Here is a 72,089-nt window from a genome sequence, read left to right as displayed (position 1 = left end):
GTGGATACCATGAAAGGGTAGCGCTTCTCTTGTAGCTGAAGTTACTGGCAGTTTTGAGCCACTGGACATGACTGATACTGTGAAGAGAACTCCGGTAATAAACCATACATAAACAATTTCAGCCCTTTGGCCATGTTTTCACACCCTACGTTTTCATTTTAAATAAAGACACTGGCCTAGACAAGAGAAAATAATTTCTTCAATGATATCTATCTATCTATATCTATATCTATACTATATCTATACATATTGAAACTACAAAATATGTCATTCTTGAATCTTCATGAATCCAGATTCGCTAACTGCTTAGAAACTTATTAAAATACAGGAAAAAATTCAGTAGAGGAGTAAAGAATCACCCAGACACCATTTAATTTCATCTCTATACAATTGTATAGCTAACCAAAATATCTTGTGTCAGGACTGCTACCTTTTTCTATTTGGTCAATTAAATGAGCTTTTACAAGATTTTGTGAATTTGATAGCTAATATCATTATACATTTGATCACCTATAAAAAACTACTTCATTTTGTATTCCATGGTCATAAGGCTTTACACACCTGGGAAACTTAGGTTTTCAAGCTACTGAGATGAAATGTAACTTACCCAAAATCTCACTGTAAAATGGATCCCATTTCTTGTCATTAAACATATGGAACCAAAAGTCAAAATAAAGCGTACATATCATATTTTTTACCCTGTCTATGAATGTCATTGGGCCACCCATTCCTGACAAAATTACTGGTACATAAGATGGAGGTAATATAAATCTTCCACTGGACTTCTCAATTTTGTAGCCTGGAGAGAAGCGAAGACTGTACAGAAAAGGAATGTGGAGCACTTCGGCTATCAGCTCCCCACAGGCAGCCACAGGATCTGACAAAAGAACATCAAACTTGGATTCCTGTAGTTTTGCCATGAGCTGCTTGTTTGAAACGGCGTCTTTACAAAGACTTAGATAGTAATCAGAAAATCCATCCATCATATTTTGTAGTAAAGGAGAATAAGACAAACATGTATCTCTTTGCAACTCATAAGTCCACACATCCACAAGCTTTATGAAATAATTTTCCAGTTCATCTTTACTGACAGATGTAGGAAAAGTTTCAAACTTAAGATCTGGCGATTTTTTTCGGATCAAGAACATAGTAAGCGAAGGTTTCAGAACAGTGACTTCATGGCCCCTCTGTACAAAGTTCATCCAGTATTGTTTTATATTCATCCAGTGGCTGAATTCCATCGCCACACCAACACCTTTCCACAGTTCCCAGATTGGAAACAACAACTTATCTGTAGCAGGAGAAAAGCAGAAATCCACTTCCCAGGCATCTTCAAAATCAAAATCCTTCTGTTCACAGTGTGTTCCTTTCTGTCACTGCTTGACCTTTTATCTAGTAAGCTTTACACCAGAGGTTAAAATATAACTTGCATTGCTCAAAGCTGATAAATGATAGTTACCATGGAGATAGGAGAAAAAGTGAATAACAATTTTAATTATTCTGTTTACATGAGAGCATTTAATGTCTCTTTTATGATAGAGTGTTTTTAATAAGACAAGTGGTAATTACTTCATGTTCAATGATTAGTGGTACATAGATATTAGAATTCTAATATAGATATTAGAATATCTCACAAAACTAGTGACATGATAATGTGACTGGACTCTGAATTCTCCTCTGTATAGAATTGAAAGCACATTAATTTACATAGTTGATCATTATTCATCATTATTTCTTCCACATAATGAATGAAGAAATGTTGTATCTATGTTGATCACTATATTCATGTAATCCAATTCAACATAGATTGCTGCTGTTATACATTATTTTTAGTTGATTAACCAGTACCAGCTAAGGGTCAGATGGCAAGGTTATGGTTCTAAGTCAGTTTAGATGGGTTTTGTAAATACTTCGATTAGAGAGGGCCAACGGTACTCTATGCTTAACAGTTCAGAAACGCCTATGTAGATAGGAAATCTTCAAGGGCATCAGAAGTCCAAAGAATAACCTGTTTATGGACATTTCTTCATCTAGATCATTTTACTAGAGACTTGTCTGCCCCTGACAGGGCCCTTAGACTCGAAGAAGAACTTGAGCATCAATGGAGTTGCTCAAATGTGGTAACGCAACCACTGAGCAAATTGCTTCAATTCATCTACAGACAAGACACTGTCCAGAAAGGGACAAATTATGCAGAATAGTCGACTGATAATCTCTGCCGGGGCAGGGTGAGCAGCCCTTCAAAATCTGCATTGATAAGGTCTGTCAGATGATCCTGGGCCAGAAGGCTGAAGACTGATGCTCCAGCATATTAAGGAATAAGGGGACTGTCCAGGTGATCAGCAGTCTTTATAAAATTGGCTAAGCTTGGAAGCCATGTTCTGTGCTTCCTATGTTTTCAGGTAATATTAATCATTCTTGGATTTCTGATGTGGTTGGAGACTAGTAGTCTCATAGACAACCCGAATGGTTTAGTATTGAGAAAGATGATAAATCTGTTAGAGTAGTTTTAGGGTGGCATAGGATCTAGAACCAGGATATAGTCAAGTATAGTTTTAGTATAGATGACATGGTTAATGAACAAAATTGATGGACTGGGTGATCAGCGTATTGTTGGTTTTATAAATTGCAGAATGGTAATAATGATGCTTAGTTCACCTATGTATAGGAAAAAGTTTTTTAACTGGACAAAAAGGGGGAAATGTTGTGGTTTGCCTTGCCAAGATGTGGTGTGGATAACATGGTTGGTGAACAGAGTTGGTGGACTGGGTGATCAGCATATTGTTGGTTTTGTAAATTGCAGAATGGTAATAATGATGCTTAGTTCACCTATGTATAGGGAAAGGTTTTTAACTGGACAAAAATGGGGAAATGTTGTGGTTTGCCTTGGGGTTTTTCTGAATTTGTTAAATAAAGGCAAAACGTGAGATTTGGGCAGAGGTAGGAGTTGGGGAGTGAGAGGGGGATTAGATTCAGAGGTTAGGTTGACAGTTGACAGTTGGAGACAGTTGAGCAAGTGGAACCTGAGCAGGAGGGGGGTGAGGATTGACAGTTGAGGGAGGAGGGTTAGAGAAGGAAGCCAGGAGGAAGAAGAGGAGGAGTTGGAGAGACGATGGGGAACTGAGAGGAGTTAGAGGTACCAGGGGGGAGAAGAAGCTGGAGACTTGGTAAATAAAAGGTGCAGGGATGAGTAATTTGGGAACTGGGATTAGGACAGTGTAATGTGGATCTGCCAAATCTAGACGCTGGATTGCTTTAATGCTAAATGAGTGTGTTTTTTTTTAAGAAAGAGTCTCAATTTAAGTAAGTGTGGCTGGGCTGAGTTTATGCCAAGATATCCAGCAGATATCTGGGGCACTGAGGTGTGGAACCCTAGCAGGTAAAACACCAGTTATATGCTCTTTTTGTGTAAGAGTCTCAGTATAAGAAAGTGTGTGGCTGGGTTGTGTTTCTGCCAAGATATCCAGAAGATATCTGGGGAAGCGAGGTGTGGAACCCTAGCAGGGAAAAACACCCTGAGGGAAAACATTCCACCCCCGGTTTTCGTTTATACATTTTTACTTTTACTTTATTTTTATTCTTTTACGACAACATATGGCGCCCAACTAAACCATTAGAACTCAACTAACCTGAGATAAAAGTTTACTTCCCTCTCAACCCCAGAATAGGCAGGAGTACTAGTGGATTGGGAATTGACTGGGTCTGGAGGGTCTCGAAGAATCGAGAGGACTGCAATGTGTTTCTGAAAGCAGAGGAGAAAAAAAAGGTACAAGGGGCTTCAGATCAGATACTACTTTGATGTAAGAGATATATATAACTTTATGATACTTAAAGATGAGAAACATAATGAATATCTTTTGGGCCTTATGGAATGATATTTTGAATGGTCTGACAGTTGAGAATTTTGAGGAAAAAGACACTTTATCATTTACCAGTATTGCAATATTCATTCTTCTGATTTACTATATCTTCTCAAAAGACAGGGCCCTAAATAACAAATTTCTAGCTTTAGAACAGAAGATACAGGTAATTATGGAACAACATGAACGACAGAAAGAGAAAATTAAATCTTGGCAATATAGCCTAGAAGGAACACTAGAATTGAAGACACAGAAAATTATAGATCAGAATAAGAGACAGAAAGATGAAAATGAAAGTGATAGACAGAAACTAGAAAGGATGTTAGAACAGAACATACAACAGCACACAGCCCTAAATAACAAATTTCTAGCCTTAGAACAGAAGATACAGGTAATTATGGAACAACATGAACAACAGAAAGAGAAAATTAAATCTTGGCAATGTAGCCTAGAAGGAACACTAGAATTGAAGACACAGAAAATTATAGATCAGAATAAGAGACAGAAAGATGAAAATGAAAGTGATAGACAGAAACTAGAAAGGATGTTAGAACAGAACATACAACAGCTCACAGATCATACTGAACAGCAAAGAGAAAGTAATGAGGTTTGGAAGCAAGACTTAGAGAATAACTTTTTAAAATTAATCAATCAAAAGATAATGGATAACAAATTATTAGAAGTACAATATAAAAAAAAATTCAAAGTGTGGAAGCAAAACCTTGAACAGAGAATTCAGGAACTCAAAGAACAGGGGAAAGACAGAAAGAAAATATGAAGCACGGATACAGACTTTAAGAGAGGAATTTAAAATTACAACTAAAGAAAAAACTCAGGTAGAGACAGAAGATAAAATTAAGGAAAGCCAACCTAAGGTTTTTAGGAAACAAACTTTAGTCTATCCAGTTAGTGTGCAACAAAGGCCTCCAACCGATGATCATCCACAGGGTTATGAAGAATTTGAATGGCAACCCATGGATGTATTAGAATTAAGGAAATTTAAGGAAAGTGTAACTAATTTTTGGAATGCATTAGCCATTTGTAAAACAAATCTTAATTTCTTGGGCTATTAAAAATAGAGTAATCCCCAAGACTGGAAAGATATGGTAAGAGCAATTCTAGAGCCTGCTGAAAATTTGCAATGGATTTCATGGTGGAGAAAGAAGTGAGGGAGATAGCAAGACAAAATAGAGCTAGGGGCAGAGAGATTTCCACAGATCAACTGCTTGGTGAAGGCCTTTGCTGAAGTAGAGGTGCAGGCTATATATGAAAGAAACTCTGTCATGGTGTCGATTGTCAGCCTTAAAGGCCTGGGACAAAGTCGCAGAATCAGGGAAAAGACTTGAAACATTCACTCAAGTCATACAAGGTCCTAAAGAAACCTTCCTGACTTTTTACAAGGCTTACCTCAGCTGTGGAAAGGAGTGTATCAGATTCAGCGGAAGAAAAGGCGATAATTGAGTCTTTTAGCCTTTGAAAATGCAAATACCAAATGCAGGGAAGTAATTAGACCACTAAAGGCAAGTCCGCAATTCAATAGATGAGTGGATTAGATATACAGCTGATGTTGGATCTTGTTCTCCTGATACTACTTTGATAGGAGAAGCTGCCACTGGACAGCTAGAGATGACCCAAGATTTCAAATGTTTTAATTGTGGTGAGCAGGGCCATCTCAGATATTACTGTAATAAAAAACCAAAGTGATACAAAAAGGGGACTGTGCCTCCCTAGAATGTGTCAAAGATGTGGCAGATATGGACAATTGACTAGGAAGTGTACAGCAACAACAGACAGATGGGACCGCATCCTGACAAAAAACTCCCAGGGGGGCCTCTCGCAGGCCACAATACCAGGCAGGGAGAGTTCTCCTCCTCAGAACGATTAAACAACAAGACTTCAAAACGAATATTTTGGCTAACGTCTATAGAGGACCAAAGGCCAAAACTAAAAATACTGGTAGATAATATCGAAATGGAAGGAATGGTTGAAACTGGAGCAGATGTGACCAACATCTCTCCAAAATCTAGGCCCATTAGTTGGCAACTTCAAAGAGTGGATATGCAGTTTCAAGGTGTTGGAACTTTAGCCCAAATAAAACAAAGCATCAGGTGGCTTAAATGTATAGGACCAGAAGGTCAGGTAGGAAAATTAAGGCCATACATGTGGCTGATATATAGCCATTAATTTATGGGAAGAGATCTACTACAGCAGTGGAAAACTCAAATTAATATCCCTCAGTTTCAGGTTCTGGCCCTAAAATTCATCAGACTCCTAATAAAAACTTTAAATTAGTCAGGGAATGTTATCAAGGACAGTTAGAGACTGTCCAAGCTGTCCATAAGCAAGATACAGCAGAGGCTGACAATTTAGTGCTACCCCAAGGAGCCACTGCTGTTAAAACAACAACAGCCTTGCCACTAAGGTGGCTGACTGACCAACCCATCTGGATTGATCAGTGGTCTATGACAAAAGAAAAACTACAGGCATTAGAGCAGCTAGTCCAGGAGCAGCTGGAGGCTCAGCATATAGAGGAGTCCACCAGCCCTTGGAATTCTCCAGTATTTGTCATTAAAAAACAGTCTGGCAAATGGAGGGTATTGACAGATCTCAGAGCAATTAATAAGATTATTCAGCCGATGGGTTCCATGCAGCCTGGGATCCCACTGCCTTCTTTGTTGCCTAGGGAGTGGCCTATTATAGTGATTGACTTAAAAGATTGCTTTTTCACTATTTCTCTACATGAAGGCGATAAGAAAGGTTTGCCTTTTCGGTGCCTACCCTTAATAGAGGTCGCCCCATAAAAGATATCAATGGAAAGTCCTTCCACAAGGAATGTTAAATAGCCCAACCTTGTGTCAATATTTTGTACAGCAGCCATTAGATATAATTCGCAAAAAAATTTCCCCAATCTATTATTTATCATTACATGGATGACATTTTACTGTCTGATTCAGATATAAATATCCTGGAAAGAATGTTTGATGAAGTAAAAAAACATTACCATACCATGCTGGGGATTACAGAATCGCCCCTGAGAAAATACAAAGAGGGGATTCTATTAATTATCTAGGGTATAAAATAAGTGTACAAAGAATTAGCCACAAAAGGTGCAAATCAAAAGAAACAAATTAAGGACACTTAATGATTTTCAGAAACTACTTGGAGACATTAACTGGTTGAGGCCTGTGATTGGCTTGACCACTCAAGAGTTGAGCAATTTATTTCAAACACTACAAGGCCGATAAAGAATTAAATAGCCTAAGGAAACTATCAGCTGAGGCTGAGAAAGAGCTAGCTTTGGTAGAAAGGAAACTGCAGGGCCTTATTACATCTGGATCGTATTGATCCAAAGATGGCCTGTATATTAATCATCTTGCCCTCTACTCATTCCCCCTACAGGAATTCTCATGCAAAGGGAAGATTATATCTTAGAATGGATATTTTAGCACATAAACAGAGTAAGAAAACTGAAAACCTACATTGAGAAGGTCTCTGAATTGATACTTAAGGAAAAATTGAGACTTGACAATTAGTTGAAATGGATCCAGTTGAAATTGTGGTACCTTTTACTAATGCAGAAATTAACTCTTTAGGGTACAAAATGAACATTGGCAAAGAGCATGCAGTAACTTCTAGGAGACATTAACAACAAATACCCTAAAAGCAAAAAGACTTCCAGTTCATAAAACGAACTAACTGGATCCTCCCTCCAGATAGTAAAGGGAACTCCAATATCTGGAGCCCCTACATTTTACACTGATGCCAGTAAGTCAGGAAGGCAGGATATAAATCGGAAAATGTAAACAAGGTGACTGAGAGTCCCCTATAAGTCAGTTCAAAAATCTGAACTGTATGCAATACTCATGGTGTTGTCAGATTTTGAGAGCCTCTTAATATAGTAACTGACTCTCAATATGCAGAAAGGGTTGTTTTTACATAGAGACTGCTGAACTTATTCAGGATGATTCAATTGACATCACTATTTATTCAGCTACAACAAAAAAATCAGAAATAGGAGTTACCCACTATATATAACTTAAGATCCCATACAGGTCTGCCAGGCCCTCTGACACAAAAGGTAATAATGAAATTGACCAGCTACTGATAGGAAGTGTACTAGATGCTTCAGAATTTCATAAAAAACACCATGTTAACAGCAAAGGCTTAAAGAAAGAATTTTCTATCACTAACAACAAGCCAAAGAGATTGAGAGGAAATGTCCTACTTGCTCGTTATATAATCAAACTCCATTGACTACAGGAACTAACCCTAAGGATACCCAAAGAAATGAAATTTGGCAAATGGATGTTCTCCATTTTACAGAGTTTGGTAAGCTGAAATACATACATCATACTATAGATACATATTCAGGATTTCAATGGGCAACTGCCTTAACGTCAGAAAAGGCCGATTCTGTAATTACACATTTGTTAGAAGTTATGGCTATAATGGGAATACCCATACAAATTAAAACGGACAATGGTCCAGCATATATCTCTAACAAGATTAAGCGCTTCTTTGACGATTATAATATAAAACATGTTACAGGTATACCACACAATCCTACAGGACAAGCGATTGTGGAGAGATCTAATCGAAGTCTAAAGGAGATGCTTAACAGGCAAAAGGGTCAACAAAAACTCCCAGAGATAGGGATACATAGTGCTTTATTAACCTTAAATTTTTTAAATGCTGATGAACAAAACAGCACAGCTGCTGAAAGACATTGGATTGTGGAAAAGACTACTGAACTAAACCAGCCTGTTTATATTAAGGATATTCTGACGTCAGAATGGAAAATGGGAAATGTGTTACGCTGGGGAAGGGGTTATGCCTATGTTTCTACAGGAGTAGAAAAGCTGTGGGATCCTTCCAAGCTGATAAAAATCAGAAATGACAGGGGAGACCTCCTGAAGTCCTTGGCAACACAGAAGAAAAAGGAGACTAAGACGATCAACAAATAGGTGATGTATATATGAGGTTGTTTAGGTCTCCGTGTATGAAATGGTTGAGACTGAAATGTCTATAAACAGCCAGTGATATTTTGAGTGCAAATTCCTCATAACTTGTAATACGTATGTATTACAAAATTGTTACGGTTTGATTATATGATTAACCTAACCTGAAAAAAGGTAGTCATTTTTTTTTTTGATCTTTATTTACTAAACTGTGCACCCTGCTTATCCCATTTGAAAATGCTTATAGAACTACATAATGCTTGTAAAGTTTTGTGTGCTGCAGGATGAAGGAAGAGAAAGATAGCTCTGAAATGATACACACTCTGGGATGCTGAGATTCCAGGACTTTCCAGTCCAACTTCGTGTTTGATTCTCCCTTAATTACACTGAAGATGCTTGATTTAAAGGCCTGCTTTCAGAACTTTCCCAGAATGGACATCTTACTTATCCAGCCCTTCAGACTGTCATAGTCAAGATGTCAGCTAAGCGATGAACTTTCTCAGCACAGAATGACTGTGAGGCAAATCCCCTGGTTAGCTCTACTTTACAAAGCCAACTTTTCCTAATACCCCTTGGGCCCCAGAAGGGAATTTTCAGCCTAATCCAGCTAAAGCAGACAAGGAAGATCGTCGTCCCATTTCCTTATGTTGGGGTGGATGGTTCTGTTTATTTAAGAACTGTGGATAAGTTTTCTTTTTAAGGATACAATACAAATGTAGCTTTGGGCAGGGGAAACTAGAGAATGTAAACTCAGGGATTGCTATTTTCCTTTCCTTTTTGTATCCTTCTTAGATATAGTAATACATAGAAATTAGAGAAATAGACAAACAGATAGATTGGCAAACTTATTTTAAAAAAAAAATTTTACAGCTATATTTTACATTGATAGAAATGTTTGTAATTGATACAAAAGTTGAAGCTGTAATCTTTTCATTGGTATAGAATGCATTTTACACAAATCACGAGGTTTTCAATGGTATACTTTCTTGTTGATTTATAATTGAGATTAATATTGCTACTTTAACATGGGCATTGTGCCTCCACTATGCATCTAAGAATACAAGTCTTAGACCCGGTCCTATAACTGCTGTTATACATTATTTTTAGTTGATTAACCAGTACCAGCTAAGGGTCAGATGGCAAGGTTATGGTTCTAAGTCAGTTTAGATGGGTTTTGTAAATACTTGATTAGAGAGGGCCAGCGTACTCTATGCTTAACAGTTCAGAAACGCCTATGTAGATAGGAAATCTTCAAGGCATCAAAGTCCAAAGAATAACCTGTTTATGGACATTTCTTCATCTAGATCATTTTACTAGAGACTTGTCTGCCCCGACAGGGCCCTTAGACTCGAAGAAGAACTTGAGCATCAATGGAGTTGCTCAAATCGTGGTAACGAAGCCACTGAGCAAATTGCTTCAATTCATCTACAGACAAGACACTGTCCAGAAAGGGACAAATTATGCAGAATAGTCGACTGATAATCTCTGCCGAGGCAGGGTGATCAGCCCTTCAAAATCTGCATTGATAAGGTCTGTCAGATGATCCTGGGCCAGAAGGCTGAAGACTGATGCTCCAGCATATTAAGGAATAAGGGGACTGTCCAGGTGATCAGCAGTCTTTATAAAATTGGCTAAGCTTGGAAGCCATGTTTTGTGCTTCCTATGTTTTCAGGTAATATTAATCATTCTTGGATTTCTGATGTGGTTGGAGACTAGTAGTCTCATAGACAACCCGAATGGTTTAGTATTGAGAAAGATGATAAATCTGTTAGAGTAGTTTTAGGGTGGCATAGGATCTAGAACCAGGATATAGTCAAGTATAGTTTTTAGTATAGATGACATGGTTAATGAACAAAATTGATGGACTGGGTGATCAGCGTATTGTTGGTTTTATAAATTGCAGAATGGTAATAATGATGCTTAGTTCACCTATGTATAGGAAAAAGTTTTATAACTGGACAAAAAGGGGGAAATGTTGTGGTTTGCCTTGCCAAGATGTGGTGTGGATAACATGGTTGGTGAACAGAGTTGGTGGACTGGGTGATCAGCATATTGTTGGTTTTGTAAATTGCAGAATGGTAATAATGATGCTTAGTTCACCTATGTATAGGGAAAGGTTTTTTAACTGGACAAAAAGGGGGAAATGTTGTGGTTTGCCTTGGGGTTTTTTCTGAATTTGTTAAATAAAGGCAAGAGCGTGAGATTTGGGCAGAGGTAGGAGTTGGGAGTGAGAGGGGGATTAGATTCAGAGGTTAGGTTGACAGTTGACAGTTGGAGACAGTTGAGCGAGTGGAACCTGAGCAGGAGGGGGTGAGGATTGACAGTTGAGGGAGGAGGGGTTAGAGAAGGAAGCCAGGAGGAAGAAGAGGAGGAGTTGGAGAGACGATGGGGAACTGAGAGGAGTTAGAGGTACCAGGGGGGAGAAGAAGCTGGAGACTTGGTAAATAAAAGGTGCAGGGATGAGTAATTTGGGAACTGGGATTAGGACAGTGTAATGTGGATCTGCCAAATCTAGACGCTGGATTGCTTTAATGCTAAATGAGTGTGTTTTTTTTAGAAAAGTCTCAATTTAAGTAAAGTGTGGCTGGGCTGAGTTTATGCCAAGATATCCAGCAGATATCTGGGGCACTGAGGTGTGGAACCCCTAGCAGGGTAAAAAACACCAGTTGTATGCTCTTTGTGTAAGAGTCTCAGTATAAGAAAGTGTGTGGCTGGGTTGTGTTTCTGCCAAGATATCCAGAAGATATCTGGGGAAGCGAGGTGTGGAACCCTAGCAGGGAAAAACACCCTGAGGGAAAACATTCCACCCCCGGTTTTCGTTTATACATTTTTACTTTTACTTTATTTTTATTTATTTACGACAACAAGAGCTAAGCAGAATTATTAACTGAGAAAGCTTGAATGGGTGAGAAGCACTTAAATAAATGTTCAAAATCCTCAGTCGTCAGGAAAATGCAAATCAAAATAACCCTGAGATTCCACCTCACACAGGTCAGAATGACTAAGATCAAAAACTCAGGTGACAGTAGTTGCTGGTGCGGACATGGAGAATGAAGGATACTCCTCCAATGCTGGTGTAACTGCCAACTGGAACAACCACTCTGGAAGACAGTTTGGTGGTTCCTCAGAAAATATGACATAGTGCTACCTGAGCATCCAGCTGTAACACTCCTGAGCATATACGCAAAAGATGTCCGAACATGTAACAAGAAAACATGTTCCACTATGTTCATAGCAGTCTTATTTAAAATAGGTAGAAGCTGAAAACAACCCAGATGTCCCTGAACAGATGAGTGCATACAGAAAATGTGGCACATTTACACAATGGAATACTACTCAGCTATTAAAAACAACGACTTCCTGAAATTTGAAGTAAAGTGGATGGAACTAGAAAATCTCATCCTGAGTGAGGTAACCCAATCACAAAAGAACACACATTGTATGTACTCACTGATTAGTGATTAGAGATAGAAAGCTCAGAAGACCCATGACACATCTCACAGATCATATGAAGTTCAAGAAGCAAAAAGACCAGAGTGTGGATGCTTCAGTCCTATTCAAATCAGGGAAGAAAATAATCGCAGAGTGTATAGAGTGAGAGGTATCTGGGAGAGAGAGAGGAGAGGAAGGGAAAGGGTGGATGGCATTTCAGTTATGGGAGGATATGGGGGATAAGTACCAAGGGTCAGGGATTTGAAAGGAGTTGTGTAACAGTGTTGTAGGTGTAACTAGGGAAAGACACTAGAAAACCCCACGTTGATAGACTCGAGGTTTCTAGGACCCAGGAGGCAGTAGTTAGCTGAAATAACCAACAAAGGGGAGAGAAAGTCTGTAGAGACCATATCCAGTGGATAATCATGGATCACATTTGAGGGATGGGGGCGACCACCCACCTCAAAAATATTAATACAGAATTCCTCCTGTGAGATAGAAAGACAGGGACAAAGAGTGGAGCAGAAACTGAGGAAAGACAATCCAGAGACTGCTCCACCATGGGGTCCATCCCGTAAGAAGACACCAAACTCAGATACTATTGATATGCCAAGAAGCATTTGCTGACTAGAACGTGATATAGCTGTCCCCTGAAAGGCTTTTCCAGAGCCTGATCAACACAGATATGAATACTTGCAGTCAATTATCAGAGTGAGCATGTGAGCCCTATGGAGTAGTTAGGGCAAAGAGTGAAGGAGCTGACGTGGTTTATATTCCCATAGGAAGAACAACAATATCAACCATCCAGACCCGCTAAAGCTCCCAGGGAGTAAACCACCAACCAAAGAATACAAATGGAGAGATCCATGGCTCCAGCTGAATTTGTAACAGAGGGAAGCATTGTGTGGCATCAATTGGAAGGAAGCCTCCTGGTTCTGTGTAGGCTTGATGACTCAGGATAGGGGAAAACTAGGCCGCTGAGTCAGGAGTGAGTGTGCGGGTGTGGGAAGCACCCACATAGAGGCATGAAAAAATGTAGGGAATAGAGGTTTTGTGGAAGGGAATCTTGGAAGGCAAATAACATTTGAAATGTAAATAAATAAAATAATCAATTTAAAAATGTGTTAAGGTTAACCTTGGTTGCTCTGAGTGAATAAAGAACCATTGTGTTGTGTAACTGAGCAAGTTATTTAACCTTAACAATCCGCATGTTGAAAGTTAGGCACTGGTAAGTTCAGTTTTATGCAAAATGATTAAAATGTAAAGTAAGAAGGAGAAACAGAAAGGAAGTGGAGTTATGATTGAATTATTTAACAAAAAATAAGGTCTGGGGCTATAACCACTTAGAAAGTTATGTGTATTCATACATATTTTATTTTAAATTTGTTGTGCAGAATTCAGAGTTGTGATATTTGTTTCCTGTTAACAAAAATGAATTAGAATAAAATCCCCCTCACTTAAAAAATGAGAAAGATAGGAAGAAGAAAAGGAAGAAAGAAGTGGGTGATAAAAAGTCAAAATTCACGTCAGACCTTGTTATCTTAAATAAATAATCCATAGAGCACATGTGATATAAAGAGTTTGAAGTCAAAAGAAATATGTACAGAAATCAGGGACTCTGTCATGATGTCACATTTGTTTTCCAGAATATTACCAAGGAGGTCATTCTGGGGGAGCCACTTCTTGATTCTGGTATTGGATCCTAATGTTGCTGGGGTTTTGCCATCAAATTTCCAAAGAACCCGTTAAATGTTAGAGAATTTTATTGGTGCTGTCAAATTTAACATTGCAAAGACAGAGCAGGATATATTTAGGAATATAAGTGTAAAGACATAAATATGTGTATGTAACAAGTAATGGAAAGCAAAGCTCCATGTGTTTGAAAAGACCAAGGGGGCATGTTTATGGGAGTGTTTGAAGGGAGGAATGGAAAGAGGAAAATGATGTAGTTATAATTTCTAAAAGAGAAATAATTTTTAAATGTAGCATTTTTTAAGTAAAGAGAAAACAGGTCTGAATACCTCCCATATGATAGATGAGAAAGTCAGAAGTAGTGAGTAATGAGAACTCAGAAGACTCACACAAGAGTGTGTCAGCATATCTGTGTTAAATTCATACAGGTATCCATAATCACTACTTTCCAGGAAGAGATATGTAGACAAATGAGAGAGTTAATGATACAGGAAAATATTAGTACATTTCCATGGTGATGGTAATATAATTCAACTGCAAAAAATATTGGCAAATTACTAATAATTTATTTGATCTAAATGATTTTGACAACTCTAATATTCCAGTCTTAATATTGTAATGAAAACACATTTTAAATACTTTAGACTTTATATTTGTTCACTTATTCTGTGTTATCTTATTGAATTTCAATTTTTTTCATTGACTGTGTATTTTTGTTTCCCATTCAGAAATCTCTTTGCCCACAAGTACTTGGAAATAATAGCCAACATATTGGCTCATGGGAATATGGAATCATCTGACTCATCTGGAAGAACCCTTTCATATTGTATTATTGGAATGGTCCAGGAATGGAGTTGTGTGAGTAGAATTCTTATTGCTTTGAGAATACTCTGAGAAAACAGGACAAGAGTCTTGTTACCATGTTTCTTTGAAACACAAGATTTCTCTTGCTATGTGTCTGTGCCATCTTCTTATGTGTACCAGATAAGAGTTGAGTCTATATATTAGTACCCTGACTGGTCCTTGTGATTGTATACAGCTTGAAGTTCTGTGATCTTTACTCATATGACATTTCTTAAGCCTCAGAGTATGCATTGTTTGAGCTGTGAATAAAGTTGGCTATTTCATGAGATGTTACTCTGCCTCAAATGTCAGTTTCATTCTACCAAGTCTCACTGTTTCTGGAGCTGTAACAAGTGGTACTGAATGAGGACCTAAAGTTTGCTTCATAACAGGAGATTGGGCACAGTCAGAGTAAGAGGTGAATCTGAATATTAGGGCAGAATACTGACAAACCTATGCTGGAAGTTGGTCATAGGGGCATTGATTCAGACTATTATCCAAATACTTTCTTTACAAAGATAAATCACCAGGAAGTGATGCCCAAGTTCTTGCATGAATATAAACATGACAATGTCTAAAAATTTTTTTTTCAAAGTTCATGGCCTTGTTGGGCACCAATGGGAGAAGAAACCATTGTTCCTGCCATGGCTGGTTGCACAAGTATAGTGGAATGTCAGGATGGGGAGGCAGGAAGGCGTGGGGTTGGGTTGTGGAACACTCTCATAGAAGAAGGGGGGAGGATGTTATAGGGTTTTATGGACTGGAAACTGGAAAGGGGATAACATTTTAAATTTAAATAAAAAATATCCCAAACAAAGGTCAGTAGAAGATTTCCCAGTGCAGACAAAATGCAAAGGAAAAATAGCAACACTGGCAACTATGCAGGTGATCTAATCTTGAAATCTTTCCCTGCTTAATGAAGATTTAGTAAAATGTATGGACAAAATACTACATCTTAGGAAAGCTAGGGCAGTTCAAGGGAAAGAAATTCATCCATCCATTCCTCCCTGACCTGATTAGCTGTCCCCAGTATTTCTTGTAAAGTTTCAATAAAGTCAAAATATTTATCAGGAATTAGATACGGATATTGTGAAAGATTTTAAAAAGGCCTGTTCTTCCTATGGTCTTATTGCTCCATATAACTATGATTATCTTTGCTTGGAGCAATGAGCCAAAATGTCTGCCCTATGGTTTTCCTGTAATTGCTAAAATGTTTCTTAGCACTTTTCAATTTCCTCACTGGTAGGTATGGCTTGAAGGCAAAACCCATTAAAACGTTCAGCACTTAGGACGGCAGGATAATCCTAGAAATATCCCAAAGAAAGTCTGACAAGGATTTGTATAAACATGTTACCAGTTGCATGATATACCTCCATCAGTGCCCTCACATTAGATATGCTGCTATGGCTACCAGCATGAAAACTGATATGGAGTCAGACTTAGTGTCTTGTAATATAGAAACATGTAAGATACCTCTGCACCTTATGCCAATTTCAGAGGGAGATTCAGAGATGCTATTGAAAAATAAGTAAAGGGGGAACAAATTGAAGAGTTCTTAAAACAGTTAGTTTAGATAATTACAATAAAGATTTACGAGGATTAAATCAACCTTCAAAGAGAGATAAAAAATATTCTGGACTTTCTGAAGTTGTGTAGCAATGTAGGGACTTACAAACCTAGAGGGAATTTACCTGTTTAAGGAACATTTATTTTACAAAAAAATGATGCTGGTAAAGTGACCACTTTAAGAATCAAAATAAGTTGCCATTATAAGAGTTCAGTGCTCAGAATCAAGGAGGCCTGGCTTATGCTCTGTATGCAAAAGGGGCAAACTTTGGGATAAGGAATGGTGAAATAAATATGGGGAGTATGGCAATATATTGCTTGGCAACAAAAAAATAACACTGGCCAAGAATCAAGAAACCTTATGAGGGAACCCTAAACTACACAACGTAAGGATTTAAATCTAAAGGACATAGGATTTCTGCCAGCTTCAGAATATAGCCAATCTATTATTTTATTACAAACTACTTCTCAAACAAGTGCTACTCTTAATAATCTTTTGTTACACGGGGTATTATTAATCTTTTGTGAAGACACTTTCTACATCAATCTAATGCAGAGACCTGTATTTTTACTGCTAATGCTACCTACTGTTCACAATCTCAATTGCTAAGTTAAAAGTTGGGATATCAAAAAGGTTAAGGGCAATAAAGGTTATGGAACCACTGTTCCCATAATAACCATCATAAGCATGGATTGGCTTTTGCATAATGGCTAAACACTACATAAAATTCAGTTAATAAGTCTGTAATCTCAAATTTCTAAATGAAAAGTTATAGGCCCCTCACAGTAGTCAGACAACAGTTGGAGAATGGCAACAGAAATCTGTCCTTTTCTCATTGATATTTTCATGTTTTACAATTTACATATATGTTAAATGGATGCTTAGTTGACTTGTGAAATCTTAATGCCACCATGTGGTCAACTTGAGCTATGCAGCCTGGATTATCTACAGTGGCATCTATTACTAAAGTTTGGTCTTCAACTGTTATGAATTTGAAAAACTGCTTTTACACTATACCTTTTCATGTTAATAATGAGGTATATTTAGTATTTTCTGTTTCTTCACTCAACCCTAAAGAACACCAGCTTTAATATCAATGTCCTGTATTACCTACGGCATGGCAAAATGTACTATGATGACCCAATTCCATGCTGTAATGGTTTTAGGGCCTGTGAGGCAGGCCTTTCCTTAGGGTTATAGTATTCATTATATGGATGATATTCTAATAGTCACCTCCAAACCAAAAGAGCTACAATGTGTATATGGCATGATTCAGAATGTGCTACATAAATATGGACTGATTATTACTCTTGGAAAGGTACAAAGGTCAGAAATTGTAGTATCTGGGGCAACTAGTAATGAGAATTATTGTTAGTAACCATGAAAAGAACAATTTAAAAAACTCAACAACTTTCAAAATTATTAGGGAATATACTATATTTGAGAATACTTAATTTTGGACTAAACTTTCTATTTAACTCTGAGTGATAGCATTAGAAAATCCATGATTTCATTTTAAGAGTGAAAAGTATAACAGGTATTTGAATCAAAACTAAAAAAGGAATTTATTTACATCATAGATTCTTCACTGCCTTTACACTTTTTCTTTTCCACTAAATTGTCTCCTATATGTATTAAACAACAAGGTGAATAAGCCTTTGGTATGGATCCATTTACATTTTAAGGGCCATAAAATATTATTTGCCTTTCTCTTCTTTCTGAAGTAGTATATCAGGGGAGAAATACCATATCCCACTTAGAAAAGTTAGACAAATTGTACAAGAATATCCGACTTGTTATCCCTTATGACTCTGAGTCTTAAAGCTAGAGTTGACACAAAAGATAAAAACTATTAGTGAATTAGAGAAAGTAGATGCAATTCACTATGCTTTTCTTTCTTGGATGCTGTACCTGCATGTGTGCATTGATATACATTGTAAATTCCTTTTGGTTCTACCTTTATACTCAGAGAATGCTTTTGCAATGTATTTTTTTCTTATCCAAACTTTTGAAGACAAGGGAGTGGCTGCTTTAATAAAAACTGACAGTTGACTAGGCTGTAGTAGAAAAAAATTAAAACTTCTGTAAATGATGGAATATCAATCATATTTTCAGACTTCTTTATCATCGTCATGGCCATGGCATAAATGACATAATATAGATTGTTAAAATAACAATTATTGAAAAAAATCATCATGGGAGACACCAAGGGATATCCTTGAACTTTCCTTATATACTCTCATTTTAAATTTACCTGAAGGTGATTAATGTTCAGGAACTCAAAACTATTTCTCTATAGAATATTCTGAACTTCCTTTAGACAAGCCTAGGTGATTTCAACTATTTGAACCTTGGAAGACCGGTTGTCTCAAGATTTGGAAAAGGATATGTATCTGCCATTGCAGATGTTTCCAATGAAACAATTTGGATTCTTCTCAGGCTGCTCAAGCCCTGAGACATGAAGGACAAAGGTAGCAGGTGAGAATATTGTGGCAGTTATGATGAAGATAGAAATCCTCCAGCTAAAAGGTTAAAAGATTCATTGACTCTACCACCAGAAGTGAAGTCTGTCTACTTTGGGCCAATTAAAGACCCTATACACAAAGGAAGACATTAACTGTTGCCATTTTTCATCACCTGAGAATTTCTGTGATTCCATTTGCTTATTCCCATGAATCTGTGGATACTTATGCATCCAAAGACAATTAAATTGGAATGCATATTAAATCAAAATCACTCTGGATATTCTGTGCTTAAAAAAGTTAAAAAGGAAGAGAGGTGAGAAAAGGGTTTGAGCAAAGAGGAGATTTTTGAGTGCTTGTGAAAACACTCTATGAAAATGGGACAAGGGTCTTTGACCACAGTTTCTGCAAACCCAGAAGTTACTTAGGAGTGGGTCTGCTTCAGGTTAGCCACTTTGACTTCCCACTGTTCTCCAGGCAGTGTTTAAGCCGTCCTTCATATTCCTTTTGACAAAACAATAGTTTTGTCACACATAGCTCATTTTATGATTGAGCGCAGCTGGAACTCATGTTCTATGGACTCATGTCCTTTTGTGACCTTCAGAGTGTTGGTCTCTGAATAAAGTTGGCTACTGCCTACCACTTCCACCTTCCAATGGAATGGTTACAGGGTAGGATTCAAACACATATATTAAACCTGCTGTATCAACTTCAACCAAGGAGACACACATCCCTTTGTTGAGCAGTTGCTGTGGACCAATAGTTTAGAAATTGTTGGCATCATCTGCACACTGGACTTACACCTGATGTCCAAATAATGACTAGGACCACACAGTTAGATTGATATTGCTCTTTTCATTTTTTTAGGAGTTTCATATAATGCTCGTTTTTTCTTATTCATCCCTCCTTACCCCAATCTTCCCTAAAGCACTCCTTTCAGTTCTTAAAAACAATTTATCTTCCTACCTTAGGAGTCTGAGGAATGGGGATTTCCTGCTGTTGAAGCTACTAACCTGAGCTGCAGTGTGAAATTGTGTCAAGTCACAGTCTCTGGGAAGCAGCTCCACAAGGGTTTGTGTTAAATACTCCAATAAATTGCCATGGCATTGTGAAAGCCCAATGTATTAATTTGACCTGTGCAGTATTAACTGTGTGTGCTTTTATCATCAAAATCAAAATTAAAGCCAAACAACAAAACATATGGATCCATTTGTCCTCTCCAAATATTCTTGCATGTATGGTCTTCGACTAGGGAAGGGTTGACTTAGATGTGGCTTGTGTTTTTGGTTGCACGGATTTTGTTCATGTTGGATTTGATTCACATGCACACAAATTAAAAATGGATGCAACTATTGTCATTTCATGAGAAATCAAGAATTTTCAATGTCTACCTACACCCTTCACAGGTATCATAATGCCAGCATTTCAGAATGTACCCACAGAAATCACAAGTGATTTGAATTCAAGTGCCTTGAATAAGGCACTTGTAGTCAAAAATATCTTCTGTATTGTAATATCTCTTGTCTGTTTTTGTTTGTAATTTGGCTAGGTAAATTATTAGAGTTTAATTAAATGATATCTATACTGTGGTATGTACATACATGACAGTTAATGCATAATTCCTCCTATGATAAATAAAATGTTTTTGTTCTTTATTAAATAATCATAACTGTGTTAATCATATATTATGCAATAATTTTTTGATATTGAGTATTAATGATATTATTTTCTTAATTTCTCCCAATTCCCTGCCTTTGTTTTAGCTAACAACGGCCATGATAATATCAGATGTTCTACTCTATTAACTTTAACATATTATTTTTGAGACCATTGACCGTTCACAATGACCATGAATCTCACTATTTTAACAGGTTAGTATCCTCAGTTTTAACCTGTTTCTGCAGCTCAGTACTAAAGTCATACATGCTGAGCCAAAATACTTAACTCTATGCGAGCACTGGGATTCAAACTCATGTTCTTATGGTTGCTTGGTAAAGAATGTACCCAATGGCTATACACTCCAATATCCTACATGCCTTAATTCACTGGTATGTTTTTTCAAGTCTGTCATACATGTTCCTGGGTTTATTGAGCTCTTAATTAGCAGGATTTTTAATTCCACTTCCCTCATATCTCTATTATTGGGAGAAGAATGTAATGAAAAATGTAGAACATTTCATCAGAAATGATATGAAATGAAGAAAAACAAAAACAATGTATTTACCTTAGGCAAGGGTTTAGCAGGTTTGCAGTGGCGTCCTCCAACATAGTCAACATTTGCTAATGTTGGGTGGGAAACTCCAAATCCCAGTAGGATCCTAATGAGCCACATTTCTGCTTTACCCATTGTTTCAGCTAATGTGGTGGGCCTTCCTAGATAGGGAAAATGAGCAAGTGAGACAGAGAAAATTTGACAGGGCTACCTGCTGAGTATGCAATATAGTTCCTCAAAATGTCAAAAGGATTTGTGTTTTGTGTAGAATATGTGCATGTAAAATGTAATATTTTAATATATAACATAACTTACATCAATAATGTTTTATGAATCATATAAATACATTGTTATTTGTGTTTATTTGTAAAGAAATCTGTATGACTTATTTTATAATTCTCATTATTTTAAAACCATCAATACTTAAAGAAATATCCCTCTAGGCCACTATATGGGTAAGCACTCAGGTTTTTCTCTCCAAACCTTCAAAAAAAAAAACCTATGTAAATATCAACACTCCATGTCCAAAACTCTCATCTTGCAGTACACTCTAGCCAGTGTTTTCACTACCCTCATAATTTGTAGCTAGTCTTTATTTCTTATAGGGAATTGTAAAGTTTGAAAATGGCTAAATTTGTGGCTAATGCTTCTAGTCTTGTTTAATATTAAGATATTTAATAGTATTTATACTATAAAAAATCAATATGTTCAGAATTATGAGAATAGAAATTTTGGGCTAGTTTAGCTGTGGTATATTTTTTAAGAAAAATAAAGAGCATGACTTCAAAAAGTTCAGCTTGGGTGTCCATGCTTATGTCGAATTTAGGCATTTTCTATCGATATTAGGAAAGGACCAAATAAAGAAATGTGGGGCTGGTAGAAACAATTGCTTCCAAGATTAGGGGGATTTTTAAAAATGAAAAAAAGAAAATATTTTATGATATATCTTTTCATTTAATTGTACGGATATCTGCATGAGCATATGTTAAGTTTATGCCAGTGCCCATGGATACCATAAAAAGGACAGCACTGGTCTTGAAGATGAAATTATATGCAGTTTTGAGCCACTGGGCATGAGTGTTACTGGGAAGAGAGCTCAGGTACTAAACTGTACAGATACAATTTCAATTCTTTGGCCATGTTTTCAGACCCTACAATTTCATTCTTTTCTTTTGAAAATGACATGAGGAATTTTTTTCTTCCGTCTTTATTAAATTTGGTATTTCTTGTTTATATTTCAATTGTTATTCCCTTTCCCGGTTTCTGGGCCAACATCCCCCTAACCTGTCCATCTCCCCTTCTATATGGGTGTTCCCCTGCCCATCCTCCCACCAATACCACCCTCCCCCCAACAATCACGTTCACTGGGAGTTGAGTCTTGGCAGGAACAAGGGCCTTCCACTGGTGCTCTTACTATGCTATTCATTGCTACCTATGCAGTTGGAGCGCAGGGTCAGTCCATGGGTAGTGGCTTAGTCCCTGGAAGCTCTAGTTGGTTGGCATTGTGGTTAATATGGGATTTCAAGCCCCTTAAATATCTTTCAGTCCTTTCTCAGATTCCTTCAATGGGGGCCCCATTTCAGTTCAGTCATTTGCTGCTGACATTCGCTGATGTATTTGCCTTATTCTGGATTCAGGAGAAATCTACATCCAGTTCCTCTCAGCCAGCACTTCTTTGCTTCATCCATCTTATCTAGTTTGGTGGCTGGATATGTATGGGCCACATATGCGGCAGGATCTGAATGGGTGTTCCTTCAGTCTCTGTTCTAAACTTTGCCTCCCTTTTCCCTGCCAAGGGTATTCTTGTTCCCCTTTTAAAGAAGGAGTGAAGCATTCACATTTTGGTCATCCTTCTTGAGTTTCATGTGTTCTAGGCATCTAGGGTAATTCAAGCATTTGGGCTAATAGCCAATTATCAATGAGTGCATACATACCATGTGTGTTTTTCTGTGATTGGGTTAGCTCACTGAAGATGATAATTTCCAGGTCCATCCATTTGCCTATGAATTTCATAAAGTCATTGTTTTTGATAGCTGAGTAGTATTCCATTGTGTAGATGTACCACATTTTCTGTATCCATTCCTCTGTTGAAGGACATTTGGGTTCTTTCCAGTTTCTGGCTGTTATAAATAAGGATGCTATGAACATAGTGGAGCATGTGTCTTTTTTATATGTTGGGGCATCTTTTGGGTATATGCCCAGGAGAGGTATAGCTGGGTCCTCAGGTAGTTCAGTGTCCCATTTTCTGAGGAACCTCCAGACTGATTTCCAGAATGGTTGTATCAGTCTGCAATCCCACCAACAGTGGAGGAGTGTTCCTCTTTCTCCACCTCCTCACCAGCATCTGCTGTAACCTGAGTTTTTGATTTTAGCCATTCTGACTGATGTGATGTCGAATCTCAGGGTTGTTTTGCTTTGCATTTCTCTTATGAGTAAAGATGTTGAACATTTCTTTAGGTGTTTCTCAGCCATTGGAAATTCCTCAGCTGTGAATTCTTTGTTTACCTCTGAACCCCATTTTTAATAGGGTTATTTGTCTCCCTGCAGTCTAACTTTATGAGTTCTTTGTGTATTTTGGATATGAGCCCTCTATGAGTTGTAGGATTGGTAAAGAACTTTTCCCAATCTGTTGGTTGCCGTTTTATCCTAACCAGAGTGTCCGTTGCCTTATATAAGTTTTGCAGTTTTATGAGATCCCATTTGTCGATTCTTAATTTTAGAGCATAAGCCATTGGTGTTTTGTTCAGGAAATTTTTTCAGTGCCCATGTGTTCCAGATTCTTCCCCACTTTATCTTCTATTAGTTTGAGTGTATCTGGTTTGATGTGGAAGTCGTTGATTCACTTGGACTTAAGCTTTGTACAGGAAGATGACAATGGTTGAATCTGCATTCTTCTACATGCTGACCTCCAGTTGAACCAGCACCATTTGCTGAAAATGCTATCTTTTTTTCCATTGGATTGTTTTGGCTCCTTTGTCAAAAATCAAGTGACCATAGGTGTTTGGGTCATTTTTGGGTCTTCCATTCTATTCCACTAGTTTATCTGTCTGTCTCTGTACCAATACCATACAGTTTTTATCACTATTGCTCTGTAATACTGCTTGAGTTCAGGGATAGTGATTCCCCTGGAAATATTTTTATTGTTGAGGATAGTTTTAGGTCTCCTGAGTTTTTTGTTATTCCAGAATAATTTGCAAATTGTTCTGTCTAACTCTTTGAAGAATTGGATTGGTATTTTGATGGGGATTGCATTGAATCTGTAGATCGCTTTTGGTAAAATGGCCATTTTTACTATATTAATCCTGCCAATCCATGAGCATGGGAGATCTTTCCATCTTCTGACATGTTCTTCCATTTATTTCTTGAGAGGCTTGAAGTTCTTATCATACAGATCTTTCACTTGCTTGTTAAAGTCATACTGAGATATTTCATATTATTTGGGACTATTAGGAAGGGTGTCGTTCCCTGATTTCTTTCTTGGCTTGTTTCTCTTTTGTGTAGAGGAAGGCTACTGATTTATTTGTGTTAATTTTATACCCAGCCACTTTGCTGAAGGTGTTTATCAGGTTTAGCAGTTCTCTGGTGGAACTTTTGGGATCACTTATGGATACAATCATATTGTCTGCAAATAGTGACATTTTGACTTCTTCTTTTCCAATCTGTTTCCCTTTGATCTCCTTTTGTTATTTTATTGCTCTGGCTAGGACTTCTAGAACTATATTCAATAAGTAGGGAGAGAGTTCGCAGCCTTGTCTAGTCCCTGATTTTAGTGGAATTGCTTCAAGTTTCTCTCCATTTAGTTTAATGTTAGCTACTGGTTTGCTGTATATGGCTTTTACTATGTTTAGGTATGGGCCTTGAATTCCTATTCTTTCCAGGACTTTTATCATGAAGGGGTGTTGAATTTTGTCAAATGCTTTCTTAGCATCTAATGAAATGATCATGTGGTTTTTATCTTTCAGTTTGTTTATATAGTGGATTACGTTGATGTTTTTTTGTATATTAAACCATCCTTGCATCCCTGGAATGAAACCTATTTGATCATGATGGATGATTGTTTTGATGTGCTCTTGGATTCAGTTTTCAAGCATTTTATTGAGTATTTTTGCATGAATATTCATAAGGGAAACTGATCTGAATTTCTCTTTCTTTGTTGGGTCTTTGTGTGGTTTAGGTATAAGAGTAATTGTGGCTTCATAGAAAGAAATTGGTAGCACTCCGTTTCAATTTTGTGGAACAGTTTGGATAGTATTGGTATGAGGTGTTCTATGAAGGTCTTTTAGAATTCTGCATTGAATAAAAGGAATCAGAATAACAAACTGGATACGGAATGAGGACCCAAGATTTTTCTGCCTACATGAAACACACCTCAGAGACAAAGAAAGACACTACCTCAGAATAAAAGGCTGGAAAACAACTTTCCAAGCAAATGATCTGAAGAAGGAATCTGGAGTATCCATTCTAATATCTAATAAATTTCATTTTCAACCAGAAGTCATCAAAAAAGATAAAGAAGAACAGTTCATATTCATCAAAGGAAAAATCCACCAAGATGAACTCTCAATCCTAAATATCTGTGCTCCAAATACAAGGGCACCTACATACATAAGAGGAACCTTACTAAAGCTCAAAGCACACATTGCACCTCCCACAATAATAGTAGGAGATTTCAACACCCAACTCTCATCAATGGACTGATCGTGAAATCAGAATTTAGATAGTGACAGAGATAGACTAAGAAAAGTCATGAACCGAATGGACTTAACAGATATTTATAGAACATTCTATCCTAAAACAAAAGGATATACCTTCTTCTCACCACCTCAATTTCATTTTAAATGAAGACACTGACCTAGGCAAAAAAAAATAATTGCTTCAATGTTATGTATACATATCGATACTATAAAATATGTCATTCTTGAATCTTCGTCAACCAAGATTTAGTAAAAACTTAGAAACTTATTAAAATAGAGGAAAAGTTTCAGTGGATGAGTAAAGAATCACCATGAGACCGCTAATTTCATCTCTATGCAATTATATAGCTAACCAAAATGTCTTGAATCAGAACTACTACCTCCTTCTGTTTGATGAATTATATGAGATTTTACAAGACATTGTGAATTTGATAGCTGATACCATCATTCATTTGGTAACTTATAAAAGACTACTTATTTTTATTTCATGGACATAAGGCTTTACACACATGTGAAACTTAGGTTTTCGAGCAACAGAGAAGAAATGTAACTTACCCAAAATCTCACTGTAAAACAGATTCCAATTCTTCTCATTACATGTCTGGAACCAAAAGTCAAAATAACGCATACATATCATATTTTTTACCCTGTCTATTAATGTCAGTTGGCCAGCCAGTCCTGACAAAATTATAGGCGCATAAAATGGAGGGAGTATAAATTTTCCACAGTACTTTTCAATTTTGAAGCCTGGAGAGAAGCTTAAAGGAATGTGGAGCACTTCGGCTATCAGCTCCTCACAGGCAGCGACAGGATCTGACAAAAGAACATCAAACTTGGATTCCTGTAGTTTTGCATGAGCTGCTTGTTTGAAACGGCGTCTTTACAAAGACATAGATAATAATAGGAAAATTCATCAACCATATTTTGAAGCATAGGAGAATATGACAAACATGTATCTCTTGGCAACTCATAAGTCCACACATCCACAAGCTTTACAAAATAATTTTGCAGCTCATCTTTACTGACAGATGTAGGAAAAGTTTCAAACTTAAGGTCTGGCGATTTTTTCAGACCAAGAACATAGTAAGCCGAAGGTTTCAGAACAGTGACTTCATGGCCCCTCTGTACAAGTTCATCCAGTATTGTTTTTATATTCATCCAGTGGCTGAATTCCATCGGCCACCCCAACACCTTCCCACAGTTCCCAGATTGGAAACAGCAACTTATCTGTAGCAGGAGCAGAGCAGAAATCCACTTCCCAGGCATCTTGAACATCAAATTCCTTCTGTTCACAGTGTGTTCCCTTCTGTCACTGCTTGACCTTTTATCCAAAAAGCTTTACACCAGAGGTTAAAATATAACTTGCATTGCTCAAAGTTGATAAACCACTGGAGTCTTCCATAACGGGCCAAAGTATGAAGGTATATGTTGAGATTCCACGATTGATATGATGGCTAGAATTTTCTAGCCACTGAAAAACTGTTGCACAAACAAATCCCATTAGTATGCATAAAACCTGCCCAAGATTACAGATCGTAATTCTAGAACAGATAAGGGACACATGAATTCCCATCCCTACCTGAGGAGTTAGTAGAAGGTGAGGGCAGCTATGGATGAAGTCAGGAGCTTCAGAATGAGAAGGCTAGCCATGCTTCAGGACATGGCTTTATCCTGTTGTGGTAAATAGTTATTGGGGAATGTCTCCTTATCCTTGACAATTCAGTTCCCAAATAAATGATACAAAACCTTTATAATTAAAGTTAACCTTAACAGCACTAGTGCTGGGCAGATATCAATGTTCTATGCTCTTTTTCTACATCTCTGTCAATAACACAGAGTTATAACTTGGCAATTTCCGTTTGGGCTGCTTTTATTCCAACTGGACAGCATTCATGATCATGTCCTTATGGATCAACTACCCCTAAGCATCCTCTCCTCATGGTCTCTGCTTCTGACATAAGCCCTTGAGCCAAACCTATGCCTAACCCTCTTTTGCCCAACTGTATGCATTTTATTGATGCATCGGTGATAACATGGGGGCAAAGATATATAGCATCACATGGTGTGTGTGAGGAACTCCTTGTGCCTGAGGGCAACCAGATGTTGGTGTGTAATATTTAGCATTGTAAACAAAGGAACATACTAAAACTTAACATTATAACTAGACACATGCTGGCAAGACAAATTGGACTCAATTTGTTTAAAAATACATATCAAATTGGGACTGAAAGTGGTGGAGTATAGTGGAAAAAATGGAGGGTAAGGCAGAGCTAGAGCTAGTGATTCAATCAAAATATGTCATATGCATATCTGTAATTCTCAACCTAAAATAATTGTCTTTTAAAAGGAAACAGATCACAAGGCAGCTACTGTCATGCCTCTGATGACAGATAAGAATAAAACAAATCTTAACCTGCCATGTCAAAGTATGCAGGGACTTCAAGCAGCTTTTTGTCATATCCTTAATGGGAGAAGATGTTGTCTTTCAGAGTCTGTGAGGTTGGTTTAGTGAGATACACAGTTAGCACACTACTGCATTTGAACAGAGTAAAAATACCCAATACATATCTTTTTCCTCTATTACATGATCTTCCTGCATAGATCAGCATATGACTTGTAAATTGATTGATAAACTTCCCCATGGCTCCTGTATGTTAGATCACTTTACCCTAAAATACATTTATCTAACCATATGTACATTCCAAAAATTAAGCAGCACATAGGAAACTACTCTATGTATTTTACTTAATAGAATCACTTGTAAGGTAACTTGATGAATATACCCTTCCTGCTACCATTATATCATCCATTGGATACTTTTTAAATGTTCATAATGTTAAGAGTCTTACCTGTTATTTCTCATCTTCTGGCAAAATGACAAATTATCTTTGGAAATTCCTGCATAGACAGAGCCTAATTATTATCTCTATATTTCTCTAGGTATTTCTTAATCAATTAAAGTGAATAATTAAAATCATTACCCTTTTACATATAAAACCAATACAGTTGACCTGTCCTATGGACAAATCATGACACAGTGATACAAAATTTATGAAATAACAGGACAGCATTTGGGTCTAAAGAAACTGTCTTCCAACCAACTTCTACAAGTAAAATTGATGTATTTCCTTGAAAGATTTTAAAATTGGGAAATGTTAGGCCATTTTGTTTTACTAGAAAATACTGTTAAGCAATTTAACAAAATTAGAAATGAGGTACACAAAATGAATGGCATATTTCCAGATATGGATCTTAGTACAAAGAGTCAAATATACACATGGTAATAATTACTCAGTCAACAATATGAACTTTGAGTAGCAAGTGTTCTGGAGATGTTCATTTGTGAAATTAAAAATAGATTATTTTCATAAAATGTATCCTAATAATAGTTTCTCCTCCATTTACTCCTCCCACATTTCTCTCCTTCTCTCCCCTCTTTATCTGCTCCCTCACTGTTTCTCATTTGTAAAACAGCAAACTTTTTTTTTTGACAGTTTTTTTTTAAATTTATTTTTTTTCATTAACTTGACTATTTCTTATTTACATTTCGAATGTTATTCCTTTTCCCGGTTTCTGGGCCAACATCCCCCTCCCTTCTATATGGGTGTTCCCTCCCCACCTCCCCCATTACCGCCCTCCCCAACAATTCAAGACTCTTTTTTTTTTTTAATTAACTGAGTATTTCTTATGTATATTTCGAGTGTTATTCCCTTTCCCGGTTTCCGGGCAAACATCCCCTTCCCTCCACCCCTTCCTTATGGGTGTTCCCCTCCCCACCCTCCCCCATTGCCGCCCCCCCCCGACAGTCTAGTTCACTGGGGGTTCAGTCTTAGCAGGACCCAGGGCTTCCCCTTTCACTGGTGCTCTTACTAGGATATTCATTGCTACCTATGAGGTCAGAGTCCAGGGTCAGTCCATGTATAGTCTTTAGGTAGTGGCTTAGTCCCTGGAAGCTCTGATTGCTTGGCATTGTTGTACATATGGGGTCTCAAGCCCCTTCAAGCTCTTCCAGTTCATTCTCTGATTCCTTCAATGGGGGTCCCGCTCTCAGTTCAGTGGTTTGCTGCTGGCATTCGCCTCTGTATTTGCTGTATTCTGGCTGTGTCTTTCAGGATCGATCTACATCCGGCTCCTGTTGGTCTGCACTTCTTTGCTTCATCCATCTTGTCTAATTGGGTGGCTCTATATGTATGGGCCACATGTGGGGCAGGCTCTGAATGGGTGTTCCTTCAGTCTCTGTTTTAATCTTTGCCTCTCTCTTCCCTGCCAAGGGTATTCTTGTTCCCCTTTTAAAGAAGGAGTGAAGCCTTCACATTTTGATCATCCGTCTTGAGTTTCATTTGTTCTAGGCAACTAGGGTAATTCAAGCATTTGGGCTAATAGCCACTTATCAGTGAGTGCATACCATGTATGTCTTTCTGTGATTGGGTTAGCTCACTCAGGATGATATTTTCCAGTTCCAACCATTTGCCTACGGATTTCATAAACTCGTTTTTTTTGATAGCTGAGTAATATTCCATTGTGTAGATGTACCACATTTTCTGTATCCATTCCTCTGTTGAAGGGCATCTGGGTTCTTTCCAGCTTCTGGCTATTATAAATAAGGCTGCGATGAACATAGTGGAGCACGTGTCTTTTTTATATGTTGGGGCATCTTTTGGGTATATGCCCAAGAGAGGTATAGCTGGATCCTCAGGCAGTTCAATGTCCAATTTTCTGAGGAACCTCCAGACTGATTTCCAGAATGGTTGTAGCAGTCTGCAACCCCACCAACAATGGAGGAGTGTTCCTCTTTCTCCGCATCCTCGCCAGCATTTGCTGTCACCTGAGTTTTTGATCTTAGCCATTCTCACTGGTGTGAGGTGAAATCTCAGGGTTGTTTTGATTTGCATTTCCCTGATGACTAAAGATGTTGAACATTTCTTTAGGTGTTTCTCAGCCATTCGGCATTCCTCAGCTGTGAATTCTTTGTTTAGCTCTGAACCCCATTTTTTAATAGGGTTATTTGTCTCCCCTGCGTCTAACTTTTTGAGTTCTTTGTATATTTTGGATATAAGGCCTCTATCTGTTGTAGGATTGGTAAAGATCTTTTCCCAATCTGTTGGTTGCCGTTTGTCCTGACCACAGTGTCCTTTGCCTTACAGAAGCTTTGTAGTTTTATGAGATCCCATTTGTCGATTCTTGATCTTAGAGCATAAGCCATTGGTGTTTTGTTCAGGAAATTTTTTCCAGTGCCCATGTGTTCCAGATGCTTCCCTAGTTTTTCTTCTATTAGTTTGAGTGTGTCTGGTTTGATGTGGAGGTCCTTGATCCACTTGGACTTAAGCTTTGTACAGGGTGATAAGCATGGATCGATCTGCATTCTTCTACATGTTGACCTCCAGTTGAACCAGCACCATTTGCTGAAAAATGCTATCTTTTTTGCATTGGATGGTTTGGGCTCCTTTGTCAAAAATCAAGTGACCATAGGTGTGTGGGTTCATTTCTGGGTCTTCAATTCTATTCCATTGGTCTATCTGTCTGTCTCTGTACCAATACCATGCAGTTTTTATCACTATTGCTCTGTAATACTGCTTGAGTTCAGGGATAGCTATTCCCCCTGAAGTCCTTTTATTGTTGAGGATAGTTTTAGCTATCCTGGGTTTTTTGTTATTCCAGATGAATTTGCAAATTGTTCTGTCTAACTCTTTGAAGAATTGGATTGGTATTTTGATGGGGATTGCATTGAATCTGTAGATCGCTTTTGGTAAAATGGCCATTTTTACTATATTAATCCTGCCAATCCATGAGCATGGGAGATCTTTCCATCTTCTGAGGTCTTCTTCAATTTCTTTCTTCAGAGTCTTGAAGTTCTTGTTGTACAAATCTTTTACTTGCTTGGTTAAAGTCACACCGAGGTACTTTTATATTATTTGGGTCTATTATGAAGGGTGTCGTTTCCCTAATTTCTTTCTTGGATTGTTTCTCTTTTGTGTAGAGGAAGGCTACTGATTTATTTGAGTTAATTTTATACCCAGCCACTTTGCTGAAGTTGTTTATCAGCTTTAGTAGTTCTCTGTTGGAACTTTTGGCATCACTTAAATATACTATCATATCATCTGCAAATAGTGATATTTTGACTTCTTCTTTTCCGATCTGTATCCCCTTGACCTCCTTTTGTTGTCTTATTGCTCTGGCTAGAACTTCAAGAACTATATTGAATAAGTAGGGAGAGAGTGGGCAGCCTTGTCTAGTCCCTGATTTTAGTGGGATTGCTTCAAGTTTCTCTCCATTTAGTTTAATGTTAGCAACTGGTTTGCTGTATATGGCTTTTACTATGTTTAGGTATGGGCCTTGAATTCCTATTCTTTCCAGGACTTTTATCATGAAGGGGTGTTGAATTTTGTCAAATGCTTTCTCAGCATCTAATGAAATGATCATGTGGTTTTGTTCTTTCAGTTTGTTTATATAATGGATCACGTTGATGGTTTTCCGATATTTAAACCATCCCTGCATGCCTGGGATGAAGCCTACTTGATCATGGTGGATGATTGTTTTGATGTGCTCTTGGATTCGGTTTGCCAGAATTTTATTTGGAGTATTTTTTTAATCGATGTTCATAAGGGAAATTGGTCTGAAGTTCTCTTTCTTTGTTGGGTCTTTGTGTGGTTTAGGTATAAGAGTAATTGTGGCTTCATAGAAGGAGTTCGGTAGTGCTCCATCTGTTTCAATTTTGTGGAATAGTTTGAATAATATTGGTATGAGGTCTTCTATGAAGGTCTGATAGAATTCTGCACTAAACCCATCTGGACCTGGGCTCTTTTTGGTTGGGAGACCTTTAATGACTGCTTCTATTTCCTTAGGAGTTATGGGGTTGTTTAACTGGTTTATCTGTTCCTGATTTAACTTCGGTACCTGGTATCTGTCTAGGAAATTGTCCATTTCCTGCAGATTTTCAAGTTTTGTTGAGTATAGGCTTTTATAGTAAGATCTGATGATTTTTTGAATTTCCTCTGAATCTGTAGTTATGTCTCCCTTTTCATTTCTGATTTTGTTAATTTGGACACACTCTCTGTGTCCTCTCCTTAGTCTGGCTAAGGGTTTATCTATCTTGTTGATTTTCTCAAAGAACCAACTTTTGGTTCTGTTGATTCTTTCTATGGTCCTTTTTGTTTCTACTTGGTTGATTTCAGCTCTGAGTTTGATTATTTCCTGCCTTCTACTCCTCCTGGGTGTATTTGCTTCTTTTTGTTCTAGAGCTTTTAGGTGTGCTGTCAAGCTGCTGACATATGCTCTTTCCTGTTTCTTTCTGCAGGCACTCAGCGCTATGAGTTTTCCTCTTAGCACAGCTTTCATCGTGTCCCATAAGTTTGGGTATGTTGTACCTTCATTTTCATTAAATTCTAAAAAGTTTTTAATTTCTTTCTTTATTTCTTCCTTGACCAGGTTATCATTGAGTAGAGCATTGTTCAATTTCCACGTATATGTGGGCATTCTTCCCTTATTGTTATTGAAGACCAGCTTGGTCCGATAGCACGCATGGGATTATTTCTATCTTTCTGTACCTGTTGAGGCCCGTTTTTTGACCAATTATATGGTCAATTTTGGAGAAAGTACCATGAGGAGCTGAGAAGAAGGTATATCCTTTTGCATTAGGGTAGAACGTTCTATAAATATCCGTTAAGTCCATTTGGCTCATGACTTCTCTTAGTCTGTCTACGTCTCTGTTTAATTTCTGTTTCCATGATCTGTCCATTGATGAGAGTGGGGTGTTGAAGTCTCCTACTATTATTGTGTGAGGTGCAATATGTGTTTTGAGCTTTAGTAAGGTTTCTTTTACATATGTAGGTGCCCTTGTATTTGGGGCATAGATATTTAGGATTGAGAGTTCATCTTGGTGGATTTTTCCTTTGATGAATATGAAGTGTCCTTCCTTATCTTTTTTGATGACTTTTAGTTGAAAGTTGACTTTATTTGATATTAGAATGGCTACTCCAGCTTGCTTCTTCCGACCATTTGCCTGGAAAGTTGTTTTCCAGCCTTTCACTCTGAGGTAGTGTCTGTCTTTGTCTCTGAGGTGTGTTTCCTGTAGGCAGCAGAATGCAGGGTCCTCGTTGCGTATCCAGTTTGTTAATCTATGTCTTTTTATTGGGGAGTTGAGGCCATTGATGTTGAGAGATATTAAGGAATAGTGATTATTGCTTCCTGTTATATTCATACTTGGATGTGTTATGTTTGTGTGCTTTTCTTCTCTTTGTTTTGTTGCCAAGACGATTAGTTTCTTGCCTCTTCTTGGGTATAGCTTGCCTCCTTATGTTGGGCTTTACCATTTATTATCCTTTGTAGCGCTGGATTTGTAGAAAGATATTGTGTAAATTTGGTTTTGTCATGGAATATCTTGGTTTCTCCATCTATGTTAATTAGGAGAGTTTTGCAGGATACAGTAGCCTGGGCTGGCATTTGTGTTCTCTTAGGGTCTGTATGACATCAGTCCAGGATCTTCTGGCCTTCATAGTTTCTGGCGAAAAGTCTGGTGTGATTCTGATAGGTCTGCCTTTATATGTTACTTGACCTTTTTCCCTTACTGCTTTTAATATTCTTTCTTTATTTTGTGCGTTTGGTGTTTTGACTATTATGTGACGGGAGGTGTTTCTTTTCTGGTCCAATCTGTTTGGAGTTCTGTAGGCTTCTTGTATGCCTATGGATATCTCTTTTTTTAGGTTAGGGAAGTTTTCTTCTATGATTTTGTTGAAGATATGTACTGGTCCTTTGAGCTGGGAGTCTTCACTCTCTTCTATACCTATTATCCTTAGGTTTGATCTTCTCATTGAGTCCTGGATTTCCTGTATGTTTTGGACCAGTAGCTTTTTACCGCTTTACATTATCTTTGACAGTTGAGTCAATGATTTCTATGGAATCTTCTGCTCCTGAGATTCTCTCTTCCATCTCTTGTATTCTGTTGGTAAAGCTTGTATCTACAGCTCCTTGTCTCTTCTTTTGGTTTTCTATATCCAGGGTTGTTTCCATGTGTTCTTTCTTGATTGCTTCTATTTCCATTTTTAATTCCTTCCACTGTTTGATTGTGTTTTCCTGGAATTCTTTCAGGGATTTTTTGTGTCTCCTCTCTATGGGCTTCTACTTGTTTATTTATGTTTTCCTGGAATTCTTTCAGGCATTTTTTATGATTCCTCTCTGTAGGCTTCTACTTGTTCTGTAAGGGAGTTCATCATGTCTTTCTTGAAGTTCTCCAGCATCATGGTCAAATATGATTTTGAATCTAGATCTTGCTTTTCTGGTGTGTTTGGATATTCCATGTTTGTTTTGATGGGAGAATTGGGCTCGATGGTGCCATGTAGTCTTGGTTTCTGTTGCTTGGGTTCCTGTGCTTGCCTCTCGCCATCAAATTATCTCTAGTGTTACTTTGTTCTGCTATTTCTGACAGTGGCTAAACTGTCCTATAGGCCTTTGTGTCAGGAGTGCTGTAGACCTGTTTTCCTCTCTTTCAGTCAGTTATGGGGACAGAGTGTTCTGCTTTCGGGCGTGTAGTTTTTCCTTTCTACAGGTCTTCAGCTGTTCCTGTGGACCTGTGCCTTGAGTTCACCAGGCAGGTCACTTGCAGCAGATATGTTAGTCTTACCTGTGGTCCCGAGGCTCAAGTTCGCTCGCGGGGTTCTGCCCACGGGCTCTCCGCGGTGGCAGCCACCAGGAAGATCTGTGCCGCCTCTTCCGGGAGCCTCCGTGCACCAGGGTTCCAGATGGCCTCCGGTGTTTTCCTCTGGAATCAGTAATGTGTGCAGAGAGCAGTCTCTTCTGGTTTCGCAGGCGTGTTTGCCTCTCTGAAGGTTTAGCTCTCCCTCCCACGGGATTTGGGTGCAGAGAACTGTTTATCCGGTCTGTTTCCTTCAGGTTCTGGCGGTGTCTCAGGCAGGGCTCCTGCTGCTCCTGGGCCCTCCCCCACAGGAACCCAGAGGCCTTGTACAGTTTCCTCTTGGGTCAGGGATGTGGTCAGGGGTGGGCAGTGTTGGTGGTCTCTTCCGCTCTGCAGCCTCAGGAGTGCCCACCTGACCAGGCGGTGAGTATCTCTCCCCCACGGTTCTGGGAGCAGAGAGCTGCTGGGGCCGGGATCCGCGGGTGTGGGACTTCCGGTAAACACAGGACGTGCCTGGTCCTAGAGGGATTCTGCCTCTGTTGTCCCGATTCCACCAGGCAAGTCACTTGCAGCAGATAAGTTAGTCTTACCTGTGGTCCTGAGGCTCAAGTTCGCTCGAGGGGTTCTGCCCACGGGCTCTCCGCGGTGGCAGCGACCAGGAAGCACAGCAAACTTTTAAGAGATAACAATTAAACATGACAAAGGAAAGTATAAGTTGAAGTAAATTCATATTGACGTGGACACAGCAACCCCACAAGAGGAAAAGCATCCCAGGAGCTGGCACAAGAAATATAGACTAACTTGTTTTCCCAGTCAGGACTCCCACAAAACTAAGTGAGTAATCTATGCTATATGTGGAAGAGGACCTGTTGTGGATCTATCTAGTACCTGTGGTTGCTTCTTCAGTCTCTGTGAGCTCCTATTCCCCTTGCTTATTGATTCAGTGGGACTTATTTTTCTGGTATCATCCAACCACTCTGACTCTTCCTACTAGGAGCAAATCAGTTAGAAGAGTATCTGACCTTGAATGTAAGTTCTATGAAACAACTAAGGCAGTCATGCCAATAGAAAAAACAAGGCAAATGACTTCAAATAGCCTCAAAGACACTTTAAACAATTAGACATTGAGGTTTGAGGTGTTTTAAGGAGATAAGAGATCCCCTCCTGACACACACACACACACACACACACACAGAGAGAGAGAGAGAGAGAGAGAGAGAGAGAGAGCCACAAAAAATTTTTTAAGAAAATCATTGGAAAATGTATTTCCATTTTAGGAAAGTTTGGGACATCCAATTGCAAGATCATCAAAGAATTCCTACTGAATTTGCCCAAATGGCACTATCTGGTGAATATTTTCATCAAATTGTCAAAGTCTTATACAAACAAAAATGTAAAATATCAGCAGGAAAATATCATTTGCAATCATTATATAATTAGTGTTAGAGAAGCATCCAGCTTCCCAGTTGATGCACTATGAGACAGAAGACAACGAGGTAGTACATTCAGAAGCAACAGAGAAGAGGCTGAAACAATATATGCCACAAAATTATCTCTCAGACGTTAAGGAAAAGGCAAGTCTGTGAGAAAGAAGAGAACATGAATTTATTAGTATTAGGCCAATTGTCTAAGACATGGCCAAGAAAGTCTTGTATTAGTAGGAAAAAATCATGATATCGTAATCATATAAATATGTGAGAGAAAAAAGCCAGGTGGAACTAATAGAGAAGCGAGAGTGGAAAACAATTATAACTTACATTTTATAGGCTGAAATTACTAAAATGAATGATAAGTACAAGAAACATAAACTAGCATATATAGACAATAAAGATGATATGTATGTATGCTTAGTTATGCAAAACCTGCCTTTGGATGGCTTTTCCCTAATAGGGCTGCCTTGTCTAGCCTAGGAGATGTGACTAGTCTAATTCAATTTAGTAGGCCAAAGGGGCTTGTATCCAAGGGAGACCTCCCCTTCCTGAGGTGAAACAGAGAGGATATAGGAAAGGTATGGTGAGGAAGGGACTGAGAGCAGAGGAGGGAGTGGAAGCTGTGCTCAGGATGTAAAGAAAATTAACTAATTAATTAATAAAAAAGAAATTCACTTCAAAAGTAACAACATATGACCTGGAAACAAAATTTAAACAATAAATATTATGCAAATGGAAGCAAACTGAGTTCTGCAGTTACATCAAAATAGAATTCAGTTGAAAACATTTCAAAATTGATATAAAGTTATATATTTTTAATAATTTTTTTTCATTTATTCATTTTATATCCTGTCTACTGCCTATTTCTGGTCCAAGCATTTTCAATTTCTTTGTAATCCTTTCTTCTTTTCCTTCCCCACTTCTCTTCTTAGCAGCCAGGAATTTGATTATTTCCAGCCTTCTACTCCTCTTTGCCATGGTTTTTTCTTCTTCTCTTTCTTCTCCTTCTCCTCCTTCTCATTCTCCTTTTCCTCCCTCTCCCTCTCTTTCTCCCTCTTTTCCTTTCCCCTCTCCCCTCCTCCTTCTTCTATCTTCTTCTCTAGAGCTTTCTCATATTCATTTAAATTGCTGGTATGAGAAATTACAATTTCTTTATGGTGGGATTAATATTATGAACTTTCCACTCAGCACTGCTTCCATCATGTCCCATGAATTTATGTTTAGTGTGCCATCAAATTCATAGAATTCTAGATAATCCGTGTTTTCTTTATTTCTTCCTGACCCAAAGACCATTGAGAAGACAGTTGTTCAATTTTCAAGAGCATGTAGGCTTTTGTTGTTTCTGTTGTTGTTGAAGCCCTGCTTTACCATGACCTGATAAGATACAAGGTGTTGTTTCGATTTTTATGTATCTGTTGAGGCTTGCTTTGTGACTGACTAGATGTTAAGTTTTGGAGCAGGATTGATGAGGTGCTGAGATGAAAATACATTCTTTTTTTTTTTCCATGTCCAAAACCTTTTACTGCACCATGTCCCCACCCCAGGTCTTGCTCTACCATCATCCACTCCTTTCCCAAAACTTAGGCATTTCAAAGTCACATAAAAAAGGCAAGGTAAGGTATAGTGCTGAGAACCTTTAACCTTGGCACTGAAGAGGTAGAAGCAGGTAGATCTCTGAATTTGAGACCAGCCTGGTCTCCACACCAACTTCCAGCCAGTTGGGTTACAACTTCTAGCCAGTCAGGGTTACATAGACTGTCTCAAAAACATAACTCAGATAAGAACTACTATACTCCTCCAAAAAGAAAAAAGCCCTGCAATTTGGTTCTGCCAGACAGTAGATAATGCTGGCTTCAGATTTCATGAATCCTTTAAATCATGCTTAGATTCCCACAAGGTCCTTTTCCTTTTAAATGTCCTTAGCTCCTTCCCCTTTCACTTCCTGAAACTTGCTGTAGTTGAGGCAGTTTCTAGAAGAAATGAAGATTTGCAGTGGTTCTTTTCAGTCACAGGATGTAAAAGGGAATCCCCTTAAAGGCAAAATATTAGCACATTAAGGTGAGAGTTCTTAAAGGGCAACGATTTCACTTTATTCCACAGCCTTCGAGCCTGCTAGAAGAGGCCCAGTTGGTACGGTAATACTTATTCACCAAGCTGGTCATCGACGAGAGTGAGGATATCCTGGCCATCCTGCTGCAGGTGATGGTGAAGGATCTGAGAGTGTGGCTGCTGATGTGGGGTCAGAATGTGCATAAAGGGGGCAGGTAGGTAGGCAGCAGCTGTGGCTGGATTGATGGGCCCTCCACTTCCTAGGGCTGAAGGCAAGTTGAAGGAGGCAGCAGGAGTACCGGAATGAAAACCTTGTTTCTTAAAGGACTGCTGGGTTTTGGAGTACACAGAACCCGAGATATCTGGCACACCCGTGTTACTGGAGGTGACTGACACACCAGTGTTGTATCCATGAGACCCATATCCACTTGGTTGTTGGAAAGGGGTGGCCGAGGCATTCACACTGACATTCACACCATGCTGCTTGGAAGAGGTAGGAGCCACAGGGAACACAGCAGGCCCATACTGGAAGGTGCTGGGGAGGCCCGGGACCCCTGTGTAGTGTGGCAGGCTGGTGTAACTATAGCCAGGAGGCAGCGCCGGGTTCAGGAATGTCTGCTGCGTGGTGTGGTGAGTCTGCGTCTGGTTCTATTGGGGTTGGGCCAAGGTTGTGGCTGGGGCTGGGGAGGAGGCATCCCCGCGGCCGAACTTGGTGAGGTCGCCAGAGTAAGGGTTGCTGGCCAGGCTACCATCCCTCCCAGTAAGTGGAGTGGTGGGTGTGGGAAACGGGATACTGTAGTAATCCAATGGAAATCTTGTCTGGAGCATCTGTAAATCATCATAACCATATACTTGTGGCGGGTAGGCATGTAACAGCCCTGGAGCCATAATATATGGATTAGGCAACAATGGCGGGACTCCAGGAGGAAGGTTGGGAGGAGCTTTTCCTGAAGTTGTAGCAACTGAGCTTCGAGTTGAGGCTGTGACAGTAGAGTTGCTGCCCAGGCTAAGGCCCAGGCTACTGCCACTATTCAGACTGGAGGAGACACTGACCACTGGGGGAGGTGCAGAGACAGTGCTGGACGTGGTAGAGAAAGTGCTGGAGGAAGAATGCAGATTCGCTTCACTCTCCACACTTGTATGCAAAAGAGTAGATGTTGAACTACGCCCAGAAGATGTTGATGAAGAAAGGGTATTCTGCTGTGCAGATAATGCACTGCTATGTTGTGTGGTGGTGGTATTTGGAATCTCCTCACTATGGCTCAAGCCACTTAAGGAGGATGAATGCTGATTGGCTGTCGTCAGTAAGGAAGCTGCAGGTACTGTTTCATTGAGAGAGGGTATACTAGAAGTGGAAGGTGATTCAGATTTCACTGCAGAGCCTGTAGCACCTTCAACAGATTGCGTGGTCTGTAACTGCGTGACCTGCACAGAGCTGAAACCATTCTTAGCCTGAGTCAGGTCCTTTTGGGGTGATGAAGAGATGGAGCTGGGATACCGCCATGTCTGTGTGGATCTCTGTTCATATAGAGGGCCCTGAGCATTATTTTGGGAGGTATAAGTTGTCGACTGAATTGGGTCACTCTGATAACCAGACTCCTGACTCTGATTAGATGAAACTGTAGATGAAGACTCACTGGCGGTGCTGGTATACAGGCTACTGGGAGCCTGGCTTGAAGAGGCGCTCGTGGTGGGGGTGGACTCATAATCAGAAAGGACAGGCTCTGACCCAAATTGCAATGCCCCAAACTGCAGATTTAGCCCTGAGATATCTGCTGAGCCAGGCATCTCCACAGCCAGAGCAGGAATCTTAGACGTCAAGGAGGTTTTCTTCTTTTGCTGTTTCAGTTTCTGTTGAGCCGGCTGAGGGCTGGAGGATTGGTTGTCCGAAGACCCCGGAGACATCTGTGGAGCCGAGGTGGATTTGCTTGGCAGAGGAGAAGAGGGGGGAGGAGGTGCAGCTGTCGAGGTAGCCACTGCAGGTGGCTTCTCCTGAAGGAACACCTCCATCATGGTTGATGATGGGGTGAATGCCTGGCGCTTTGTAAAAGGACTGTGCACTGTTGAATCATTTGCACTCTTCACATCATACTGCACCAGTGATGGTGATTGTGTTGTTGAGCCCATATCCCAAGAGGAGGTGGTGGTGCTTCCAGACTGAGAATGTTGAGCTGCCAGTTGAGCCAGGGCCTGTGCAGTCTTGAATTGCTCCAAGAACTGAGAGCCTGTTGTACTGCCACCTTTAGCTTCCCCAACATCACCAAATCCTTTCCCCAACATGCTCACCATGCTATGATGAGAAAATGTATTCCCTGAAGCAGGCTGTGATATGACATTCTGCTTCGAATTACTGAATACCAGAGGCTGGGCCAGGGAAGGAGCCTGAGATGGATCCAGATTAGATGAATCATTCTCCATTGAAGACGGTGTCTTCCCCAACAGAACAGCAAGATCAATTCTCTGACCAGCAGTGATTGTCACATTCTCCGCAGGCAGAGGCACTGAAGACACATTAGAGGCAGTAAAGATCTTGGTCTCAGAAAGATCTTCATTCCAATCTTCAGTTCCCCACTCTTCTGTTGCAGTCCTCCATGCACTAGGAGCAGTCTCAAATTTTCGGGGATAATTTGACCCCTCAACCCCAATGAAATCAAGTCTTGTTCCATCATCTGGTTCAAAGTGGCCAGTGTTGTTCCATGTATTGCCACTGCTACTGCCATAGTTATCATCAGTGTTGGCTGGCTCTGCATAATCAGCAGGGTTAAAGGTTCCCATTCCTTGAGCAGAAAACCTTCCTCCTCGTCTACCAGAACTACCTCTGCCCCGGCCACGGCCTCTTCTCCCTCTGTCTGTGCCTCTTCCAGAAGGTCCTCCACTCTTAGTGCCATCCAATCCATTTTCCTGGCCCCGAAACTCTCGTCCACGGCTGGCACCTCTCCCCCGTCTTGGTAGCCCACCACGTCGTCGACTATAGTCTCTATCCCGGTCTCGATTTTCTTTTCCTTCTTCATTAGATTCAGTTTGTCCACCATCCTTCTGTCCTGAGACTCCTTTCTTCTTCCCGACCATCTCCCAGGAATACGTGTCTGGATTTCCTTCCAGGAGAACATTGATGGCTCTGTTGACATCTCCATTGCAGTCATGCAAAGCAATCACACATTCATCCTGGTTTTTGCCTGTGATATCAATCGTTTCACCTTCTCCTCAAAGTCAGCATCATTGTGGTCCGAAATCATCTGTGCAAGTCGAATTTGCTCTGCAGTGGCCTTTGGCTGCTGCTTGTGCTGTGTCTGGTTTTGGTTTTGAGGTTGTTCCCAGTTTCCCCAGGCTTGGTTAGTGCCCACCGACGTCATCATTTACAGTATATACAAATAACAGTATTTACAAGGAAGAATACTCAGTCTCCTCCACACTGACCGAAAATACATTCTTGTGTGTTTGGATGAAATATTCTATAAATGTCCGTTAGGTCCATTTACTTCATAATGTCTGTTAGTGTTTTTTTCTCTTTTTGTTTTTATCAGAATGTCCTGTTAATTAATGATAGTGGGATATTAAAATGCCGCCCAGTAATGTGTGTGGCTCAAGGTGTGATTTAAGCTTGAGCAACATGTATTTTCAAATGTGGGTATTCCTGTGTTTCGGTTGTAGATGTTCAAAATTGAATTATCATCTTGGTAGATTTTTTCCTTTGATGAATATGAAGTGTCCTCTGTCTCTTTGGATTAATTTTGATTTTAAGTCTATTTTAGTAGATATTAGAATGATAATTGAAGTTTGCTTCTTGGCATCTTTGTTTTTAAACCTTTTCTTTCTAGCCCATTTTTTGAAGATATGTCTGTGTTTATTGTCAAGGTGTTTTTCTTTAATGCAACATCCATTCTGCTAGGCTCGGTCTTTTTTGGGGGGAACTAAGTTCAATCATGTTACAAGCCCCTTCAGCTGTTTCATTTCTTTCTCTAATTCCTCCAATGGGGAATCCTTTCACAGCTCAATGTTTTGCTTCAAGCATTCACCTCTGTATTTGACATCCTCTAGCTGTGCCTCTCAGGACACAGCTATATGCGGCTTCTGTCAGCATGCACTTCTTAGCTTCATCAATCTTATCTAGTTTTCGTGGCTGTATATCTGTGGGCCACATGTGACTCAGGCTTTGAATGGCCGTTCCTTTAGTCTCTGCTCTAAACTTTGCCTCCATATCCCCTCCTATGGATATATTTGCTCCCCCTTTTGAGAAGGAGTGAGGCATCCACATTTTGGTCATCCATCTTCTTAAGCTTCAGGTGGTCTGTAGATTGTATGTTGGGAAATTCGAACTTTTGGGCTAATATCCAGTTATCAGTGAGTACATACCATGTTTTTTTCTGAGATTAGGTTACCTCACTCAGGATGATATTTTCTAGGTCAATCAATTTGCCTATGAATTTCATGGAGTCATTGATTTTAATAGCTCAGTAGTACTCCCTTGTGTAGATGTTCCACATTTTCTCTATCCTTTCCTCTCTTGAAGGGCATCTCAGTTCTTTCGAGCATTAGGCTATTATAAATAATGGTGCTATGAACATAGTGGAGCTTGTGTTCTGGTTATATGTTGGGCATCATTTGGGTGTACGCCCAGAAGAGGTATAACTGGGTCCTCAGGTACTACTATGTTCAATTTTCTGAGGAACACCCACTAATTTCCACAGAGGTCATACCAGCTTTCAAACTCACCAATAGTGGAGTAGTATTCCTCTTTCTCGACATCCTCAGCAACATTTACTGTCACATGAATTTTTGATCTTAGCCATTCTGACTCTTGTGAAGTGGAATCTCAGGATCATTTTGAATTGCATTTCCCTAAGACTAAGATGGATGCTGAACATTTCTTTAGATGGTTCCCAGCCATTCTGTGTAAGAATTCATTGTTTTGTTTTGTTCCCCATTTTTAATATGGTTATTTGGTTTTCTGGAGTCTAAATTCTTGTGTTCTTTGTATATGATATATACGTATATCAACCAGCATCATAAAGAACCAATCACAAAACTAAATTTACTTTATTTAGGGCTTCCATTTGTTCCCTGTTCATAAGTTTTATTTCCAATGAACATTATTCCTCAAGATCATAACTAAATTATACTGAAGAAATACAGGTGTTCTATGGTGGTGTGTTAGACTTGGTGGACTAGAATGGTAACAACATAATGTATGCTAAAAATGTTAAAGACAGAGTTATTTCCTGTTATTGGTTTGAATGTAAAATGTTTCAACTATGATGATGAATTTGAGCACATTTCCCAAAATTTGTAGTGCTGATTGAGGTTATGGAATCTTAATTGAATTGGTTAAATTTTTTGGATGAAGTACATCACTGGAGTAAGCTTTGAAAGTTCATAGCTTAGCCCCACTTCTTTCTCACTCTGCTTTCCATATGTGGTTGAGATATGACAAGTGAGCTTCCTCCTCTGGGTGATTGCTACACTGCCTTCCCTGATACTCTACATTCTAAGGAACTGTATCCACAATTCCAAATAAACTGTTCTGCTTTTTCCTTGAGATGATTTATATTAGCACATTATTTTAGAGGAACAAAATAGCCAACAGATTCCTTTAAAACTGATATCCAAACTAACCACACTTTATTCTAGACAACAAATAATTAAGACTATTACAGAAAAAAGAACATTTTTATATGCCAGTATTTATCGTGTACAAGTTAGCTACATTTTATTGTATGAAAGCTACAGATTCAGTCTCAGACAAAGAGGTAAATGGACACTATTCAAATATTTTAAGATTAATACTTTGATTATTAGGACTCTATCAAGAATACTTTTATTCTGCACATTTTTCTACAATGTAACATTTTACATTAAGTGATTTTAAAATTTAAAAATGATGGATTTTTGATTACATATCAGTATTCACGGAGTTATATGTCTTCTTACAAATGTGATCTGCCTTGATAAAAAAATCAGTAAGTTTATAATGTGGTTCATAAATTAGAATGAGACTGAATGACGCTCTACTCATTCTTCATTGTCTTTTCCTTCTTCAAAAAGATTTGAAAACAAGCAAGAAGCATTTTACAGTAAGGGCTGCAATGACTGCAAAACAGGTGAGCAGGAATCCAATCACATCCAGAGAGTGGTACTGGTACCAGGAAAGGTCATGTCCAAGCGGTCTCAGGTGCTTGGCCCCTTTGTGGCGCATGATAAACTCAATCCAGAAGACAACTCTGTCCAGGGCTTCATAGGCTGGTCATGGTGAATGGTTGACAACAACATAACATTTTTTTATAGCTATAAGTGATAAGATGGTCATCAGTGAATGGAATGAATACTATGAAAAACCCTGCTCTTACCCATTGAGCCTAATTTTTGATATTATTGCTGACCTTCATTTTTTGTTAACATTCTGATTCTAGAAAAGTTGCTGGAATTTCACAAAGAAGGATGATGCAAGTTCATTTGACTCTACTGTTGAAAAAATTATTGATGGGTACACAAGTAGAAGGGTGACATAGAGGCCTGAGTTACCACTCCTAAATATCAGTTTGATGTAGTACAACAGGTAAGAATTACAATGGTTTTAATTTCAAAGCACAAGAGCAAAACTGTGTTTTTCTTCTCCTTAAAACATTCTCATTCATTAGTATTCATATTACAGTCATTTACAGTTTAGGATTCAACTTATCTCTTAGAAGAATAAGAAAAGTAGACGCTCCTCAGAGACTGGGAAGGGGTGTAAATAGAGAAGACTATGTGAATAGGGTCAAGGGAGATCGCAGATTTCAAGGGATCTAATTAGGGAAATGGGAAGAGGAGAAGAGGAGAGAAATAGAGACAATAACAACAAGAATATATGACAAAACAAGAATTAAACTATTAACTACTTATACCTTACATTCTATTTCAGGTCTTTGTGCATATATAATTTTAATGAACTTTGCACATCTAACCTGATGGTTCTCCTTCCAATAACCAAGGAATTCCTACTAAAAAATCCACACAGGAAATGAAAGATTTCTTTTGGGGTATTGTCCATTGGTGTCAAAAATACTTCTTGGCCAAACAGTGGAAGGTAAAGCAGAAGGGTTGCACATTAAGACTACCCAGATTTAAATAGCAAGGGAACATAAAGCCTTACAAGGAATTTAAAAACAATGAGTAAAGGAGAGTATAATGTGTGTCCTGAACCATGCACTAATACATGTCAGTTCATCTCAGTATAATTCTCGTTTTTTTGTCTTTCGGTAAGAAAACAATGAGTGTATATATGAATAAGCAAGTGATTGAATGAATGAATGAATGAAACGCACTATAGAAAGTTATACTCACAACGGATTGTCTATGACTTCCTCCAGTGCACTGAGCAAATCTGATTTTGACATTGTCCTGATATTCAATGAAACAGCTGCTCCTTTGGCCACCGTGTGGGCAATGTTATCATGTTGTTCTCCAAACATAGGAATGCCAATCATTGGGATTCCATGATAGATCGCCTCATAGAGGCCATTGGCTCCACCATGTGTTATAAAGGCTTTGGTTTTCGGGTGACCTAGAAAAATATGAATTCAGATTAATATTAATTAGCAGTTTTGGACATGAAAAGAGATATGTATACTAAGAGGAACAGAAAGGACATGTTTCTACATAAGGTTTCTTAAAATCATAAGCTCTCTGAAATATTTTTGTCTCAGAGCAAGAAGAAACTAGGTTTCTGGAGAAGCAAATTAGCATGCGGCTTGAGATTTGAGGTATGAAAAACCCATTTTCAGTTGAACATATGAAGTCCCTAGTAGATAAAATTAATTAGTGAATAAATGGAATCCCACAGATTGGCAAAAGATCTTTACCAAACCTATCCAAGAGAAGGGTAACATGCAAAATATAAAAAGAACTTAAAAACCTGGCTCCACAGAACCATATAACCCTATTTAAAAATGGGGTACAGAGCTAAGCAAAATTATTACCTGAGGAAGATTGAATGGGTGAGTAGAACTTAAAGAAATGTTCAAAATCCTCAGTCATCAGGAAAATGCAAGTCAAAATGATCCTGAGATTCCACCTCACACCAGTCAGAAAGAGTAAGATCAAAAACTCAGGTGACAGCAATTGCTGGTGAAGCTATGGAGAAGGATGAACAGTCCTATAATGCTGGTGGTACTGCAAACTAGTACAACCATTCTGGAAGTGAGTTCCATGGTTCCTCAGAAAATATGACATACTGCTACTGGAGGATCCAGCTATACCACTCCTGGGCATATACCCCAAATCTGTCTCAACATATAACAAAAAATATGCTCCACTATGTTCATAGCAGCTTTGTTTAAAACAGCCAGAAGCTGAAAACAACCCAGATGTCCCTGAACAGATGAGTGCATACAGAGAATGTGGCACATTCACACATGGAATACTACTCAGCTGTTAAAAACAATGACTTCTTGAAATTTGAAGGGAAGTGGATGGAACTAGAAAATCTCATGCTGCGTGAGGTAACCCAGTCACAAAAGAACATGCAGTGTATGTATTCACTGATTAGTGGTTATTAGACAGAGAAAGCACAGAAAACCCATGACACATCTCACAGACCATATGAAGCTCAAGAAGCAAGAAGAGAAGTGTGGAAGTTTCAGTCATACTCAAATGGGATAGACAAAATATCAAAATAGGTAGAGGGTAGGAGGGATCTTGGAGGAGGAGAGGAGAGGAAGGAAAAGATTTTATGGCATTTCAGATATAAGAGGATATAAGGAAGATGTACAGAGGGTCAGGAATTTGAATTGAGGTGTATAACAGTAGTGTAGATTCAACTAGGGAAAGACACTAGAAAGCACCAGGTTCCAGGGACTCAAGAGGTTTCTCGGAACAAACAGGGAGGACATTAGCTGAAATAACCAACAAAGGGGACAGAAAGTCTGTAGAAACCATATTCAATGGATAGCCAAGGCCTCTGTTTGAGGAATGGGGCCAACCACCCACCTCAAAAATCTTAAACCAGAATTCCTCCTGTCAAAAGGAAAAGCAGGGACAATGAGTGGAAAAGAAACTGAAGGAAAGGCCATCCAGAGACTGCTCCATCAAGCGGAACATCCCCTCAGCAGACAACAAACCCAGATACTGTTGATATGCCAAGAAGCATTTACTGACAAGAACATGATATAGCTGTCCCCTGGAAGGCTTCTCCAGAGCCTGACCAATACAGATATGGATACTTGCAGTCAACCATTAGAGTGAGTTCCGCGACTCCTACAGAGAAGTTAGGGCAAAGAGTGAAGGAGCTGAAGGGGTTTACATCCCCATAGGAAGAACAACAATGTCAACCAACCAGACCCTCTAAAATTACCAGGGACTAAACCACCAACCAAAGAATACAAATGGAGGGATCCATGGCTCCAGCTGAATATTTGGAAAAGGATGGCCTTGTCTGGAATCAATTGGAGGGAATCCCATTGGGTCTGTGGAGGCAGGATAGGGGAAAACTAGGCCGCCGAGGCAAGAGTGGTTGTGCAGATGTGGGAGCACCCACATAGAGGCATGAAAAAAAAATCAGGGAATAGTGGTTTTGTGGAAAGGAAACTGTGAAAGGGAATAACATTTGAAATGTAAATAAATAAAATAACCAATTTAACACTGTTTTAATGTTGACCTAGGTTGCTCTGAGCGGATAAAGAATCATTCTGTTGTATAACTGAGGGAGTTATTTAACCTTAACAATCTGCATGTTGAGAGATAGGCACTGGTAAACACATTTTTATGCAAAATGATTAAAATGTAAAGTAAGAAGGAGAAAGAGAAAGGAGGAAGAGTCATGACTGAGTCATTTAACAAAAAATAAGGTATGGGACTATAACCACGTAGAAACTTATGTGTATGCATACATATTTCCTTATAAAGTTTTTGTGCAGAATTCAGAGCTTTGATATTTCTTTCCAGTTAACAATAATGAATTAGAATAAAATCCCCCTGACTTAAAAAAAGAGAAAGATAGGAATAAGAAAAGGAAGAAATAAATGAGGGATAAAAAGACCAAATCCATGACAGAACTTGTTATCTTAAATAAATAATCCATGAAGTAAGTGTGATGTGAAGAATTTGAAGTTAAAATAAATAGCTACAGTAATCAGTCACTCAGTCATGATGTTGCATTTGATTTCCAGAGACTTACCCAGGAGGTCATTCTGGGGGAGTCACTTGTAGACTCTGGTATTGGGTCCTAATGTTGCTGGGGTTTTGCCATCAAATTTCCAAAGAACCTGTTAAATGTTAGACAATTTTGTTGGTGATGTCATATTTAACATTATAAAGACAGAGCAGGATATATTTGGGAATATAAGTGTAGAGACATAAATATGTGTATGTAACAAGTAATGGAAAACAGAGCTTGGTGCATTTGAAAAAGACCAAGGAGGCATGTTTATGGGAGTGTTTGAAGGGAGGAATGGAAAGGCAAAAATTATATAATTATAATCTCTAAAAGAGAAATATTTTTTCTTTTTTTTCCTTTATTAACTTGAGTATCTCTTTTTTTAATTAACTTGAGTATTTCTTATTTACATTTTGAATATTATTCCCTTTCCCGTTTTCCACGCCAACGTCCCCCTAACGCCTCCCCCTCCCCTTCTTTATGGGTGTTCCCCTCCCAATCCTCCCCCCATTACCGCCCTCCCCCCAACAATCACGTTCACTGGGGGTTCAGTCTTAGCAGGACCAAGGGCTTCCCCTTCCTCTGGTGATCTTATTAGGCTAATCAATGCTACCTATGAGGTTAGAGTCCAGGGTCAGTCCATGTATAGTCTTTGGGTAGTGGCTTAGTCTCTAGAAGCTCTAGTTGGTTGGCATTGTTGTTCATACGGGGTCTCAAGTCCCTTCAACCTCTTCCAGTCCTTTCTCAGATTCCTTCAACGGGGGTCCCATTCTCACTTCAGTGGTTTGCTGCTGGCATTCGCCTATGTATTTGCTGTATTCTGGCTGTGTCCCTCAGGAGAGATCTACATCCGGTTCCTGTCGGCCTGCACTTCTTTCTTTGCTTCATCCATCTTGTCTAATCAGGTGATTGTATATGTATGGGCCACATGTGGGGCTCTGAATGGGTGTTCCTTCTGTCTCTGTTTTAACCTTTGTCTCCCTATACCCTGCCAAGGGTATTCTTGTTCCCCTTTTAAAGAAGGAGTGAAACATTCACATTTTGATCATCTGTCTTGAGTTTCATGTATTATGTGCATCTAGGGTAATTCAAGCATCTGGGCTAATAGCCACTTATCAATGAGTGCATACCATGTGTGTTTTTCTGTGATTGAGTTACCTCACTCAGGATGATATTTTCCAGTTCCCTCCAGTTGCCTATGAATTTCATAAAGGCATTGTTTTTGATAGCTGAGTAATATTCCATTGTGTAGATGTACCACATTTTCTGTATCCATTCCTCTGTTGAAGGGCATCTGGGTTCTTTCCAGCTTCTGGCTATTATAAGTAAGGCTGCTATGAACATAATGGAGCATGTGTTTTTTTTTATATGTTGGGGCGTCTTTTGGGTATATGCCCAAGAGAAGTATAGCTGGGTCCTAAGGTAGTTTAATGTCCAAATTTCTGAGGAACCTCCAGACTGATTTCCAGAATGGTTGTACCAGTCTGCAATCCCACCAAATATGAAGGAGTGTTCCTCTTTCTCAACGTCCTTGCGAGCATCTGCCTTCACCTGAGTTTTTGATCTTAGCCATGCTCACTGGTGTGAGGTGAAATCTCAGGGTTGTTTTGATTTGCATTTCCCTTATGACTAAAGATGTTGAACATTTCTTTAGGTGTTTCTCATCCATTCGGCATTCCTCAGCTGTGAATTCTTTGTTTAGCTCTGAACCCCATTTTTAATAGGGTTATTTGTCTCCCCATGGTATAACTTCTTGAGTTCTTTGTATTTTTTGGATATAAGCCCTCTATGTGTTGTTGTTGTGTCCCTTGTCTTTTCCCAATCTGTTGGTTGCTGTTTTGTCCTAACAACAGTGTCCTTTGCTTTACAGAAGGTTTCCAGTTTGTAAGATCCCATTTGTCAATTCTTGATCTTAGAACATAAGCCATTGGTGTTTTGTTCAGGACATTTTTCCAGTGCCCATTTGCTCGAGTTGCTTCTCCAATTTTTCTTCTATTAGTTTGAGTGCATCTGGTTTGATGTGCAGGTCCTTGATCCACTTGGACTTAAGCTTTGTGCAGGGTGATAAGCATGGATCAATCTGCATTCTTCTACATGTTGACCTCCAGTTGAACCAGCACCATTTGCTGAAAATGCTATCTTTTTTCCATTGGATGGATTTGGCTCCTTTGTCAAAAATCAAGTGACCATAGGTGTGTGGATTCATTTCTGGGTCTTCAATTCTGTTCCATTGGTCTATCTGTCTGTCTCTGTACCAATACCATGCAGTTTTTATCACTATTGCTCTGTAATACTGCTTGAGTTCATGGATAGTGATTCCCCCTGAAGTCATTTTATTGTTGGGGATAGTTTTAGGTATTCTGGTTTTTTGTTATTCCAGATGAATTTGCAAATTGTTCTGTCTAACTCTTTGAAGAATTGGATTGGTATTTTGATGGGGATTGCATTGAATCTGTAGATTGCTTTTGGTAAAATGGCCATTTTTACTATATTAATCCTGCCAATCCAGGAGCATGGGAGATCTTTCCATCTTCTGAGGTCTTCTTCAGTTTATTTCTTCAGAGCCTTGAAATTCTTATTGTACAGATCTTTTACTTGCTTGGCAAAAGTTACACCGAGGTACTTTATATTATTTGGGATTATTATGAAGGGTGTCATTTCCCTAATTTCTTTCTCGGCTTGTTTCTCTTTTGTATAGAGGAAGGCTACTGATTTATTTAAGTTAATTTTATACCCAGCCACTTTGCTGAAGTTGTTTATCAGCTTTAGTAGTTATCTGGTGGAACTTTTGGGATCACTTATATATACTATCATATCATCTGCAAATAGTGATATTTTGACTTCTACTTTTCCAAACTAAATCCCCTTGATATCCTTTTGTTGTCTGATTGCTCTGTCTAGAACTTCAAGAACTATATTGAATAAGTAGGGAGAGAATGGACAGCCTTGTCTAGTCCCTGATTTTAGTGGGATTTCTCAAGTTTCTTTCCATTTAGTTTAATGTTAGCGACTGGTTTCCTGTATATGACTTTTACTATGTATAGGTATGGGCCTTTAATTCCTATTCTTTCCAGGACTATTATCATGAGAAGATGTTGAATTTTGTTAAATGCTTTCTCAGCATCCAATGAAATGATCATGTTTTTTAGTTCTTTCAGTTTGTTTATATAATTGTACATGTTGATGATTTTCTGTATTTTAAACCATCCCTGCATGCCTGGGATGAAGCCTACTTGATCACGGTGGATGATTGTTTTGACGTGCTCTTGGATTCGGTTTGCTAGAATTTTAATGTGTATTTTGGTGTCGATATTCATAAGGGAAATTGGTTTGAAGTTCTCTTTCTTTCTTGGGTCTTTGTGTGGTTTAGGTATAAGAGTAATTGTGGCTTCATAGAAGGAATTCAGTAGTGCTCCATCTGTTTCAATTTTGTGGAATCGTTTGGATAGTATTGGTATGAGATCTTCTATGAAGGTCTGATAGAATTCTGCACTAAACCCATCTGGATCTGGGCTCTTTTTGGTTGGGAGACCTTTAATGACTGCTTCTATTTTGCTAGGAGTTATGGGGTTGTTTAAATGGTTTATCTGTTCCTGATTTCACTTCTGTACCTACTATCTGTCTAGGAAATTGTCCATTTCCTGCAGACTTTCAAATTTTGTTGAATATAGGATTTTCTAGTAGGATCTGATGATTTTTTGAATTTCCTCTGATTCTGTAGTTGTGTCTCCCTTTTCATTTCTGATTTTGTTAATTTGGACACACTCTCTGTGTCCTCTCATTAGTGTGGCTAAGGGTTTATCTATCTTGTTTGTTTTCTCAAAGAACCGACTTTTGGTTCTGTTGATTCTTTCTATGGTTTTTTTTTTTGTTTGTTTCTACTTGGTTGATTTCAGCTCTGAGTTTATTTCCTGCCTTCTACTCCTTCTGGGTGTATTTGCTTCTTTTTATTCTAGAGTTTTTTGGTGTGCTGTCGAGCTGATGACATATGCTCTCTCCTGTTTCTTTCTGCAGGCATTCAGAGCTATGAGTTTTCCTCTTAGCACAGCTTGTATTGTGTCTCATAAGTTAGGGTACGTTGTACCTTCATTTTCATTAAATTCTAAGAAGTCTTTAATTTCTTTCTTTATTTCTTCCTTGACCAGGTCATTGTTGAGTACAGTATTGTTCAAATTCCATGTATATGTGGGCATTCTTCCCTTATTTTTATTGAGGACCAGCTGTAGCCCATGGTGGTCTGATAGGATTCATGGGATTATTTCTATCTTTCTGTATCTGTTGAGGCCTGTTTTTTGACCAATTGCATGGTCAATTTTGGTGAAAGTACCATGAGGTGCTGAGAAGAATGTATATCCTTTTGATTTAGGATAGAACGTTCTATAAATATCTGTGAAGTCCATTTGGTTCATGACTTCTCTTAGTCTGTCTATATCTCTGTTTAATTTCTGTTTCCATTACCTGTCCATTGATCATAGTGGAGTGTTGAAATCTCCTACTATTCTTGTGTGAGGTGCAATGTGTGTTTTGAGCTTTAGTAAGGTTTCTTTTATGTATGTAGGTAGGTGCCCTTGTATTTGGAGCATAGATATTTAGGATTGAGAGTTCATCTTGGTGGATTTTTTCTTTGATGAATATGAAGTGTCCTTCCTCATCTTTTTTGATGACTTTTAGTTGAAAATCGATTTTATTCGATATTGGAATGGCTACTCCAGCTTGCTTCTTTCGACCATTTACTTGGAAAGTTGTTTTCCAGCCTTTCACTCTGAGGTATTGTCTGTCTTTGTCTCTGAGGTGTGTTTCCTGTAGGTAGCAGAATGCAGGGTCCTCATTGCATATCCAGTTTGTTAATCTATGTCTTTTTATTGGGGAGTTGAGTCCATTGATGTTGAGAGATATTAAGGAATAGTGTTTATTGCTTCCTGTTATATTCGTATTTGGATGTGAGGATTATGTTTGTGTGCTTTTCTTCTCTTTGTTTTGTTGCCAAGACAATTAGTTTCTTGCTTTTTCTAGGGTGTAGCTTGCCTCCTTATGTTGGGCTTTACCATTTATTATCCTTTGTAGCGCTGGATTTGTAGAAAGATATTGTGTAAATTTGGTTTTGTCATGGAATATCTTGGTTTCTCCATCTGTGTTAATTGAGAGTTTTCCAGGATACAGTAACCTGGGCTGGCATTTGTGTTCTCTTAGGGTCTATAGAAATAATGTTATAATGTTGCGTTTTTTTCAGTATAGAGAAAACTGCTCAGAATACCTCCCATAGGTTATATGAGAAAGTCAGAAGCAGTGAGTACTGAGAACTCAGAAGACTCACACAAGAGTACCAACATTTTTTTGTGTTACACTCACACAGGTAACCATAATCACTACTTTTGAGGAAGAAATAATTAGACAAATGAGACAGTTAATGATACAGGAAAATGTTAGCACATTGCCATAGTGACATAATTCAACTCCAAAGACTATTGGCAAATTATTAATAATTTATTTGATCTAAATGATTTTGACAACTCTAATATTCCAGTCTTAATATTGTAATAAAAATAAATTTTAAACACAGTAGAGTTTTTATATTTGTTCACTTATTCTGTGTAATCTTATTGAATTTCAATTTTTTTGTCATTGATTGTATGTCATTAATTTTTGTTTCCCATTCAGAAATCTCTTTGCCCATGAGTACTTGCAATTAATAGCCAACGTGTTGGATCATAGGAATGTGGAGTCATCTGATTCATCTGGAAGAACCCTTCCATATTGTAGTGTTGGAATTGTCCAGGAATGAAGATGTGTGAGTAGAATTCTTAGAGCATTGAGAATACTCTGAGAAAACAGGACAAGAGTCTTGTTGCCATCTTTCCTTTAAACAAAATTTCTCTTGTTATGTGTCTGTGCCATCTTCCTATGTGTACCAGATAGGAGTTGAGTCTATATATTAGTACCCTGACTGGTCCTTATGATTGTATACAGCTTGAAGTCCTGCGATTTTTACTCATATGACATTTCTTAAGCCTCAGAGTATGCATTGGTTTTTTTTTCTTTTTTCTTTTTTTTCGGAGCTGGGGACCGAACCCAGGGCCTTGCACTTGCTAGGCAAGCGCTCTACCACTGAGCCAAATCCCCAACCCTGAGTATGCATTGTTTGATGCTGTTAATAACGTTGGCTATTTCATGAGAAGTTACTCTGCCTCACATATCAGCTCCATTCTATCATGTTTCACTGTCTCTGGGCTGTTACAAGTGGTACTGAATGGGGACCTAGGGTTGGCTTCATATCAGGAGATTGGGCACACTCACAGTAAGAGGTGAATCAGAATATCAGGGCAGAATACATAGAGATCTATGCTTGATGTTGGTCATAGGGGCACTGATTTAGACTGTTGTCAAAATACTTTCTTTACAAAGATAAGGTTAATAATCACCAGGAAGTGATGACCAAGTTCTTGCATGAATATAAACAGGATGACAATGTGTTAAAATTGTTTTTTTAAGTTCATGTAGCAGAGGATGGCCTTGTTGAGCACCAATGGGAGGAGAACCCTTGGTCCTGCCAAGGATAGACTCACTAGTGTAGTGAAATGTCAGGACAGGGAGGAAGGAAGGGGTGGGTTGGATCGGGGAACACCCTCATAGAACAAGGGGAAATGGATGTGATAGTGGGTTTATAGACTGGAAACTGGAGAGGGGATAACATTTGAAATTTAAATGAATTTATATAAAAAATATACAAAAAAGGTCAGCAGCATATTTCCCAGTTCAGGTAAAATGCAAAGGAAAATGCCACTACTGGATACTGCACAGGTGATCAAATCTTGAAATCTTTCTTGTTTGAAGAGGATTTAGGAAAGCCTATGGACAAAGCTATTACTACATCCTAGGCAAGCTAGGGCAATTCAAGGGAAAGAAATTCATCCATCCATTCCTTCCGGATATGATTAGTGGTTCCTAGTAAAGTTTCAATAAAGTCAAAATATTTATCAGGAATTAGACATGGATATTGTGAAAGATTTTAAAAAGGCCTGTGCTTCCTATGGACCTATTACTCCATATAACAATGACTATCTTTGGTTGGAGCAATGAGGCATAATGTCTGCCCTATGGGTTTCATGTAATTCCTAAACTGCTTCTTAGCAGTTTTCAATTTCCTCACTGGTAGGTGTGGCATGAAGATAAAGCCCATAAAATCATTCAGCAGTTAGGACTGAGGGATAATCCCAGAAATATCATAGATAAAGGCTGACAAGGATTTTTATCAACAAATTACAAGCTGTGAGATATACCTCCTTCAGTCCCCTCACATTAGATATGCTGCTATGGCTATCTGCATGAAAACTGATATGGAATCAGATTTGGTGTCTTGTAATATAGAAATATGTAAGATACCTCTGCGCCTTATGCCAATTTCAGAGGGAAATTCAGAGATGCTATTGAAAAATAAGTAAAGGGACAACAAATTCTAGAGTTCTTAAACAGTTACTTTAGATAACTACAATGAACATTGACAAAGATTAAGTTTCAAAGAGAGATAAAAATGTTATGGACTTTCTGAAGTTATGTAGCAATGTAGGGTCTTACAAACCTAGAGAGAAATTACCTGTTTGAGGAACGTTTGTTCTACAAAAATTGACATTGTTAAAGTGACCACTTTAAGAATCAAAGTAAGTTGCCCTTATAACAGTTCAGTGCTCAGAATCAAGGAGACCTGGCTTATGCTCTGCATGTATAAAGGGCAAACACTGGGATAAGGAATGATGAAATAAATATGGTGAGTATGGCAATACATTGCTTGGCAACAAAAAACAATGCTGGCCAAGAAACGAGAAACCTTATGAGGGAATATTAAGATTAGACAATGTGTGGATTTAAATCTAAAGAATACAGAACTTCTGCCAGCTTCAGAGTATAGCCAATCTATGATTTTATTACAAGCTACTACTCTAACAAGTGCTGTACTGGATAGTCCTTGTACTAAAGTATTGCTACTTCCCCTCTCCAATGCCCTATTAAGTGACACACAGGTTATTGGGGAACGAGTCTGCCTAGAATAGTTGTATTACTTTTGGAGTCACAGTAGTTTATCATGGTTTGTAATTTACAAATATAATAAACAGAATGCTTAATTGACTTCTGAAATCTTAATGCCACCTTGTGGTCAATTGGAGATTTACAGTCATTATCTACACTGACACCTGTTAGTAAAGATTCGTCTTCAATTTTTATGAATTTAAAAAACTGCTTTTGTACCATTCATCTTAATATTAAGGTATATTTAGCCTTTTATCTTTCTTCTCTCAACCCTAAAGAACCCCAGCTTTAATATCAATGCCCTGTATTATGTCACCGCATGGCAAAATCCACTCTGATGCCCCAATTCCATGTTGTAATGGTTTTAGACCCCGTGATGCAGGCCTTTCCTTAGGGTTATAGTATTCATTATATGGATGATGTTCTGATAGTCACCTCCAAACCAGAAGAGCTACAATGTGTATATGGAAGATTCAGGATGTTCTACATAAATACGCACTAATTATTACTCCTATTATGGCACAAAGGTCAGACATTGTAATATCTAAGGCAACTAGTAATGAGAATGGTTGTTGGTAACCATAAGAAGAACGATTTAAAAACTCAAAATCTTTCAAAATTATTAGGGAATATTTATCACCTACATACTATATTTGAGAATACCTAATTTTGGAATAACGATTCAATTTAACTCAGAGTGATCGCATTAGAAAATCCATGATTTCATTTTGAGAGTCAAAAGTATTACAGCTATTTGAATCAAAACTAAAAAAAGGCATTTATTTATATTGTGGATTCTTCACTGCATTTACACTTATTTTTTTTCCATTAAATTGTCTCCTATATGTATTAAACAAGTTGAATAAGCCTTTGGAATGGATCCATTATAAGGGCCACAAAATTTTACTTGCCTTTCTCTTCTTGCTGTATTAGTGAATCAGGGGAGGAACTATTGTCAATACCATATCCCACATAGAAATGTTGTTCAAATTTTACAATATACTACTTATTATCCCTTATAATATCACATTTTTAAAGCAAGAGTTGACACAAAAGATAACAAATATTAGTGAATTAGAGAAAGTAGATGCAATTCACTATGCTCTTCTGTCTTGGATGCTGTACCTGCATGTGGGCATTGATATATATTCTAAATTTCTTTTGGTTCTACCTCTATACTCAGTGAAGACTTTTGCAATGTACTTCTTCTTATCCAAACTTTGGAAGACAAGGAGTGCCTACTTTAATAAAAACTGACAGTGGAATAGGCTGTAGTAGAAAAAAATTAAAACTTCTGCAAATGATGGAATATTAATAGTATTTTAAAACTTCTTTATAATCATCATGGCCAGGGCATAATTGAAAGAACAAATAGAATTTTAAAATTACAATTATTAAAAATAAATCATCATGGGGAATACCAAGGGATATCCTTGAACTTTCCTTATATATTCTTATTTTTAAATTTAACTGAAGGTGAAGAATGTTCAGGAACCCGAATTATTTCTCTACAGAAAATTCTGGACTTCCTTTAGACAGGTCTAGGTGATTTCAACTATTTTAACCTCAGAAGGCCAGTTTCTCAAGATTTGGCAAAGGATATGTATCTGCCATTGCAGATATTCCAATGAAAGAATTTAGATTTCTCTCAGGCTCCTCGAGACTGAGTCACGAAGGACAAAGGTGGCAGGTGAGAAGATTGTTGCAGACATGATGAAGATAGAAATCCTCCAGCTAAAAGGTAAAAAGATTCATTGACTCTTCCACCGGAAGTGAATTCTATCTACATTGGGCCAATTAAAGACTGTATGTACCAAGGAAGAAGTTGACTGTTGTCATTTGTCCTCACCTGAGGATTTCTGGTGATTCCATCTGTTTATTCCCATGAATATGGGGATATTCATGCATCCAAAGATAACTAAATTTGAATGCATGTTAAAATCACTCTGGATATTCTGTGCTTAAAAAAATTAAAAAGGAAGAGATGAAAGAAAAGACTCTGAGGATAGAGGAAATTTTTGAATGCTTGTGAAACAGTCTAAGAAAACTGGACAAGGATATTTGACCACAGTTTCTCCAAACCCAGAAGTTACTCTTGGATTGTGATTTGGCCCTCTTCTCAGCTCTAGCAGATAAGAGTGGGTCTGCTGCAGGTTAACCACTTCGACTTCCTACTGTCTGCCAGGCAATGTTTAAGCTGTCCTTCATGTTCCTTTTGACCAAACCTTGGTTTTATCATACACATCTCATTTGATGATTGAACACAGCTGGAACTCATGTGCTATGGACTCATATGACCTTTCGTAACCCTCAGAGTCTTATTCTCTGAATAAAGTTGGCTGATGCCTCTGGCTTCCACCTTCCTATGGAATGGTGACAGTGTAGGATTCAAACACAGGTATTAAACCTTCTGTACCAACTTCAACCGAGTAGACATACAACCCTTTGAAGAGCAGTTGCTGTGGACCAATAGTTCCAAGCATGTTGGCATCATCTGCACACTGGACTTATACCTGAACTCCAAATAATGACTAGGACCACGCACTTACATTGATATCTCTTTTTTCATTTCCCTAAGAGTTTCATATATTGTCTTTTTTTATTCATCCATTCTTACTCCAATTTTCACTAAATCACCCTCTTCCATACCCACCCTACTACTTAAGTTCTTAAAAATCATCTATCTTCCTACCTCAGGAGTCTGAGGAATGGGGATTTCCGGCTGTTGAAGCCACTAATCTGAGTTGCAGTGTGAAATTGTGTCAAGTCAACAGTCTCTGGGAAGCAACTCCACGACGATTTGTGTTAAATACTCCAATAAATTGCCATGGCATTGTGAAAGCCCAATGTATTAATTTGACCTGTGCAGTATTAACTGTGTGTGCTTTTATCATCAAAATCAAAATTAAAACCAAACAACAAAATGTAAGGAGCCATTTGTCCTCTCCAAATATTCTCCCATGTGTGGTCTTCCACTAGGGAAGGGTTGTCTTAGATTTGTTCTGTGTTTTCGGTTGCACAAGTTCTGTACATGTTGGTTTTGGTTCACGTGAACTAAAAATGGATGCAACTATTATCATTTCATGAGAAATCAAGAAGAATTTTCAATGTCTACCTACACCCTTCACAGGCCTGACCCTTGTCATCATAATGCCAGGTTGCACACAATCACTGCTAGAATCAGACTTTCTGAGACTTTCACAGTCTCAGTTTACAGTTGCCTTCCATGGGCACTTTATCTCACCTTTTGTGGAATCTGGGCAAGGGCCCATGCAATTGCGTTGGCCTTTTCTTCTCTCATGCTGCTGACCATTGACCCCAGAGAAAACACCACCACACCATGCTCTCCAGAGCTCTGGACAAATTCTTCTATATCCTGTGAGTAAAGCACTTGCTCTATCACACAATAGTGATTGTAGAACAATTAATTATGAAAGCTTTACAAAAAACATCTAGGAGAATAAAAATTGAAGTGTTCTTAGGAATTTATAGAATCATGATGTTAAAACATACATAAGACAAAACTGGCATTGTCAAACACAGGCATCAATATAAAGTGTACTCCTACATGTTCAATAAACATTCTCAGTGTTTCTTCCTGGCGAATTGAAAGCTAAGGAATGCAATTATAGTATATGAAATATTGGTAAATTTGAAGCAGCATTACATTTTTCATTCAACAGAATTTACAAATGTCGCATTTCTGTTCAATTTTCTCCTATGATGTCTGATTTATTACTATTAGCTAAGGTTTGATTAAATGATATCTATGTTGTGGTATATACATATGTGACAGTTAATGCATATTTCCTCCTATGATAAATAAAATGTTTTGGCTCTTTAAAAATAATCATAACTGTGTAATAATCAATCACATTGCATGTAATAATTTTTTGATATTGTGTATTAATGAGCGTATTTTCTTAATTTCTCCAAATTCCCTGCCTTTGTTTTAAATAATGAGGGCCATGATAAAATCAGATGTTCTACTCTATTAAATTTAACATGTTATTTTTGAGACTATCTCTCATTGAACATGAATCTCACTATTTTAACAGGTTAGTATCCTCTATTTTAACCTGATTCTGCAACTCAGTACTAAAGTCATACATGCTGTGTCAGAATACTCAACTCTGTATGTGGGCACTGGGATTCAAACTCATGTACTTATGGTTGCTTGGTAAAGAATTTAACCCAATGACTAATCACTCCAATAGCCTACATGCCTTAACTCACTGATATATATATATATATATATTGTCTGTCATGAACTTTCCTGGGTTTATTGAGCTCTTAATTAGTAGGACTTTTATTTCCACTTGCCACATATCTCTGTAGTTGGGAGAAAAATGTAATAAAAGATATAATGAAAGATGTAGAACATTTCATCAGAAATGATATGAAATGAAAAAGACAAAAAGAATGTATTTACCTTGGGCAAGGGTTTAGCTGGTTTACAGTGGAGTCCTCCAACATAGTCAACATTTGGTAATGTTGGGTGGGGAAATTCCAAATCCCAGTAGGATCTAATGAGCCACATTTCTGCTTTGCCCATTGTCTCATCTATGGTGGTGGGCCTTCCTAGATAGGGAAAATGTGCAAATGAGACAAAGAAGACTTGACAGGACTGTCTGCTGAGTATACATATTGATACTATGAAATATGTCATTCTTGAATCTTCATGAAACAAGATTTTCTAACTGCTTAGAAACTTATTCAAATACAGGGGAATTTCAGTGGATGAGTAAAGAATCACCCAGAGACCATCTAGTTTCATCTCTATGCAACGGTATAGTTAACCAAAATGTCTTGTCTGAGAACAGTTACCTTCTTCCATTTGATGAATTATATGAGCTTTTACAAGAGTTTGTGAATTTGATAGCTAATATCATTATACATTTGATCACCTATAAAAGATTACTTCACTTTGTATTTCATGGAAATAAGTCTTTACACACATGTAAAATTTAGGTTTTCAGTCTACTGAGGAAAAATTTAACTTACCCAAAATCTCACTGTAAAACATGTCCCATTCCTTGTATCTAAGTCTCTCGAACCAAAAGTCGAAATAAAGCATACATATCATATTTTTTACCCTGTCTATGAATGTCATTTTGCCAGCCAGTCCTGACAAAATTACAGGCACATAAGATGGAGGGAGTATAAATTTTCCAATGGACTTTTCAAGTTTGTGGCCTGGAGAGAAGCAAAGACTGTACAGAAAAGGAATGTGGAGCAGTTCGGCTATCAGTTCCCCACAGGCAACCACAGGATCTGACAAAAGAACATCAAATTTGGATTCCTGAAGTTTTGTCATGAGCTCATTGTTTGAAACAACATCTTTACAAAGTCTTAGATAGTAATAAGAAAATTCGTAAACCATATTTTGAAGGATCGGAATATGACAAACATGTATCTCTTGGCAACTCATAAGTCCACACATCCACAACCTTTATCATAAAATTTTGCAGCTCATCTTTACTGATAGATGTAGGAAAATTTTCAAATTTAAGATCCGGTGATTTTTTCAGATCAAGAACATAGTAAGCCGAAGGTTTCAGAACAGTGACTTCATGGCCCCTCTGTACAAGTTCATCCAGTATTATTTTTATATTCATCCAGTGACTAAAGTCCATCGGCCACACCAACACCTTCCCACAGATCCCAGATTTGAAACAGTAACTTATCTGTAGCAGGAGCAGAGCAGAAATCCACTTTCTGGGCATTTTGAACATCAAAGTCCTTCTTGTCACAGTGTGTTCCCTTCTGTCACTGCTTGATCTTTTATCCAAAAAGCTTTATACAAGAGGTTAAAATATAACTTGCATTGCTCAAAGCTGATAAGTGACAGTTATCATGGGGATATGGAAAAAGAGAATAATGATATTAATTATTCTGTTTACATGCGAGTGTTTAATATCTCTTTTATGATGAAGTGATTACAATAGGCCAAGAGGTTCATGTTCAATTGAACTTCATGTTCAATTATTAGTGGCACACAGATATCAGAATATCTCACCAAACTAGTGAGATAATAATGTGAAAGCATATTAATTTACATAGTTGATCATTATTTCTTCCACGTAATGAATGAAAAACTGTTTTATCTGTGTTGATCAATATAATCATGTAATCCAATTCAACAATATAAGTGATGACAAATGTTCTGTGGCATAATTGTGGTCAACCATAAACAGTATGATTATAAATTTGCAAGAATTTCATGAGACATACTTACTCACTTAGTCCTCCCTTAATCAAAGGCACAAAACTTGGAAAAATAAAACGTATATTCCATTGGTCTCTTCCATAAAGGGCCAACGTATGAAGGGATAGGTTGAGATTCCACAACATCGATGTGATGGCTAGAATTTTCTGAACACTGAAAAACTGTTGCACATACAAATCCCATTAGTATGCACAAACCCTGCCCAAGATTACAGACCATAATCCCAGAATGGGTAAGGGAAAGATGAATTCCCATCCCTACCCAAGGAGTTACTGGCAGGCGAGTGTAACTATGGATGAAGTCAGGAGTTTCAGAATGAGAAGGCTAGCCATGCTTCAAGAGATGGCTTTATCCTTTGGTGGTAAATAGTTAATGGCTAATTTCTACTTATCCTTGACCATTCAGTTCCCAAATAAAAGATATGAAACCTTTATAATTAAAGTTAACCTTAACAGCACTATAGCTGGCAGATATCAATGTTCTATGCTATTTCATCTACATCTCTGTCAATAACCCTGAGTTACAACTTGGCAGTCCATTGGGCTGCTTTTATTCCAACTAGGCAGCAATCATGCTCATGTCCTTATAGTTTAACAACCCCAAAGCATCTCCTCCTCCTCCTCCTCCTCCTCCTTCTCCTCCTCCTCCTCCTCCTCCTCCTCCTCCTCCTCCTCCTCCTCCTCCTCCTCCTCCTCCTCTTCCTCCTCCTCATGGTCTCTGCCTCAGACCTAAGCCTGTGAACCAATTATATGTTCACTTTTCTTCTGCCCAGCTGTAGGCATCTTTACTGATGAATCGGTGATAACATGGGGGCAAAATTACATAGGCTTCACATGGTATATGGGAGGAACTCCGTGTGCTTGGTGGCAATCAGACTTTGGGGTGTAATATTTAACATTGCAATACAAAGGAATATTCCATTACTTAACATTATATCTAGCTACATTCTGACAAGACAAATTGGACTCAATTTGTTTGAAAAAATACAAATTGAATCGGAAATTAAAAGTGGTAGTGTATAGTGGGAAAAAATGAGGCTATGGCAGAACTGGTAATTTGATGAAAACATATACTATGTATATCTGTAATCCTTCAACTAAAATAATTATCTTTTAAGAACGAACAGATCACAAGGCAGCCACTGTCTTGTCTCTGATAACAGATAAGCACAAAATGAATCTGAACTTGGCATGTCTGAGTATGCAGGGACTTCAAGCAGCTTTTTTTGTGTCCTGGATGGGAGAAGATGTTGTCTCCCGAGTCTGTAAGGTTGGTTTAGTGAGATTCACAGCTAGCACACTACTGCATTTGAACAGAGTAAAAATACGCAATACATATTTTTTCCTCTATCACCTGATCTTCTTGCATAGAACAGGAGATGTCTTGTAAAGTGGTTGACCAACTTACTCATAGCTCCTGTATCTTAGATCACTCTACACTAAAATCCAGTTATCTAACCATATGTACATTCACAACAGTGCACAGCACATGGGAAACTACTCTATGTGTTTCACTCAGTAGAATCACTTGTAAGAGAACTTAGTGAATATGACCTCCCCTGTTACCATTGCATCATCCATTGAATACTTTTTAAAATTTCTTCATGTTAAGAGTCTTACCTGTTATTTCTCATCTTCTGGCAAAATGACAAATTATCTTTAGAAATTCCAGCATAGAGAGAGCCCAATTTTTCTCTCTATTTCTTAATCAATTAAAGTGATTAATCAAAATTATTACCCTTTAACATATAAAATCAATGGAGTTGACCTGTCCTATGAACAAATCATGACCCAGTGATGCAATATTTATGAAATAACAAGATAACATTTGTGTCTAAAGGGAAAGAAACTGTCTGCCAACAAACTACTAAGAGTAAAATTGTTGTATTTTCTTGTAAAGATTTCAAAATTGGGAAATGTTAGGCAATTTTGCTGTACTAGAAAATACTGTTAAGAAATTTGACAAAATTAGAAATTAAGTACACATAATGAATGGCATATCTCCAGATATGGATCTTAGTATAGACATGGTAATAATTACTCAGTCAACAATATGAATTTTGGGTAGCAAGTGTTCTGGAGATGTTCATTTTTTAAATTAAAAATAGATTATTTTCTTACAATGAATCCTAATAATAGTTTCCCCTCCCTTTACTCCTCCCACTTTTCTCTTGTCCTCTCCCTTCTTGATCTGCTTCCTCACTGTTTCTCATTAAGAAAACAGCAAGCTTTTAAGAGATAACAATTAAACATGACAAAGGAAAGTATAAGTTGAAGCAAATTATCATATTGACATGGACACAGCAACCCCACAAGAGGAAAAGCATCCCAGGAGCTGGCACAGGAAACATAGATCAACTTGTACTCCCAGTCAGGACTCCCACAAAACTAAGTGAATAATCTGTCCTATATATGGGAGAGGACCTGTTGTTGATCTATATAGTACTTGCTTTTGCTTCTCCAGTCTCTGTGAGCTCCTATTCCCCTTGCTTATTGATTCAGTGGGACTTATTTTTCTGGTATTATCCAACCACTCTGACTCTTCCTACTAGGAGCAAGTCAGTTAGAAGAGTATCTGACCTTGAATGTAAGTTCTATGAAACAACTAAGGCAGTCATGCCAACAGAAAATCCAAGGCAAATGAGTTCAAAAAGCTTCAAAGACACTTTAAGCAATTAGACATTGAGTTTTGAGATGTAAGAAGATAAGAGATCTGATGTTAACACAGACACACACACACACACACATATAAACGTTTTTAAGAAAATCATTGGAAAATGTAGTTCTATATTAGGAAAGTTTGGGATATCCAAGTCCAATATCATCAAGGTATTTCTAATGAATTTGTCCAAATGGCACTATCTGTTGAATATTTTCATCAACTTGTCAAAGTGCAGTACAAGGGAAAAGATAAAATATCAGCAGGAAAATACCATTTGCAATCATTACATAATTACTATTAGAGAAGCATCCAACTTCACAGTTGATGCCCTATTAGTCAGAAGACAATGAGGTAGTACATTCAGAAGCACCAGAGAAGAAGCTGAAACAATATATGCCACAAAATTATCTCTCAGATGTTACAGAAATGGCACATCTGTAAGAAAGAAGAAAACACATGAATTTATTACTATTAGGCCAATTGTCTAAGACATGGCCAAGAGAGTCTTGTATTAGTAGGAAAAATCATGATATCATAATCATCTAAATATGTGATAGAAAAAAGCCAGGTGGAGCTTATACAGACAGGAGAGTAGAAAACAATCATGACTTATATTTTATATGCTGAAGTTACAAAAATGAATAATAAGTATGAGAAAAATAAACTAGCATATACAGACAATAAAGATGATATGTATGGATGCTTAGTTATGCAAAACCTGCCTTTGGGTGGCTTTTTCCTAATAGGGCTGCCTTGTCTAGCCTTAATAGGAGAAGATGGACTAGCCCTACTTCAATTTAGTAGGCCAAAGGGGCTTGTATCCAAGGCAGACCTCCCCTTCCTGAGGAGAAACAGAGAGCGAATGGAGGGAAGGTATGGTGAGAGGAAGGGACTGAGAGTAGAGGAGGGAGTGGAAGCTATGTTCAGGATATAAAGAAAATTAACTAATTACTTAATAATAGAAAGGAATTCACTTCAAGAGTAACAACATATAACCTGGAAACAAAAAATTAAACAATAAATATCATGCAAATGGAAACAAACTGAGTTCTGCAGTTACATCAAACTAGAATTCAGTAAGAAACATTTCAAAAGGGATTAACAGCTTTGTATTTTTTTTAATTAATTATTATTTATTTATTCACTTTACTTCCTGTTTACTGCCTACCTCTGAACCAAGCCTTTTCACAATCCTTCCCTTCTTCCCACCCCCTTCTCTTCTTAGCACTCAGAATACCATTGGATATTCTGCCCACCCTGTACATCAAGTCTCTGTAGATGTGGATTCTCTCCCACTGAAGCCAGACAAGGCAGTCAGCTAGAACATATCCAATGGACAAGCAAAAGCTTTTGGGATAGCCCCAGATCCAATTGTTAGGGACCCACATGAAGACCAAGCTCCAGACCTGCTACAAATGTGAAGGGAAGCCTAAGATCCAGCCTCTGTATGCTCTTTGATTTGTGGTTCAGTCTCTGACAGCCCCAAATATTTCAGGTGATTTGACACTGTTGGTCTTCCTGTGGAGATCCTATCCCCTTCCAGCCTGCAAGCTCCCCCCTATTCTTCCACAACATTCCCCATGCTTGACTGCTTGACTGCTGGTACCTACAACTGTCTGAGTCAGATGCTGGGTATAGCCTGTCAGAGAACAACCATGGTAGTAGGGAGAGTTTGGGTAGCCTTGTCTTGTCCTATTTTAGTGGAATTTATATTTTTCACCATTTAGTTTAATGTTGGCTATGGTCTTGCTATGTGTTATGTTAGGAAATGTGCTTTGTATCCCTGATCTCTCTAATACTTTTAACATGAAGGGGGTATTTGATTTTGTCAAAGGCATTTTCAGCATCTAATGAGATAATAAAGAGATTTTTTTCTTTGAGTTTGTTTTACAGAGTTTAGTTTTTTGAATGAAAATCTAATGATTCTTTGAATGTCTTCATTGTCTGTTGTGTGTTTCTGTCTTTTGTTTAGTTCAGGTAAGATTTGTCTATTTTTTTTGCCTTTGTTCCTAAAGAACCAACTCTTGGTTTTTGCGATTCTTTTTTTCTTCTTTTCTTTTCTTTCTTCTTCTGATTAATTTCAGCCCTGAATTTAATCCTATTTCCTGCCTTCTACTTCCTCTTTGCCTGTGGTTTCTTCTTCTTCTTCTTCTTCCCCTTCTTCTTCTTCTTCTTCTTCTTCTTCTTCTTCTTCTTCTTCTTCTTCTTCTTCTTCTTCTTCTTCTTCTTCTTCTTCTTCTTCTTCCCCTTCTTCTTCTTCCCCTTCTTCTTCTTCTTCTTCTTCTTCTTCTTCCTTCTTCCCCTTCTTCTTCCCCTTCTTCTTCCCCTTCCCCTTCTTCTTCTCCTCCCTCTTCCCCTCTCTCTCTCCCTCTCTTCCTTCTCCCCTCCCCCCTCTTCCTTCTTCTATCTTCTTCTTCTCTAGAGCTTCCTGGTATACTTTTAAAGTGCTGGTATAAGAAATTTCAAATTTCTTTATGGTAGCAATTAATATTGTGAACTTTCCCATTAGCACTGCTTTCATCGTGTCCCATGAATTTACATTTGTTGTGCCTTCAATTTCATAGAATTCTAAAAAGTCCTTTGTTTTTTTATTTCTTCCTGACCCAAAGACCATTGAGCAGAGAGTTTTTCAATTTCCAAAACCATGCAGGCTTTTGTTGTTTCTGCTGTTTTTGAAGCCCAGTTTTAATCTATGGTGGCCTGATAAGATACAAGGTGTTGTTTCAATTTTCATGTATCTGTTGAGGCTTGCTTTGTGAGTGACTAGATGTTAAGTTTTGGAGCAGGAGTGATGAGGTACTGTGACGAAAATATATGTTTTGTGTTTGGGTGAAATATTCTATAAATGTCTGTTAGGTCCATTTGTTTCATAATGTCTGTTAGTATATTTTTCTCTATCTCGTTTATATCAAGATATCCTGTTAATTGATGAAAGTGGAGTATTAAAACCCCCACTATTAATGTGTATGGCTCAATATGGGTATTCCTGTGTTTCAGAAGTAGATATTCAAAATTGAAATATCATCTTGGCAGATTTTTTTCCTTTGATGAATATGAACTGTCCTTCTTTGTCTCTTTGGATTAATTTTGGTTGTAAGTGTATTTTAATAGATATTAGAAGGACTATTACAGCTTGCTTCTTGGGCCTGTTTTTTATATTGTTTTCTTTTTTTTCCCCGTTTTTTCTTTATTAACTTTAGTATTTTTGATTTACATATCGAATGTTATTCCCCTTCCTGGTTTCTGGGTCAACATCCCCCAGCCCCTCCCCCTCCCCTTCTATATGGGTGTACTCCTCCCCATCCTCCCTCATTAACGCCCTCCCCCCAACATCACGTTCACTGGGGTTCAGTCTTAGCAGGATCAAGGGCTTCCCCTTCCACTGGTGCTCTTACTAGGCTATTGATTGCTACCTATGAGGTTAGAGTCCAGGGTCAGTCCATGTATAGTCTTTGGGTAGTGGCTTAGTCCCTGGAAGCTCTGGTTGGTTGGCATTGTTGTTCATAGGGGGTCTCAAGCCCCTTCAAACTCTTCCAGTTCTTTCTCTGATTCCTTCAATGGGGGTCCCATTCTCACTTCAGTGGTTTGCTGTTGGCATTCGTCTATGTATTTGCTGTATTCTGGCTGTGTCCCTCAGGAGAGATCTACATCCGGTTCCTGTCGGCCTGCAATTATTTCTTTGCTTCATCCGTCTTGTCTAATTGGGTGGCTGTATATGTATGGGCTGCATGTGGGGCAGGCTCTGAATGGGTGTTCCTTCTGCCTCTGTTTTAATCTTTGTCTCCCTATACCCTGCTAATGGTATTCTTGTTCCCCTTTTAAAGAAGGAGTGAAGCATTCACATTTTGATCATCTGTCTTGAGTTTCAGGTGTCCTGTGCATCTAGGGTAATTCAAGCATTTGGGCTAATAGCCGCTTATCAATGAGTACATACCATGTGTGTTTTTCTGTGATTGGCTTACCTCACTCAGGATGATATTTTCCAGTTCCCTCCAGTTGCCTATGAATTTCATAAAGTCATTGTTTTTCATAGCTGAGTAATATTCCATTGTATAGATGTACCACATTTTCTGTATCCATTCCTCTGTTGAAGTGCATCTGGGTTCTTTCCAGCTTCTGGCTATTATCAATAAGGCTTCTATGAAAATAGTGGAGCATGTGTCTTTTTTATATGTTGGGCATATTTTGAGTATATGCCCAAGAGAGGTATAGCTGGGACCTCAGGTAGTTCAATGTTCAAGTTTCTGAGGAATCTCCAGACTGATTTCCAGAATGGTTGTACCAGTCTGCAATCCCACCAACAATGGAGGAGTATTCCTCTTTCTCCACATCCTCGCCAGCATTTGCTGTCACTTGAGTTTTTGATCTTAGCCAGTCTCACTGGTGTGAGGTGAAATCTCAGGGTTGTTTTGATTTGCATTTCCCTTATGACTAAAGATGTTGGACATTTCTTTAGGTGTTTCTCAGCCATTCGGCATTCCTCAGCTGTGAATTCTTTTTTTAGCTCTGAACCCCATTTTTAATAGGGTTATTTGTCTCCAGCAGTCTAACTTCATGAGTTCTTTACATATTTTGGATATGAGCCCTGTATCAGTTGTAGGATTGGTAAAGATCTTTTCCCAATCTGTTGATGCTGTTTTGTCCTAACCACAGTTTCCTTTGCCTTACAGGAGCTTTGCAGTTTTATGAGATCCCATTTGTTGTATCTTGATCGTAGAGCCTGAGCCATTGGTGTTTTGTTCAGGAAATTTCACCAGTGCCCATGTGTTCGACATGCTTCCCCACCTTTTCTTCTATTAGTTTGAGTTTATCTGGTTTAATGTGGAGGTCCTTGATCCACTTGGACTTAAGCTTTGTCCAGGGTGATAAGCATGGATCGATCTGCATTCTTCTACATGTTGACCTCCAGTTGAACCAGCACCATTTGCTGAAAATGCTATCTTTTTTCCATTGGATGGTTTTGGCTCCTTTGTCAAAAATCTAGTGACCATAGCTGTGTGGGTTCATTTCTGGGTCTTCAATTCTATTCCATTGTTCTATCTGTCTGTCTCTGTACCAATACCATGCAGTTTTTAATCACTATTGCTCTGTAATACTGCTTGAGTTCAGGGATAGTGATTCCCCCTGAAATCCTTTTATTTTTGAGGATAGTTTTAGCTATCCTGGGTTTTTTGTTATTCTAGAATAATTTTCAAATTGTTCTGTCTAACTCTTTGAAGAATTGGATTGGTATTTTGATGGAGATTGCATTGAATCTGTAGATCGCTTTTGATACAATGGCCATTTTTACTATATTAATCCTGCCAATCCATGAGCATGGGAGATCTTTCCATCTTCTGGGGTCTTCTTCAATTTCTTTCTTCAGAGGCTTGAAGTTCTTATTGTACAGATCTTTTACTTGCTTGGTTAAAGTCACACCGAGGTACTTTATATTATTTGGGACTATTATGAAGGGTGTCGTTTCCCTAATTCCTTTCTTGGATTGTTTCTCTTTTGTGTAGAGGAAGGCTACTGATTTATTTGAGTTAATTTTATACCCAGCCACTTTGCTGAAGGTGTTTATCAGGTTTAGTAGTTCTCTGGTGGAACTTTTGGGATCACTCAAATATACTATCATATCATCTGCAAATAGTGATATTTTGACTTCTTCTTTTCCGATCTGTATCCCCTTGACTTCCTTTTGTTGTCTGATTGCTCTGGCTAGAACTTCAAGAACTATATTGAATAAATAGGGAGAGAGTGGGCAGCCTTGTCTAGTCCCTGATTTTAGTGGGATTGCTTCAAGTTTCTCTCCATTTAGTTTAATGTTACCTACTGGTTTTCTGTATATGGCCTTTACTATGTATAGGTATGGGCCTTTAATTCCTATTCTTTCCAGGACTTTTTATCATGAACGGGTGTTGATTTTGCCAAATGCTTTCTCAGCATCTAATGAAATGATCATGTTGTTTTGTTCTTTCAGTTTGTTCATATAATTATACATGCTGATGATTTTCCGTATATTAAACCATCCCTGCATGCCTGGGATGAAGCCTACTTGATCATGGTGGATGATTGTTTTGATGTGCTCTTGGATTTGGTTTGCCAGAATTTTATTGAGTATTTTTGCATCGGTATTCATAAGAGAAATTGGTTTGAAGTTCTCTTTCTTTGTTGGGTCTTTGTGTGGTTTAGGTATAAGAGTAATTGTGGCTTCATAGAAGGAATTCGGTAGCACTCCA

At 38.3% G+C, this 72,089-nt stretch overlaps 3 protein-coding genes and 1 pseudogene across 3 annotated transcripts in view; all 4 read right to left on the bottom strand.

The window, feature by feature from the left end:
- The window catches only part of LOC116912234 (UDP-glucuronosyltransferase 2B17-like), a 15,614-nt gene extending 14,210 nt beyond the window's left edge, over window positions 1-1,404 (bottom strand). Inside the window, exon 1 of the mRNA XM_032916209.1 lies at window positions 608-1,404. Coding sequence (XP_032772100.1) covers window positions 608-1,241 — 634 coding nt within the window. The 5' untranslated portion in view covers window positions 1,242-1,404. The remainder of the gene's footprint in view (window positions 1-607) is intronic.
- Window positions 1,405-19,352: 17,948 nt separating this feature from the next.
- On the bottom strand, window positions 19,353-26,986 carry LOC116912637 (UDP-glucuronosyltransferase 2B17-like). Its single transcript, XM_032916755.1, is given in 4 exon segments — window positions 19,353-19,463; window positions 21,039-21,187; window positions 26,276-26,575; window positions 26,578-26,986. Coding segments are annotated over 4 exon segments (969 nt in total).
- Window positions 26,987-38,565: 11,579 nt separating this feature from the next.
- Window positions 38,566-42,229, bottom strand: LOC116912543 (ubiquitin-associated protein 2-like). Its single transcript, XM_032916645.1, is given in 2 exon segments — window positions 38,566-42,018; window positions 42,021-42,229. Coding segments are annotated over 2 exon segments (3,261 nt in total). The 5' UTR covers window positions 42,184-42,229; the 3' UTR covers window positions 38,566-38,920.
- Window positions 42,230-44,832: 2,603 nt separating this feature from the next.
- On the bottom strand, window positions 44,833-62,704 carry LOC116912202 (annotated as a pseudogene).
- Window positions 62,705-72,089: the final 9,385 nt, after the last annotated feature.

Source organism: Rattus rattus, chromosome 11 (assembly GCF_011064425.1).
Source record: "Rattus rattus isolate New Zealand chromosome 11, Rrattus_CSIRO_v1, whole genome shotgun sequence".
NCBI lineage: Eukaryota > Metazoa > Chordata > Mammalia > Rodentia > Muridae > Rattus > Rattus rattus.
This window is presented reverse-complemented; position numbering and strand designations above follow the sequence as displayed.